The sequence below is a fragment of the Papaver somniferum genome, chromosome 9 (genome assembly GCF_003573695.1).
Source record: "Papaver somniferum cultivar HN1 chromosome 9, ASM357369v1, whole genome shotgun sequence".
NCBI lineage: Eukaryota > Viridiplantae > Streptophyta > Magnoliopsida > Ranunculales > Papaveraceae > Papaver > Papaver somniferum.
This window is the reverse complement of record NC_039366.1, coordinates 142,629,891-142,701,979: the sequence shown is the minus strand read 5'-3', so window position 1 is coordinate 142,701,979 and position 72,089 is coordinate 142,629,891. Positions and strand designations below refer to the sequence as shown.

General features: G+C 40.1%; 2 protein-coding genes across 3 annotated transcripts; one reads left to right on the top strand and one right to left on the bottom strand.

The window, feature by feature from the left end:
- Positions 1 to 61,274: 61,274 nt before the first annotated feature.
- LOC113309871 lies at positions 61,275 to 65,844 on the top strand. 2 transcript variants are annotated; one of them, XM_026558393.1, is made up of 5 exons: positions 61,275 to 62,447; positions 62,543 to 63,838; positions 64,264 to 64,378; positions 64,723 to 64,764; positions 65,338 to 65,444. In XM_026558393.1, the coding sequence occupies exons 1-4, from the start codon at positions 61,647 to 61,649 to the stop codon at positions 64,746 to 64,748; spliced, it is 2,238 nt and encodes a 745-aa protein (XP_026414178.1). In that variant the 5' UTR covers positions 61,275 to 61,646; the 3' UTR covers positions 64,749 to 64,764; positions 65,338 to 65,444. The 2 variants fall into 2 exon arrangements, with proteins under 2 accessions (XP_026414178.1, XP_026414177.1); XM_026558392.1 differs by lacking the exon at positions 64,723 to 64,764 and having other exon boundaries at positions 65,338 to 65,844.
- A 648-nt stretch (positions 65,845 to 66,492) lies between these two features.
- On the bottom strand, positions 66,493 to 67,514 carry LOC113312654 (dehydration-responsive element-binding protein 1F-like). The gene has a single exon (XM_026561390.1). It carries the CDS (start codon positions 67,512 to 67,514, stop codon positions 66,840 to 66,842), a length of 675 nt encoding a protein of 224 aa, XP_026417175.1. The 3' UTR covers positions 66,493 to 66,839.
- Between the last annotated feature and the right edge of the window lie 4,575 nt (positions 67,515 to 72,089).

Genomic DNA, 72,089 nt, shown 5'->3' with positions numbered 1-72,089 from the left:
GTAACTGTTACAATTCGTTAGTAGGAAACAGGTCACGAACTGTTTGTAATGGTTCACGGATTTGAGCCCAAATACGTGACTGAAGGCCTTTTTTAGTCATGTTTTTGATGTTTCCTTATGTAGGAAAGATAACTATTACTTCAAACATATTTGATTACCATATTAAAGTGTTTGTGATATCTTTTAATTCCTTCCTAAGATAAATTGTGATTTTCACATAAATACAATATTTGCTAAATTAATTATTTATTTAATTATTTTGGCAAGAGTTGTAACTTAGGAAATACTCTCAAAATTAGGAGAGTCTTGAAAAAGGGAAATAGCTTTGCTAGCTTTGAAGCTACCTTGTTCACTATAAATAAAGGGTTCGTGAATACCACATTTTTCATCCCTTTGGTGTAAGGTTCATAAGGTTGTTTTCCATGTCTTCTGTTCTTCGTGAACAAGAGTGAGATAAAAGTCTTTGCCTTGGGGATCGCAAATCCGAGTTGATAATAACCTTCGTTATTGTTGCATAACTTGTAATCTAGGTTTTTCACCTCTTGTCTATTCTAAGGGCTTCTCTTCTAATATAAGACCATTCAAGAGTTGTTGATCATAAACCCTAGGTTTTGATATATTTCAGTTCTTGATCGTATACCAACACTTGTTAGTCGAAATCGGAACTATAAAGAAGCTTCGATTAAGGTATCTCGTAAAAATCCTTAAGAATTTTTAAACAAGATATCTCTAGATTTATTCTAGTTGTTCTTGTTGTAGAATAATTAGGTTTCTCTTCCATTTTTGAAGAGTATAATAAACCCTAATCTACAAGTTTGTTTTGATATTACTTTTACCTAGTAATCGTTTTTCTCAAAATAAACACAAGATTTCCAAAACCTTGATTTATATCTAAAGGGAAATCAAACCGGTATTCTGTGAAAACAAAAGATCGAAAAGCATCAATGTGTTGTTGCATCTTTTAAAGAGAACTAACATTCTGCTAGAAGATTTTTAAGAGTGCTTCTGAAGAGAACTCTGTTCTGCCAGAAGATTTCGAGAATAACTTCTAAAGAGAATTTGTGTTCTGCTAGAAGATTTACGTGAAGATTTCATATAGAGAAACAGTGTTCTGTTAGGAGTTCTACAAGTGATTGAATACAGCCGAAGCAGGTATTACATCTAGTCTGAATAGGTAGTAGGAAATTGGTGTAACAACTTATAATCAGTGTGGTGTTCAAATCTGGACTAGGTCCCGAGGGTTTTCTGCATTTGCAGTTTCCTCGTTAACAAAACTTCTGGTGTCTGTGTTATTTCTTTTTCGCATTATATTTTCTATATGTGACTACTAATTTTCCCATAGTCTACGTAATATGAGCAGTTCAGAAGATCATATATTAAGTAGTATGGATACCTCAGTTGAACCGATATTGTTGAGTAAGTAAAAGGTATGTTCGAAATGAGATCTACTCAGAAGATCATATACTAAGTAAGTAAAGATACTTCGCAAGAGCATATGCTAAGAAAAAAAAGGTATCTCTGTAATACAGAGGCGAGTAAGCAAATAAGCTAAATAAAGAGATATTTCAGATGAACAGATAACTCAGAAAACAGAGATAGCTCAGAATACAGAGATAACTCAGAAAACAGAGATAACTCAGTAAGTAAATCTCTAAGAGAGAAGATAATGTAATTGCATCTAAGTTATCAACACAAAAGAGATTACGTGGTTCGGTTAATCTTAACGTACGTCCACGGTTAAAGATGATATGTTTATTGATCTTGTTACATTTGGGTGGAATAACTCCATTATAGAAAGTATGAAGCTCTAGAAAATAAGAGAGAGAGAATATAGAGAGAAAGTGGGTATTTTCTCTAATCCTAGCTCACCCACCAGATCCCCCTTCAAGAGAAGATAATGATGACTATTTATAGATCCCTTTGTGTCCAGGATATCTTTGGTGTCTTATGTTCTACCGAGATCTGATGGTCCTTGGTCATTATAGTACCTTCACTGGACGCTTCCGGTCTCCAATCATACAATGACGCCTTAGCTTCCTCCACATGCCATCATGAACTGTGAAACCTCCGTACAAGTTGTACCTTCGTTGTCCGCGTACCTTCGCCAGTCATAGGATGCCACGTACTCTGAGCCCACGTGGTTGACGACTGCGCCTTCGTACTAAAAGCTGTGCAGACTGCTCAGCTACCTCTGACATACAGACACACCCATGTGCCTATACCACAACCTATTGCTTAATAACTAAGCAATCTTGGTAGTGATTTGGTGTACTCCGTTGTAGCTTACATTGATACTCCAAACTTTAACATTGCGCCACACGTTGATAGAGATAAGTTCATAACTTAACATCTTAAGGAGAGATGTAGTGTGCGTTGCTGTAACATAATAAGTTACTCCACCTTTAATGTTGTGCCACGTGGCACAACAGATTTTTGGTACTCACAGTTTGCCCCTTTTCTTGAGGGTTGTTCGAAGAATGACCCTTAAGAAAAAATCTTGATCCTCCTTCGTTTATTTCGCTGAAGATTTTCATCGGAGTATCAAATAAGTTTGCTGAGATACATTCGAAGCATCTTGCCTGGGTATCCTTGAAGTAAATTCTCCGAGGTACCATTGAAGTAAATTCGCTGAGGTACGATTGAAGTATTGAAGTAAATTGTTGAGGTACCCTCGAAGTATAGAAGTATCGAAGTAATTTGCTGAGGTACCCTCGAAGTATAGAAGTATCGAAGTAATTTGCTGAGGTACTCTCGAAGTATCGAAATATATTTCTGATGAAGTACCATATAAGTATCAAAGTATATTACTGAGGTAGTATAGAATATATTACTGAGGCACCTTCGAAGTATTGAAGTAGTTTGTCGATGTAGAGAAGTATCGAAGTATTTTACCGAGGTACCCTCGAAGTATTTAAGTTGTGAAGTAATTTTATGAGGCACCCTCGAAGTATATAAGTATCGAAGTAATTTACTGAGGTACCTTCGAAATAATTTGTTGAGGTACCCTCGAAGTATTGAACAAGATGTTAGACCATAGCTCGGTCGACCTCGCATGCGTTGCTATATCAAGCATGTTTGTCAATGTTAGTGATCAAAACTATGAGTATTTATTTCTAGTCTACAGAGCTAAGTCTCGGACTAGGATAGAAAAGTGTAGTTGAGCTCAAGGACTTCATGGCGATTCATCATACAACGACGAAGATCTACTCAAGGAACCGTGGAACTTCATCAAAAAAAAGGTATGTGGAGACTTGAACTTATCTATCACTCAAAAGTTTATCTCTTCTATCTCCTACTTCTTATGAGACAAAAGTCGTATGCTATATAGACTGGATCATACACATTTGATATTTCGAGCCGAGTATATCTCGCCTATCTATATCTCGAAATCATGTGTTGGTAAATCGTTTCGCTTTGATCAGGTTTATCTTCACCTAATGACGAAAGTCATATTGGTTTCAATCACATTGAAAATCGCTTTGACGAGAAATAGTGTAACAACTATATAACGTCCTCTAAGAATGTTTCAATGGTTGGAATGAGAGTTTAGGTCAATATAACCAATGATGGATATAAGCATTGTGTGTTAACACATATGTGCATGAGTCATATTCCTTAATCCGAAATTTTCGAACTTTGTTGATTGAGAGAAACTGTAGGAATTGGCTTTGCCAAGTCCGCGAACTGACAGAAGTTCTAATACCGAGAATTTCTGCTGGGATTTCCAAAAACTAGTTTGCGTGAACCTAGTGCGCGAACTGGCTGAAGTCTCCTAGCCGAGATTTTCTGCTGAGTTTGGAAAACTCTGTCGGTTGTCTTAAGTCCGCGAACTTGTTTCCGTACTTGAGTAGGTTATGATCTAAATATGTGCTCTGAACATGAAACTTAAATTACTAAGGAATACAGTATGCAAACCGTGGCTACAAAGTTCATGAGAAGATTCAATCGAATCGATTCATCTTTGTTTCAATTGTGTCTTGTGTAGTTAATAAGATCTCATAGCAATTGAACAACTCTCTAACTAGTTCATTTGAGTTAATTGAACTAGTTATGGTGAAGAAGAACAAGGTTAATATGAAATGCTCATATGGTTAACCTTTTGGGTTACTATGTTGAACCAACATACACATACACGTTTGGGCACGATTTTCACAAACCCACTAAACGTATATCTCAAGTGTGTGTGACAAGCTAAGTTTTCGATCTAACGGTTGAGAAATATTAGCTTGGATCAAAATCAGGTTTTCATCTAACGGTGAATATTGATTGCTTTGTACCTAAGGAAAAACCCTGATTTGAAGACTATATAAAGGAGACATCTAGCATTGGGCAAAACTAATCCCCACACGTCTGTGTGATACTAGTGCGATCGCTAGAGTCGATTCTCCTCTAACCTTTGGTTTTCTTCTCTAAAACCAGGTTAACGACTTAAAGACTTCATTGAGATTGTGAAGCCAGACCGATACTACTTTTATTGTAGTTGTGTGATCTGATCTTGCATCTTCTATCGTACGAGTACAATCTTATTGATTGACTTGAGATCGTGAGAGTTCTCCGATAGGCAAGATAAAGAAGTCACAAACATCTTTGTCTCACTGTTTGTGATTCCTCGACGTCCTCTTGTTTATACAAGTAAGACTGTTGTGAGGTGATTGATTAATCTAGGCTGTTCTTCGGGAATATAAGACCGGATTATCAATTGGTTCCTTTTCACCTTGATTTCATATAATAAGACAGAACAAAAACCTAGGGTTCTTCTGTGGGAGACAAATTTATCCTTTGATAGACTTTTATGTGTGAGACAGATTTGTTTATTATCAAGTCAGCGATTTTGGGTTGCAGCAACTCTTAGTTGTGGGTGAGATCAGCTAAGGGAATCAAGTGCGCAGTATCCTGCTGGGATCAGAGGCATAGGAGTAAAATTGTACCTTGAATTAGTGGGAGACTGATTGGGGTTCAACTATAGTCCAATCTGAAGTTAGCTTGGAGTAGGCTAGTGTCTGTAGCGGCTTAATACAATGTGAATTCAATCTGGACTAGGTCCCGAGGTTTTTCTGCATTTGCGGTTTCCTCGTTAACAAAGCTTCTGGTGTCTGTGTTATTTCTTTTCCGCATTATATTTTTTATATAATTGAAATAATACAGGTTGTGCGTTAAAGATCATCAATTGGAAATCCAACCTTTGGTTGTTGATTGATATTGATTGATCCTTGGATATTGGATTTTGGTACCGTCCAAGTATTCCTTGTGTTTGATTAGGACTTGCTGATTTCTATTAGCTTGAGTAATATCAAAAACAAGAAAGAGATATTAACTCCTTGAGATACTTTTATCTAGATTGAGTCTGACTGTCTAGCTGATTCTCTAGCAAAGTATTTTGGAGTTAGTCCATACAGATTGCTAAGCGAAATATTGGGTGTTGTTGTTAGACCCCCGCTTTTTTAATTGGTATCAGAGCTGGAAAACACGGTTAAAGACCTCAAAAATCTGTGTTTGTAGCGATCTGACTATATGGACCATAAAGTCTTAATTGACGCTTCACCAGGTTTAAAAAACAACTACAAGAAAAGGTCTGACAAACTGATGTCTCTTCAAAAAGGGTTGGATGAACAAATCCGGATCAACTATGATCTTGTTGCAGAAATTGCAGTTCTTAAGGATTTGATATTTGGAAATACTCCCTTTGAGAATTTGAAATCTCAGTTGTTCCTCCCTCAAGAAAAGTCATAAGTCAGATAGTAATCAACGACAGGATGTTGAGAAAACTGATATGACAAGGAACCAGTCAGACAATCTTCAAAGCATAGGCTCATGTTGTGATCCATCCGATCATATACAACAAGCATGTATGTCTTTTCAAAAGAGTCTTAACGTTGCAACTAATCTTTGTAAGAAAGCTAAACAACTGTATGATTCTCTAAAAGTTCATACAACACTACCAGGAAACTCTAAGTCGAGAAGTACTAGTAGTATGGGTGCCTTTTCTTTAGGATCTACGTCTCTCTTTCAATGGTTTCTTGATAGTGGATGTAGTAGACATATGACAGGAGACCTCACATGGTTTGTTTTGTCTGTTGACTATGAAGGAGGTCCTATAAAGTTCGTATATGGAAGTTGTTTCTACATTAGCAAAAAGGGAACGATCAAGCTACCCGGTGTTCCAGAAATCCATGATGTGGTATACTTTAAAGGTATGACTGCTAATCTTATTTCTATTAGTCAAATTTGCGACAAGGGCCATCGAGTTATCTTCACTGCGAATGGATGTGACATTGTTGACAAATCTGGGAAAGTGATCTTCCAAGGAACTCGTGGTAAAAACAACTGTTATCTTCTTGGTACTAAGTTTAGCAACCGCTGCAATTTGACTAAGGTGGAATCTACACATCTTTAGCATGAGCGTTTTGGTCACATCAATTATCGTCTTCTAACTAAGATCATTAACAAAGAACTTGTTAGAGGCATTCCCAAAATCAATGCAAAGATTGTGTGGTGCCTGTCAAAAGGGTAAGCAAACAAAAGTTCACCACAAATCATCTCGAGATATTCTCACTAAATCTCCACTTGATTTAATTCACATGGATCTCTTCGGACCAATTCAACAATCCACTGTTGTCGGTAAGAAGTATGCTTTAGTTATGGTAGATGATTACACCAGATTTACTTGGGTTGTATTCCTATCCCACAAGAATAAAACCCTTGGTGAATTCAAGATTATTGTTAAAAGGATCCAGAACGAACAAGGTCGCAAACTAAAGAAAATTGGAAGCGATCGTGGAACTGAATTCAAAGACACCAAGGTATTTGAGTTCTGTGATGAACTGGGGATCATTCAACATAACTCACCACCGATTACTCCTCAAGCTAATGGAGTTGCTGAAAGAAAGAATAGGAACATCCAGGAAATGGCCAGGGTAATGCTCCACAACAAAAACTTACCTTTAATATTTTGGGAAGCTGTCTTTACAGTATGTTACTTGATCAACCGTGTGTACTTGCGGTCTAAAACCCTTAACACTCCTTATGAGTTATGGTATGGAAGGAAAACCAACCTACACTATCTCAAGGTGTTTGGAAGTAAGTTCTATATTCTGAAAGATCGAGAACAGAGAGGGAAATTCGATACCAAAAGTGACGAAGGTATCTTTCTTGGATATGCGTCTGATAGTCGTGGTTTTCGAGTTTTTAATCTCAGAACACAAGTCATGATGGAATCTTCTAATGTTATCATCGACGACATTAATAATTTTCGTCAAGATAGTTCTCCTGCTGAGTTGCCTCCAACAGAGACAATTGAGAAAGCCAAAGAAATTCCAGAATCAGTTGAAGTTATCCCAACTGTTACTGATCCTGACATTTCTAGTGACGAGGAGAAGAGCACTGATCAAGCCATTCCTGACGAACAAGAATGTGTCCATCCACGATATCTATGGGTTCAAAGGAATCATGACCCCAACAGTATCATTGGGGGAAGGGATTCTACAGCCAAAACAAGGGGTCAACTTCAAAATATATGCAATTTTGGTTGTTATCTTTCGTAGGTGGAACCAAGGAATATTGATGAAGCTCTGAAAGATCCCTTTTGGGTAAATGCGATGCATGAAGAGTTAAATCAATTTGAAAGACAAGATGTCTAGGAACGCGTACCTTGTCCTCCAAATGTCAATATTGTCGGTACCAAATGGATATTCAAGAACAAGTCTGATGAATTTGGCACAATTGTCAGAAATAAATCTAGACTTGTCGCTCAAGGATATTCACAGATTGAAGGAATCGATTTTGACGAAACCTTTGCACCTGTGGCACATCTTGAGTCCATTCGACTTTTATTGTCCCATGCCTGCTTTCTCAAGGTTAAGTTGTTTCAAATGGACATAAAATCAGCGTTCCTGAATGGAATTTTAAAAGAGGAAGTCTATGTCGCTCAACCTAAGGGATCCAAAAATTCTGATTTCCCAGATCATGTGTTGAAGCTCAAAAAGGCATTATATGGATTGAAGCAAGCACCAAGAGCCTGGTTTGAGAAACTTACTACCTATCTTATTAGAAAAGGATTTTCAAGAGGAGGAACTGATAAAACATTGTTTACCAAATGGAGTGGGAAAGATGTTGTCATTGCTCAAATCTATGTAGATGATATCATCTATGGATCAACTTCTAAAAAATTCGCAAAAGACTTTCAAGTCTCTCTTGCTAAAGAATTTGAAATGAGCAATGTTGGTGAATTAAGATTCTTCTTAGGATTACAGATTTAACAACATAAGGATGGGATTTACTTATCCCAAGAGAAGTACGCACGTAATCTTGTGTCAAGATTCGGTCTGGATAAGTCGTCTCCTAAGTTGACTCCCATGCCTACTACTGGTAAATTGCACAGGGATGAGAAAGGAGCAAAAGTGGATCAAAAACTATATCGATCCATTATAGGTAGCCTTTTGTATCTTACAGCTACAAGACCTGTTATTTCTTTCAGTGTTGGTTGTTGTGCCAGGTTTCAGGCGGATCCAAAAGAATCTCATCTTGCAGCTGCAAAAAGAATCATACGATATATAAATCACACTGTTGGGTATAGTCTCTCGTACACTTTTGATACTAATACTGACCTTTCTGCTGATTCTGATGCTGATTGGGCAGGATGTGCAGAAGACAGAAAAAGTACATCAGGGGGATTCTACTATGTGGGTCTCAATCTTGTAGCGTGGCATAGCAAGAAGAAAAATTCTCAATCCCTGTCTACATGTGAAGCAGAATATATTGCTGCTGGATCATGTTGTACTCAACTCCTATGGATGAAACAAATGCTTGCTGATTATGGAGTTGATACTGGAATAAGGAAGATCTTTTGTGATAACTCCAGTGCGATTCGAATTACTGAGAATCTTGTTGAGCACTCAAGAACAAAGAACATTGACATAAGGTACCATTTCATTCGTGATCTTTATGAAAATGGTATCATCAGTATGGAATTTGTGCCTTCCGAACAACAATTGGCTGATATTCTCACCAAACCCTTAGACACTGCAACTTTTCAACACTTGCGGCAGTCTATTGATGTTGTTTTGGTTCATTAAACTGTTTCAATGACTCTTGCCCCTATGCTTATCCTTATCTTTTGGGAAATTGAGTATGAAACTCCAGTAGGTACTTTCCAGTTCAGTTTTTGTAGGATTGTTGTTGTTATTTTTTTCGTATCTCTTTAGTGCTTCAAAATCCTTCTTTTCTTTCGAAATTAAGGTCGCTCTTGTTGTTCTTTCGGGAATGACATCAAATGGGGGAGAGTTCTTTTGAACTTGTGCTTAATGGTAATATCTTGCGGGGTTATGTTGTATCTTAAAACTCCTTGATGAATGCATTTAGCTTCGGCTTTATGATTGCATCTAAATTAAGTTGGTATGTATTTTTTTCATTTAGTCTATGAAATGTCTCTTCTCGGAAATTTCATTAGGATCCCGTTCTTGTACCTTTGCCAATTTTGTTGACAAAAAGGGGGACAATTAATGTGTAGTTCTACTACATATACATATGGTTTTCGGATCATTGTGTAAGGGGGAGTGGTTTCCATGTGAGATGGAGTATTGAGTAAGGGGGAGTGATACATATCACCGTAGTATTATTGTTAAAGTCGTGATGCAATTGGACTTTGATGTTGCATAATAATACTATGTCACTGTATAATGATGATCGAGAATCTCGATTTCTCTCATTGTTATAGCTACGGATCTTCAACAACGGTGATGCTAAACTTACAACCTTTGGGATCATTGGAGTACTTGGAAGGACGAAGATTTCAGGGAACGTTGAAGATTAGACTATGAAATATGAGCCACTAAAGTTTATCTTTTTTGTATTCCATATGTATTAATAGTTTTGCCACTAAAATTGACAAAGGGGGAGATTGTTAGATCATAGCTCGGTCGACCTCGCATGCGTTGCTATATCAAGCATGTTTGTCAATGTTAGTGATCAAAACTATGAGTCTTGATTTCTAGTCTACATAGCTAAGTCTCGGACTAGGATAGAAAAGTGTAGTTGAGCTCAAGGACTTCATGGCGATTCATCATACAACAACGAAGATCTACTCAAGGAACCGTGGAACTTCATCAACAAAAAGGTATGTGGAGACTTGAACGTATCTATCACTCAAAAGTCTATCTCTTATATCTCCTACTTCTTATGAGACAAAACTCGTATGCTATATAGACTGGATCACACACATTTGATATTTCGAGCCGAGTATATCTCGTCTATCTATATCTCGAAATCATGTGTTGGTGAAGCATTTCGCTTTGATCAGGTTTATCTTCACCTAATGACGAAAGTCATATTGTTTCAATCACTTTGAAAATCGCTTTGACGAGAAATAGTGTAACAACTATATAACGTCCTCTAAGAATGTTTCAATGGTTGGAATGAGATTTTAGGTCAATATAACCAATGATGGATATAAGCATTGTGTGGTAACACATATGTGCATAAGTCCTATTCCTTAATCTGAAGTTTGCGAACTTTGTTGATTGAGAGAAACCGGAGGAATTGGCTTTGCGAAGTCCGCGAACTCAGTTTGCGAACTCAGTCCGCGAACTGACGGAAGTTCTCTTACCGAGAATTTCAGCTGGGATTTCCAAAAACTCGTTTGCGTGTTTAGTCCGCGAACTCAGTCCGAACTGGCGGAAGTTTCCTTGCCGATATTTTCTGCTGAGTTTGGAAAACTCTGCCGGTTATCTTAAGTCCGCGAACTTGTTTGCGTACTTGAGTGGGTTATGATCTAAAGATGTGCTCTGGACATGAAACTTAAATTACTAAGGAATGCAGTATGCAAACCGTGGCTATAAAGTTCATGAGCCGATTCAATCGAATCGAATCATCTTTGTTTCAATTGTGTCTTGTGTAGTTACATAAGATCTCATAGCAATTGAACAACTCTATAACTAGTTCATTTGAGTCAATTGAACTAGTTATGGTGAAGAAGAACAAGGTTAATATGAAATTCTCATATGGTTAACCTTTTGGGTTACTATGTTGAACCAACATACACGTTTGGGAACGGTTTTCACAAACCCTCTTTACAATATGGACTGATTCTTGTTAAAACAGTGTTGTGCAGTTACCCTCTTTACAATATGGCAGTTTACAAATGGCCATCTTCTGTTATTAAGATCTGTGAAAAACTAATAAAAAACTTTCTATGGTCAGGTGATGGTGAGATTAGAAAGTACAAAACTTTATCTTGGAAGAAGATCTGTGTGCCATACAGTGAAGGTGGCTTGGGTATTAGAAGGCTAGAAGTATTTAACAAAATTTTGCTAATGAAAATGATGTGGAAATTGATATACTCATCAGATGAATGGGCTATGTTTTTTACAGCTAAGTTCAAAGATAAATATGGTATATGGTTTTCAAAATGGAAATTATCATCTGTAAGAGCAGGTCTGCAATGGGCTTGGCTTACTTTACAAGAAGACATCTCTTGGAAGGTTGGAAATGGAGCTAACATCTCTGTCTGGTTTGATAACTGGTATGGATCATCCCCACTAATCAATGAAATTGGTTACAAAGAATTTATCCATAACAATATGCAATTAAAAGTTCAGAACTTAATCAGGAATAACCAATGGAATATACATCCTCAGTTGCAACATTTGTTACAGTATGATAATGTGCCTCAGATCCACAGTGGAAGTGATTCCATAATATGGAACCTACATACAAGTGGTTTGTTCAATAATGCAAAGGCAGTGGAGAAAATAAGACACAAGGAAGACAAGGTAGAATGGTCTTCTTATATATGGAGAAAATCCTTGCATCCAACTATTGCCAGCAACATTTGGAAACTTCTGCAGGGAGTTTATGTGAATGATGACATGAAAAGAAAGCAGGGATATGAAATTCCTTCTAGGTGCTGTATCTGCAAATCAGAACAGGATTTTATGGAGCATACACTGTGGATTTGTGAATTCAGTGTTCAGGTTTGGAATTGGATTAGCAATATGTTTCAATTTCCCAGGCCATACTCCTTTTCAGATGTTTTCTCTGCAGCAAAACAACACAGTCCTTTCATTGATGAAGTATGGACTGTTTCTTCTTGTACTGTCATTAAGGAACTATGGTTTCAAAGAAACAGGATTTTCTTTGAAGGTGGTGATGTTAACTTTCATGGCTTCAAGCACAGGATAATGAAGACAGTCAAAGAACATGGAGTGAGAATAAGAGGAGTTAGATGGAATAACAACTATGAAAATCAAATTCTTAGTTACCTTAAAATTGATTCTTAAATTTCATTTTCTTTGTAATTTTTTTTGCTATGTTATTTGGGTTATAGTACCTTTTGTAACCTTTTAGTTTGTCAATAATAAATAGAAAGGGTGATTCAGCAAAAAAAAACACGTTTGGGAACGGTTTTCACAAACCCAGTAAACATTTATCTCAAGTGTGTGTGACAAGCTAAGTTTTCAATCTAACGGTTGAGAAATATTAGCTTGAATCTAAATCAGGTTTTAATCTAATGGTGAATATTGATTGTTTTGTACCTAAGACAAAACCCTGATTTGGAGACTATATAAAGGAGACATCTAGCATTGGAAAAAACTAATCCCCACACGTCTGTGTGATACTAGTGCGCTCGCTACAGTCGATTCTCCTCTAACCTTTGGTTTTCTTCTCTTAAACCAGGTTAACGACTTAAAGACTTCATTGGTATTGTGAAGCCAGACCGATACTACTTTTATCGTAGTTGTGTGATCTGATCTTGCATCTTCTATCGTACGAGTACAATCTTATTGATTGGATTGAGATCGTGAGAGTTCTCCGATAGGCAAGATAAAGAAGTCACAAACATCTTCGTCTCACTGTTTGTGATTCCTCGACGTCCTCTTGTTTATACAAGTAAGACTTTTGTGAGGTGATTGATTAATCTAGGCTGTTCTTCGGGAATATAAGACCGACTTATCAATTTGTTCATGTTCACCTTGATTTCATATCATAAGACGGAACAAAAACCTAGGGTTCTTCTGTGGGAGACAGATTTATCCTTTGATAGACTTTTCTGTGTGAGATAGATTTTTTTATTATCAAGTCTGTGATTTTGGGTTGCAGCAACTCTTTGTTGTGGGTGAGATCAGCTAAGGGAATCAAGTGCGCAGTATCCTGCTGGGATCAGAGGCGTAGGAGTATAACTGTACCTTGAATTAGTGGGAGACTGATTGGGGTTCAACTATAGTCCAGTCCGAAGTTAGCTTGGAGTAGGCTAGTGTATGTAGCGGCTTAATACAGTGTGTATTCAATCTGGACTAGGTCCCGGGGTTTTTCTGCATTTGCGGTTTCCTCGTTAACAAAACTTCTGGTGTCTGTGTTATTTCTTTTCCGCATTATATTTTTTATATAATTGAAATAATACAGGTTGTGCGTTAAAGATCATCAATTGGAAATCCAACCTTTGGTTGTTGATTGATATTGATTGATCCTTAAACATTGGTTTTTGGTACCGTCCAAGTATTCCTTGTGTTTGATTAGGACTCGCTGATTTCTATTAGCTTGAGTAATATCAAAAACAAGAGAGAGATATTAACTCATTGAGATACTTTTATCTAGATTGAGTCTGACTGTCTAGTTGATTCTCTAGCAAAGTATTTTGGAGTTGGTCTATACAGATTGCTAAGCGAAATATTGGGTGGTGTTGTTAGACCCCCGCTTTTGCACAAGGTTCTGATGCTAATATTATCACACAAATATATGAATGTTTTTATGTATGCAAGCATGTACGTATGTATATATGTATGTATATGTATGCATATATGTATGTATGTATGTATGCATGAATGTACGTATGTATGTATTTGTTTACGAAGTCCACGCCTTCGTTAATGAAAGCTGAGACTGGGATAATGGTTTTCACCCTTTTAAAAGCGGAGCCTTCGATCGCTGCCTAGGTATTTTTGCTATCATTTTGAACCATCCGTCGCCTGAGCAAGATATAATGAGGATAGAAGGTACCCCCTCATAGCATGCAGCTAAGTTTTAACTGAGTTTGAGCTTATTGCTTAGGCATATACCTTTTATTTTTTCTTTTGGCTAAGGTGTATTTCAAATGTCTCTTTATTTACCTAGTATGAAGTTGTTTCATGGTGTACCTTCGTTGTTGTAAATTCACTCCTTTGCAATGAAAGATTGGAACCTTTGTCGTTGGTTAAGCTTTCGCGTATTATTGTACCTGCCTAATAAAATACGTACATACGCCATTTGGTATTTTTCACCTTTTGGTAATGTGTGTTATAGCATTTTGCTTGCTTTGTTGCATGATATTTATGACATAGTGTTTCCAGCTTGTTGCACAATCAATCCATCGCTCGGTGCTAAGGTATGATTGACCTTGGTCGAACGTTCAACGTCCTACCAGGATATCCTTTGGCCATAAGGTACCATGGTGGCGAGGGTCCCTACGTAGGCAATAATTTTTCTGTAACCCAGCGTGAAGGATGCTTTACTTCGACAAGGTATCTCTATTTGTGGGATATATTTCTTATTATTTTCCTCTTAGTGGGATTCATTTTCCCTGAGGATATGAGATTGACATGTGCGCAGTTATGTCGTGCCTTGCCTCATCGTCAATTCTGACGGTGGGTGTCATTTCTAGCCCTTCGTTTTTGTCGTCAATTCTGACGGTGGGTGTCAGTTCTAACCCTTTGTTTTTGCATGTTTGTTTCATTTCACACGCATTAAAAGCTATATTCCAAATCCAAGCTTTATATTGATTGCCACGTATATAAGCATACCTTATAATTATATTACCTTCACCATGTATTTCTTGTTTTTAATTGATGTTGTAGAGGAGCCATGATTGATGTATGTTTTCCCCATTTTGATTTTGAAAGCTGGTTCTTGCAACTTTTGAAAGGAAAAGTATCTGCATTTATGGAGCTTTCGTCTATGTAATTTGAGGTTTCCTCCTCGTCTTTATCAGCTACATGTTCGTCTTGGGTGCCACAAGGTACTTTGCTTGTAGTGATATGCCCCTCGTAGGCTTCTTTATGGTTGCAGTGAGTTGCTCTTATAGGCTTCGCTCCTTCATAGAAATACAAATTCCTTTGGCACCCTGTGTATTCAAAGGGTACCCTGTAGGATTAAATTGTTGCTTCTTCTTAGTATTGAAGAATTTCTTATTGTAAAGAACTGCCCCTTGCATTAGTCTTTGGCACTTCGCATGTTCCTCAGGTTGGAGAGTTGGGGTATACATATGTATACAAACTTCATTCTTCGTTGCATTTGAGTTGTGTACTTGTGGGTGTACAAATGTATACATGTTTCATGCATATCTATACTTGGAGCATCGCACTCGTTGGTTGACAGGTTGCGTCTGCTTATGCGTCGTCGTGTGACTCCTCTAGCTGAGTATGGTTTGTAGCTTCGTTGAGTATGCATATACCTACGCACACGGGCTTTGTTGACTTGTACATTCACATCTTTGGATTGAATAACCCATTCTTCGCAATGGTGAGTCTGCCTTTAACAGGCTTCACTCACATGCACGCTTGACAGTGGTGAATCTTCCTTTAACGGACTTCGCTCCCATGTGTGGTTGCAAGTGGTGAGTATGCTTTTAACGGGCTTCGCTACCCTGCATACCTTCGGATTCAGATTTAAGTTGTAAAATACAACTATTGCTGATGTCTTTGGCTCCAATTATTATGACCTCCACCTTCGTCTGTAGATCCGGCTTGGGGGTATCGACCTTCGTTGATGATGTTGATGTTACACACCTATAGTAGCTCACAGAGATGTTGATTGATGAACTCTGTCTGACTGAGAATACAAAGCTATAAACTTTGAGCAGGTAATGTCTTCCGATGACATTCCTTTGCCCCCAGAAATTCGCAAAGCGATAAGCTTAAGAATTTTAGAGGAACAAAGCTTTGTCCTTCCATGCGAGGTGTATTTTGAACCTTTGTACTTACGCTTCATCTTCGTCCCTAATTGCTCATACTTAGATACGTACGAGCCAAGCAGAGTTTTCATAATTGTCTTTGGCTGTTGAGAATGTGTATAAATACATTCGAGCCAAAGATAAGCTTCGTATTTGCCCTTGGCTTCTCGTACTTAGATATGTACGAGTCAAGGAAACTCTCCGTAATTGTCTTTGGCTGTTAAGAATGTGTATGAATACACACGAGCCAAAGATAAGCTCCATCTTTTCCCTCGTATACTCGTACTTAGATATGTACGAGCCAAGGGAAGCCTTCGTAATTTTCTTTGGCTGTTGAGAATGTATATGAATACATTCGTACCAAAGATAAGCTCCATTTTTTCCCCTGGATGCTCGTACTTAGATACGTACGAGCCAAGGGCAGTCTTAATAATAGTCTTTGGATGTTGAGAATGTATATAAATACATTTGAGCCAAAGATAAGCTCTGTTTTTGCTGCTGGCTTCTCGTACTTAGATACGTACGAGCCAATGGAAGTCTTCGTAATAGTCTTGGCTATTGAGAATGTATATAAATACATTCGAGCCAAAGATAAGCCCCGTTTTTTCCCCTGGCTACTCGTACTTAGATACGTACGAGACAAGGGCAGTCTTCGTGATAGTCTTTGGCTGTTGGGAATGTATATGAATACACTCTAGCCAAAGATAAGCTTCGTTTTTGCCTCTGGGTTCTCGTACTTAGATACGTACAAGCCAAAGGCAGTCTTCGTAATAGTCTTTGGCTGTTGAGAATGTATATAAATACATTAGAACCAAAGATAAGCTTCGTTTTTCCCTTGGATGCTCGTACTTAGATACGTACGAGTCAAGGACACTCTTCGTAATTGTCTTTGGCTGTTGAGAATGTATATAAATATATTCGAGCACAAGATAAGATCCGTTTTTTTCCCCTGGCTTTGTTTACTTAGATAAGTACGAGCAACGGAGCAGTCTTCGTTTTTGTCTTTGGCTGTTGAGAATGTATATGAATACACTCGAGCCAAAGATAAGCTTCGTTTTTCCCCTGGCTTCGTTTACTTAGGTACGTACGAGCCAAGGACAACCTTCGTTTCTGTCTTTGGCTGTTGAGAATGTAGATGAATACACTCGAGCCAAAGGTAAGCTCCATATTTGCCCCTAGATGGTCGTACTTTGATATGTATGATCCAAAGACAACCTTCGTTGTAATTTTTGGCTGTTGAGAAGAGCCAAAGATAAGCTCCCTTTTTGTCCCTGGATACTCGTACTTAGATACCTACGATCCAAGAACAATCTTCGTAATTTTCTTTGGCTATTGAGAATGTATATCAATACATTCGAGCCAAAGATAAGCTCCATTTTTTCCCCTGGCTGCTTGTACTTAGATACGTACGAGTGAAGGGAAGTCTTCGTTTTAATCTTTGCCTGTTGAGAAGAGCCAAAGATAAGCTTCATCTTTTCCCCTGTATACTCGTACTCGTACGAGCCAAGGGCGGCCTTCGTAATTGTCTTTGGCTGTTGAGAACGTGTATGGACACGTTTGAGCCAAAGATTAACCTTCTTTTTCGCCCATGGCTTCTTTTACTTGGATACGCACGAGCCAAGGACAACCTTCGTTTTTGTCCCTAGTAGTTCGTACTTAGATATGTACGATCCAAGGACAATCTTCTTTTTTGTCTTTGACTGTTGAAAGTGTATATGAATACACTCGAGCCAAAGATAAGCTTTATTTTCGCTCCAAGGCTTCGTAATTTTGACCTTTGTATTTCCGTTTCCTGAGAGTAAAGAGGTAAAGGGGAAGGCTACGTTCCTAGTAGCCCCATTACGGAAATGATTTTTTTTAAAAAAGTTTAGTATAGAGCTTAACAGAGATATGTTTGCTGAGTTCGTATTTAATAGTACTGTCCAATGTTTGGGACTTAGTTCCTAAATGAACCTCAGATTCAAAAATGACAGAGTGTACTGCAAGCTGAGTAAAAGAAGGCGTATGCGAAAGAAAACGACCCTCAGCTCATAAATAACCTTAGGGATTTTACTCCAAAACTTTTACTGAGGTTCCTTCGGAAACGGAGGTATCCAGATCCAGAGAAGGTTTGCTCAGATATTAAAAATGACAGAGAATACCGCAAGCTGAGTAAAAGAAGGCCTATGCGAAACAAAACGACCCTCAAGTCATAAATAACCTTAGGGATTTTACTCCAAAACTTTTACTGAGGTTCCTTCGGAGACAAAGGTAGTCAGATCCAGAAAAGGTTTGCTCATGAGCAAGCATATAACAATAAAACAATAGATTTTTAAGCTTTGAAAAGTGTTTTGAAAGGTGTTTCTTAACCACTTTTTGTAGATCCGTAAGATTTCAAGATTTCTTCGAGGTTTAATACTCCAAAACTTGTCAAAAAATGATAAATCTTCACTAGAAAGTGAGATATATGCCTCTTATTCTTAGATCTGATCTTCTAAAGAAGATCTAAAGAAAAAAGATGATGAAATAGCAAATATAACGAAAATCGATAGCTTTTCGGTCCAGCTCGTTTCTAGCGCCAAACTGTGATTACTAATTTTCCCATAGTCTACGTAATATGAGCAGCTCATAGGATCATATACTAAGTAGTATGGATACCTCAGTTGAACCGATATTGTTGAGTAAGTAAAAGGTATGTTCGAAATGAGATCTACTCAGAAGATCATATACTAAGTAAGTAAAGATACTTCCTAAGAGCAGATGCTAAGAAAACAAAGGTATATCTGTAATACATAGGAGAGTAAGCAAATAAGTTAAATAAAGAGATATTTCAGATGAACAGATAACTCAGAAAACAGAGATAACTCAGAATACGTGGTTCGGTTAATCTTAACCTACGTCCATGGGTAAAGATGATATGTTTATTGATCTTGTTACATTTGCGTGGAAGAACCCCATTATAGAAAGTACGAAGCTCTAGAAAATAAGAGAGTGAGTAGAGAGAGAAAGTGACTCTTTTCTCTAATCCTAGCTCACCCACCAGACCCCCCTTCAAGAGAAGATAATGATGACTATTTATAGATCCCTTTGTGTCCAGGATATCGTTGGTGTCGTATGTTCTATCGAGATCTGATGGTCTTTGGTTAATATGGTACCTTCGCTGGCCGCTTACCGTCATCAATCAGACAATGACACCTTAGCTTCCTCCACGTGCCATCGTGAACTGTGAAACCTCCGTACAAGTTGTAACTTCGTTGGCTGCGTACCTTCGCCAGTCAGAGGATGCCACGTACTCCGAGCCCACGTGGTTGACGACTGCGCCTTCGTACTAAAAGTTGTGCAGACTTCTCAGCTACCTCTGACAGACAGACACACCCATGTGCCTATACTATAACCTATTGCTTAATAACTAACAATCTTGGTAGTGATTTGGTGTACTCCGTTATAGCATACTTTGATACTCCAACCTTTAAAATTACGCCACACGTTGATAGAGATAATTTCATAACTTAGCATTCTGAAGAGAGATGTAGTGTGCGTTGTTGTAACATAATAAGTTACTCCACCTTTAATGTTGTGCCACATGGCACAACAGATTTTTGGTACTCACACTATATAATTGAAATATCACAGGTTGTGTGTAGTTTAATCAATTGGTAAATCCAACCTTTGGTTGTTGATTGAAATTGATTGACACTTGAACATTGGTCTTTGCTGATTACATTGAGAAACAGAGATATAACTCTTGGATATTGTTGATGGTGTTTTTTAGTTCGTGGATAAAATTTTAAAACCCTGTGTTTAATGCGTCGTCATTCTGCAAAGAAATTGCGCCATTTAAAAGTGATGAGTGCCCAGGCCTCTTTACTTACATCTGTATTGAGCAATTCAGTATATTTATATGAAATTTATCCAGAATGGTGCGTGTAGCAACAATCCCAAATATTCTGTAAATTTTATCTTCCACCTGCATTACTCACTAATGCATGGCCTGTTGAGTATTTATTCTATGTTATGTTCCCCAGCCGAACTCTTAATGTTGGCATGACATAACAATTAATGTTCGCTCGCAGCTGAGTAGCATGAATTTCCCGAAGTGTCAGGATTAAGATATGCATGGAAGTACTCAATTAGAGGCACACAAAGTTACGCTTCCCTCTGAAATATAATTAGTGACTTTGTATGAACGCACAAAATTCACCAGGAATTGATTGATTTTGTGCCAGCCCACAAAATTCAATCTTTTTAAACCTTATTTCTACTAATTTACAAAATTTAGGTCTTTTTTGCAACCTGCGCAATATCTCGAACCCTATTGGTCGAGACCAAACCTAGGCAAGCTAGGAAATTGATCCTCCATGGACTAGTAGGAGTAGAATCCTACCAAAAGTAGAAAACAAGAAGTAAAAGAGAAACTGCGGCAAATAAAAGCAGCAGTAAAAGGAGACGCGGCCACACCCCATATTACCGCCTGCCGGCCCCTCTTTCTCGTCAACCAATCAAAACGCTTCAAATGCGCAGTACACATTTTAATTAAAAGTGGAAGTTGGCTGGTTGATACGCTTAATTCCTTAAGGAATTGAATATAGGCTTCTCATGCCATCCTTAAAACGATCAGGACCACACATTTTGGTCGGCCAATTCGACGAGTTTGACCTTCTCCCAGCGGGACCAAACAAGCCCCATAGGATACACCGGCGGGCATATTCATGCTTCAGCCAATCAGGATCTTCCTAGCCTACAAGAAGGTTCATAAACCGATCTCTCAAAATGGGTTGTTTGCGCGGCCAAAAAACCCTAATTTATGTTAGCGGCAGCGCATTACTATCGCAAAACGATATAGGTCGTCCAACTTCGCTAGACGAATCGACCGGCATAGATTTGATATTAATCGACTGGCAAGGTACGGATATGCTCACTGGCGGCCCAGGTATAGTCCCGACCAATTGCATTGCTCCAAGATTGCCAGCAACGCCGCGATTCGCTCACCCAAAGAGCGCCGGCCACACAGCTTTAAAAGCTTCAAATTTGACCAACGACATCCTATAACTGCCGCAAACCAATCCTGGCCACCCAACTTCGCTGCCCAAATTGACCGGACCAGATCTAATTCGGGGCGACCAATAAGATGCTGTCATGATCACCGGACGCCCCTCTTCCATGAGGGCCGATCGGCCAATCCTCAGCCTACCCATGTGGCTTTTGACGGCCGCCCAAAGATGGATGGCTGCACTTTTCATAAGAGTCTTAAATAAATTAGCGGCAACCAATAACTATAAAAAATCATCTCAGCCGCTCAATTTGGCCAGCCAATTTAACCGGTCTAGATCTAACTTGGGACGACTAGTAGGATGTCAAAAAGGCTACCAGCCATCACTCTCCTATAAGGACTGACCGGCTCACCTTTGGTGTGCAAGAATAGCTCCTGGCAGCTTCCCGAAGAGGGACGGTCATGCTCCTTTTAAGATATTAGGCTTTGCGACTAATTTAAACAAGCTTTATACAACGATGCTTTATGAGCATCGATTATTTGAGATGCTTGCTTAACACAATGCTTTATACACATCGATTACAAACGATGTTTTATAAATGTCGATTTCACAAATAATTTAATTATTTGACCTAAAAAGCATTACACGCTGTTTCTTGCGGCAAGTCTCATGGATTAACTTGTAACATATGACCGCCCGCCGCCTAGCTTGCACGCGATTGGTCTAAATAACTAGGTATTGACAGCAAGACCCACTCAACAACTTTCTACACATTTTCTACGAAAATACTCGAGACATCAAACATGTCACAAACTGGGGGATGTTCATCAGGGTATTGGTCTGGCGGTTTACAGCATGCGGCATGCAACACGCCCATTATGAGAAAGTGTCAGGAAAGGCAGACAGTTAGTGGCAGCATAGAAGTAGTGTGTGTAAACCGACCTGTCTTCCCCTCATAGTAGGGACGTGGTTTTCAACACTTTACACGATCCCCACTTCTCCATCACTCAACTACTTGCACTTCCTATTAGATCAGGGCGAGTTCAACTGTGACTTGTATAAATAAGTTTTCAACCTATTTTAACAAAACAAGTGTTATCAACACAAGTATCCAGAAAACACCAAGAACTTATAGCTTACATTACGCAAGCAAGTTCCTATTATGATATAAGTCATAAAACAACCACACCTTCAGAGTTAACCATTCTGATCTCAACACCTTCTTCGCTTCCCTCCCTAAGATCAACCTTTCTCCTTCATTTTGTGACCGAAGCAAGACTGGAACGGTCATTTCTTGGTTTAGGTCAGAATTGTACAGATTGATCTCTCGAATATAAAGTACTCCCATGCAGTGCATTTGTTTAGGGTTTAGATTCTTTTCTCGGTGGCACACCCAAATTTACCATTTTTCAGCAGAATCAGTTTTTACCCCAAAACAACTGGCGACCACGGTGGGAGATTATCTCTCCGTTGCAAGATCAATTTTCAATTTCATTTCAATCTTCTCAATTTCAAGATAGTGGATCTTAGGTCTAGGTCAGTTACCAATCCTGATGTTGCTGGCGCTGATAATCCTCCTGGTGCCACTGTCCCTGTTGTTGGCACTAATGTACCGCCTGCCAGCACAGTTAACACATCTCATGGTGTTACATCCTCTAGCACCAACACCAACAACGCCATAAGCTTCCCCTCTGGCGTGACGCCTCCTATTACCAGAGCCATAGCCGCTGCTACTCTTAATATTTCTTCGAGCGTGACACCTCCAATCGTCATCAGGGCTGCTACTACTTCTTCGTCGGGACAGAGACTGGAGGATCCAGAGGAAACCTGCCTCCTATTTCCATTTTTGATTTAATGGAGAGACATAAAGTACTTGCCAAAGCTCAGACGGACATGGCTACAACTTAGAAGGAGGTACTCACTTTTCTCAAAACGCTAAAGAAAGATTACCACCAGAACCGCGCCAACCCCAAATGGAGCAGATAAGGAACACTTTCATGACTCCTGGCGCAAGTACTTCAATAAGGCGTATCTTTATGGATGAAGAAGTTCGTGTAGCTCCTGAACGACCATCCGAAAGGAATCAACAGTCCAACTTTATCACACGAGAGGACCTGGAACGACTTCTCCAGAATCGAGGCAGGGAAAATCCTTCTACCGTTTATCAGCATCAACCCCCTTATCCTCCTGACGTGCAAAGAGTTCCTCTTCCAAGAGGATATTCTTCTCCCCAGTTCTCCCTTTATGACGGTACTGGTAACGCTCGTGAACACATTTATCGTTTTTTGGAATCACTGGGGAGCATGAATATAACCACGTCCTCCGCCTGAAAGAATTCTCAAAATCACTCACTGGAAGGGCGTACACCTGGTACAACAGCATTGCACCAAACAACATAGCCAATTGGTGCGAAATGGTTACCGCTTTCTACAAGAAATATTTCTTTGTGTCTGAGCAAATCACCTTATCAGACTTGGGAAGAATGTTTCAGCGAAACAATGAACATTCAAATGGTCATGTCAAGAGATTCAGGATTCAAGCGCTAGATTTTCATGATCCAAATGTGACTGAACATCAATTGGTGGAGTTGTGCATTAATGGCATGGTACCCGTCTATCGCGCCTTACTGGAGAACTTGCGCTTCCATACATTCTCTGAACTTCATGAAGCTACTAAGAGGTCGTCCACAACAACACCATCCTTGCTGGAAAGAACCAGGCCCGCGGGGAATGAGGATGCACGTGAGACTCAAGGGAACAAATGTCTCATCAACAAACAATACAACCCTCAACCCTCTGTAAGTGTGGTGAGTGAAGGAGGAAAGAGAAAATCTTCATCCGCAAAACAACAACCCAAACATGCGGCACCAACACAACATACAACTCAAACCCGGAAAGCTGTAACTAAGACGTCTGCACAACAATAAGAAACTGGAGAGGCTGCTCTAACCTTTCCGTTTCCGATCGAGGAGGTAATCGAACTCCTAGAAGCATGGATTCAAGATGATGCCATTAAGCTACCTACTCTCAGACGCCCACCAACTGAAGAAGAAATGGCAAATCCCAAATATTGTCGTTACCATAGGTTCGTCAATCACCCAACCAGTGACTGCAACATATTGAAGCGCATTTTCAAAGAGAAGGTGGATGCAGGAGAAATTCAATTAGGCACTGTAGGATTTCACAGAGATCCCCTTCATGTCAGGAGCTGCATGATTTCTGGAGGCTCCGTCCACAAAACCGTACAGTCTATGATGGAGCATTTATGTGATATTCTGTATTTCTCCAAGGCGCAGCGTCAAGACATATTTGCAGCCAACCGTGTTGTATCAGGCAAGCGGACGTTTCCATCCAGGGAAGCCGCTCCCAAACCCTGACCTCTCTTGGAAAGTACGACTGATAGATGCAACTGGGGACTCCTAACCACTGCTCACCTGAAAGATGTCGAGTTTGACAACACAATGATTGACGCGTCCTCTAACTTCAACATTGTCACCGTCAAGACTCTGAGAGCTGCAAGGATTCCAAAGCAGGAAGTTGTTCACTACCCAACCATAATCAAAAACTCAGAAGGAGAATCCAGAGATGCTTACGGGTATATTAATCTCGAAATCAAGGTGGGAGATGCTCTAACACGCGCTAAATTTCATATAGTTAAAGAGTACCCAAATTATGATATGGTCATGGGGCGCTCGTGGATACAAGACAACAAGGCGAATCTAGGAGTATGTCCTTTGTCACTGTCTATACCTGAAAGGGTCTCCAACAAGCCATCCAATCCTGAAGACTATTTGTTGCCGTATCAACAACTCGCGAATGTGATGCAACTTCCTGGAGAGAGCGCATCAGCATTTGTTCGCAGATTCCAGACACAAGTAAGTCTTATTGAACAACCCTTTTTGCAATCAGTCACTCCTCCTTCCGTCAAAGCTTGGGGACTCGATCCGATTATCAACCCAGCTATCACTAGGAGATGTGAGTGGGATGCTGGTCTTTTCAGGTATTTTATCAAGAGTTTAGAAGTTGTCTCAGTCAAAGATAAGAAATCTAAGAATCAAGTGACGGTGCAACGCCCAAACCCATTTCAAATTGGGGATATGGAAGTAAGGATTACTGTTCAATCTACTTCGCCCGATTCCACAGAAGGAAAAGACGAGCCATATCTGGTAGCAGAAATTATCTTGGGAGGCTACTTCAAGATCATAAATACTGACAAGCTAGAAGGCGTAGTAATGCACGCCAGGTGGCTCAAACCTTTCAATACCTAAAATATCATGTCGCCTCTTCCCTAGAGTTTTCTTTAGCATTTCCCTTTTCATGCAATATTTGTAATTCCTACAAAATGATTGCACCAACTCGCATTCATAATTAGGATTTCAGTTTATCAGTTAATTGAAATATTATTTCTTTTCACTGCCCTTGAATCATTTCAAAACAAAACCTCAAATAAACTCAAAACCCTCAAAAAACAGTTACCTACTAGCTCAAAACCAGAAAATCGAACTACAGAGGAAGCATCTCTTATCTTCCAGAACATACCTAAGATGGGAATATGCAAAGGAAAAAGGAAGGACAAAATATTCAAGGGAAAATTTCCAGCAGCAGTACATCCCTCTTAGAGAAGACGTCTTTCATGCCCTGAAGAGCAGCCTGCTTCAAATTCAAACCCTGAGACAGTCTCGACTACCGCCTATGTGGAATCCATAGAAGGAACTTTATTCTCTCCAGTCTATAAATTTATGATTTTTGGAACCCTTTCACAAAACCGGAAAGCAACACGCAACTACTTCTTCAGAAACGGCGTCCACGCTCCTACACGCCTAATCGACGCGCCACAAATCTTCAAGAAGCATGTAATCTACAAAAATAAAATCAAACAAAAGGTTGGTCGAATCCTTAACCATTATTGTTATTTTACCTATTTTGAGTTGTCGTCGCCAGCATTGCATGTTTTGAAATATTATTGTGGAAGCGGTATCCATTCCCATGAGAGGAAAACACGACCTGCCGACCATCACTATTTGTGTGTCAACTTCCCATATGCCATGTTGCCTCAGTAGAATGGGAAGAACTCGGTTTTTGCAATCAAGATACTAATCGCAACATTCGTTGAATGAATTTAAGGCTCTGCCGCAACCCTACCTAAGAGTGTTGTCTCTAAAGTTTCAAGTTATTGCGAGACTCTTTTTTTCTAAAGATTTGGATTTCACAGCCGGGGGATTTAATGTATTCATCCAACTGGAAACATGAAATCATCAAAGCAACATGAATGAAAGATTATTAGTCGATGAAGTCCTGGCTCCAGCCACATAAGCAAAAACCACTACATATCAAAAAGCATCTGCAAGCTACGAAAAGATGCTTATCTACGAAAAGAAATAACAAAGTAGGAAATCTAGTTTTCAACATCAACGCCAGGGTTAATGGCGCCTTCACTGGAGTCCTCTTTAGAAGACGCTTCAACGTCCTCACCAGGAGCCGCTTCAACATCCTCTCCTGAAGCCGCTTCAACATCCTCTTTCAGAAGCCGCCTCAACCTCCCTTTCAGAAGCTGCTTCAACCTCTTCCTTGGAAGCCGCTTCAGCATCTCCTTCAGAGGTCGCTCCTATACACTCTACGGAAGCTGCTCCGACATCCTTTTCAGAAACTGCTCCAACAGCCTTTTGAGGATGCTCCGGTTCGTCCATATCAGAGTCGAGAATTATTACTCCATTATGGATAGGATAATCATGTTTATTTTCACCTGAAACATACTCATGCTGAATCCTTCGTCGCTTTACCCGAGCCGCAAACCTTTCAGCCCTAGCACTCGTTGGATGAGATGTTTCATCGCGTCTCCACTTTTCCTCCATGTTAATCGAAGCCATGAAATCTTGAAAACGCTCTCGAATGATGCTCAGATGTACAATTGGACATACCCTGTATAGCCCGGCCAGCTTCACGAAACAGACGATCTATCTTAGCCAATACTTCTTCGAATGCGGTTATCTTGGGATTGTCAGCTTCAAAATATTTCTTTGGGGAGTTGGAAGAATAATCATCACCAGGAGTTCCCATCATACATTGCAAAAAAGTGTCATGGTTATGTCAACAACTGACACGCGAAAAAATATACAAGGGAATACGAAGCACGTACCTGGAAGAAGGAGAAGTGTAGCTCTGTGATTATAGGTGTGAAAAGAAGGGCTCAAGTGCTTCCTTTTATATTCAGCAAGCCAACAAGACCCGGAAAGGAAAAGACTCCCTATTTGTCGTGAATAAAGGCTTTAGATGCGGAATATCAACCAACTATATGCTCATCCACTTGGAACCGATCGACGTGTGCTAAGGGAATGATCACCACATGCTTTGATGCTTCATTAGACGTATCTTGCTCAAAGACCCAGCTGGCCTATATCCCGGTAACGTCTGTTTAAACTTTCCTCGTGAATTTCTATCTGTCACCATCTAGTGCTTACCCCGCAACAATGTCACTGTTCCGTACTAAGCAGGAGACTTAATGTTGATGGTGGTTTTTAGTTCATGGCTAAAATTGTAAAGCCCTGTGTTTAATGCACCGTCATTCTACAAAGAAACTGGGCCATTTAAAAGTGATGAGTGCCCAGGCCTCTTTACTTACATATGTATGGAGCAATTCAGTATATTTATATGAAATTTATCCAGAATGGTGCGTGTAGCAACAATCCCAAATATTCTGTAAATTTTATCTTCCACCTGCATTACTCACTAATGCATGGCCTGTTGAGTATTTATTCTATGTTATGTTCCCCGGCCGAACTCTTAATGTTGGCATGACATGACAATTAATGTTCGCTCGCAGCTGAGTAGCATGAATATCCCGAAGTGTCAGGATTAACATATGCATGGAAGTAATCAATTAGAGGCACGCAATTACGCTTCCCTCTGAAATATAATTAGTGATTTTGTATGAACGCAAAAAATTCACCAGGAATTGATTGATTTTGTGCCAGCCCACAAAATTCAATCATTCTAAACCTAATTTTACTAATTTACAAAAATTAGGTCTTTTTTGCGGCTTGCGCAACTCGAACCCTATTGGTCGAGACCAAACCTAGGCAAGCTAGGAAATTGATCCGCCATGGATTAGTAGGAGAAAAATCCTACCAAAAGTAGAAAACAAGAAGTAAAAGAGAAACTGCGGCAAATAAAAGCAGCAGCAAAAGGAGACGCGGCCACGCCCCATATTACCGCCTACCGGCCCCTCTTTCTTGTCAACCAATCAAAAAACTTCAAATGCGCAGTACACATTTTAATTAAAAGTGGAAGTTGGCTGGTTGATATGCTTAATTCCTTAAGGAATTGAATATGGTTTTCCATGCCAGCCTTAAAACGATCACGGCCACACACTTTGGCCGTCCAATTCGAAGAGTTTGGCCTTCTCCCGGCGGGACCAAACAAGCCCCATAGTATACACCGGCGGGCCTATTCATGCTTCAGCCAATTAGGATGCTCCTAGCCTATAAGAAGGTTCACAAGCCGATCTCTCAAAAAGGGTTGTTCAAGCGGCCAAAAAACCCTAATTTATGTTAGCGGCAGCGCTTTACTGTCGCAAAATGATCACGGCCATCCAACTTCGCTAGTCGAGTCGATCGGCCTAGATTTGATATTAATCGACTGGCAAGGTACGAATATGCTCACGGGCGGCCCAGCTATTGTCCCGACAATTTGCATTGCTCCAAGCTTACCAGCAACTTCGCGATTCGCTCACCCAAAGAGCGCCGGCCACACAGCTTTAAAAGCTTCAAATTTGACCAACGAAAGCATATAACTGTCGCAAAGCAATCCTGTCCACCCAACTTCGCTGCTCAAATTGACCGTCCCAGATCTAATTCAGGGCGCCCAATAAGATGCCGTCATGATCACCGTCCGCCCCTCTTCCATGAGGGCCGATCGGCTAATCCTCAGCCTACGCATGTGGCTCTCGACGGCCGCCCAAAGATGGTTGGCCGCACTTCTCATAAGAGTCTTAAATAAATTAGCGGTAACCAATAACTGCCGCAAATCATCTCAGTCACTCAAATTGGCTAGCGAATTTAACCGGTCTAGATCTAACTTGGGCCGACCAATAGGATGTCAAAATGGCTACCAGCCATCACACTCCTATAAGGACGGATCACCTTTGGTGTGCACGAATAGCTCTTGGCAGCTTCCCGAAGAGGGCCGGTCATGCTCTTTTTAAGACATTAGGCTTTGCGACTAATTTAAACAAGCTTTATATAACGATGCTTTATGAGCATCGATTATTTGAGCTGCTTGCTTAAAAGTGATGCTTTATACACATCGATTACAAACGATGTTTTATAAATATCGATTTCACAAATAATTTAATTATTTGACCTGAAAAGCATTACATGCTATTTCTTACGGCATGTATCATGGCTTGACTTGTAACATATGACCGACCGTCGCCTAGCTTGCGCACGATTGGTTAAAATAGCTAGGTCTTGCCAGCAAGACCCATTCAGCAACTTGCTACACATTTTCTACGAAAATACTCGAGACATCAAACATGTCACAAACTGGGGGATGTTCATCAGGGTATTGGTCTGGCGGTTTACAGCGTGCGGCGTGCAACACGCCCATTATGAGAAAGTGTCAGGAAAGGCAAACAGTTAGTGGCAGCAGAGAAGTAGTGGGTGTAAACCGACCTGTCTTCCCCTCATAGTAGGGACGGGGTTTTCAACACTTTACACGATCCCCGCTTCTCCATCACTCAACTACTTCCACTTCGTATGAGATCAGGGCACGTTCAACTATGAGTTGTATAAATATGTTTTCAACCTATTTCAACAACAACAAGTGTTATCAACACAAGTATCCAGAAAACACCAAGAACTTATAACTTACATTCCGCAAGCAAGTTCCACATTCTGATACAAGTCATAAAACAACCATACCTTCAGAGTTAACCATTCTGATCTTAACACCTTCTTCGCTTCCCTCCCTAAGATCAACCTTTCTCCTTCATTTTGTGACCGAAGCAAGACTGGAACGGTCATTTCTTGGTTTAGGTCAGAATTGTACATATTGATCTCTCGAATATAATGTACTCCCGTGCAGTGCATTTGTTTAGGGTTTAGATTCGTTTCTCGGTGGCACACCCAAATTTACCATTTTCAGCCCAAATTGACCAGACCAGATCTAATTCGGGGCGACCAATAAGATGCTGTCATGATCACCGGACGCCCCTCTTCCATGAGGGCCGATCGGCCAATCCTCAGCCTACCCATGTGGCTTTTGACGGCCGCCCAAAGATAGCTGGATGCACTTTTCATAAGAGTCTTAAATAAATTAGCGGCAACCAATAACTATAACAAATCATCTCAGCCGCTCAATTTGGCTAGCCAATTTAACCGGTCTAGATCTAACTTGGGCCGACTAATAGGATGTCAAAATGGCTACCAGCCATCACTCTCCTATAAGGACTGACCGGCTCACCTTTGGTGTGCAAGAATAGCTCCTGGCAGCTTCCCGAAGAGGGCCGGTCATGCTCCTTTTAAGATATTAGGCTTTGCGACTAATTTAAACAAGCTTTATACAACGATGCTTTATGAGCATCGATTATTTGAGATGCTTTCTTAACACAATGCTCTATACACATCGATTACAAACGATGTCTTATAAATGTAGATTTCACAAATAATTTAATTATTTGACCTAAAAAGCATTACACGCTATTTCTTGCGGCAAGTCTCATGGCTTAACTTGTAACATATGACCGCCCGCCGCCTAGCTTGCGCGCGATTGGTCTAAATAACTAGGTATTGACAGCAAGACCCACTCAGCAGATTGCTACACATTTTCTACGAAAATACTCGAGACATCAAACATGTCACAAACTGGGGGATGTTCATCAGGGTATTGGTCTGGCGGTTTGCAGCGTGCTGCATGCAACACGCCCATTATGAGAAAGTGTCAGGATAGGCAGACAGTTAGTGGCAGCAGAGAAGTAGTGTGTGTAAACCGACCTGTCTTACCCTCATAGTAGGGACGTGGTTTTCAACACTTTACACGATCCCCACTTCTCCATCACTCAACTACTTGCACTTCCTATTAGATTAGGGCGCGTTCAACTGTGACTTGTATAAATAAGTTTTCAACCTATTTTAACAAAACAAGTGTTATCAAGACAAGTATCCAGAAAACACCAAGAACTTATAGCTTACATTACGCAAGCAAGTTCCTATTATGATATAAGTCATAAAACAACCACACCTTCAGAGTTAACTATTCTGATCTCAACACCTTCTTCGCTTCCCTCCCTAAGATCAACCGTTCTCCTTCATGTTGTGACCGAAGCAAGACTGGACGGTCATTTCTTGGTTTAGGCCAGAATTGTACAGATTGATCTCTCGAATCTAAAGTACTCCCGCGCAGTGCATTTGTTTAGGGTTTAGATTTGTTTCTCGGTGGCACACCCAAATTTACCATTTCCAGCAGAATCAGTTTTTACCCCAAAACAGATATTTTCCTTGATTGAGTCTGACTGTCTAGTTGATTATCTTGTAATTATATTGGAGTTCGTCTATACAGATTTCTAAATGAAATATTGGGTGTGGTTGTTAGACCCCCCGTTTTTTCAATTGATATCAGAGCAGGAAAACACGTTTAAGACCTCGTAAGTCTGTGTTTGTAGCAAACTGACCCTATGGACAGAAACACTATCTCTATAAACGTACCACCAGTCGATGGCTCGAATTACTTATGGTGGAAATTGCTATGCGTGCCTTTCTACAAGCACGTGATTTTCAATCATGGGTTCGTGTAGTTAATGTCTATGATCCTCCGATTGTTACAGAAGGCGATTTAACTGTTCCAAAGGATATTGATGCATATGATCCTGCCGAGATTCTCGCTGCAAAGAAAAACTCTGACGGATTAAATGCTATCATTCATGCCATTACCCCAGATCTTCAGCACCATGTGACTATGTGCACTAAGTCTAAAGATGCTTGGGATATCTTAGAAACTGTATTTGAAGGAAATTCCCCTGAGAAAGAAGCTAGGCTTCAAAACCTAAATTCTGATTGGAAAAACCTTCGTATGGCTGATGAAGATTCTTTTGATGAGTTTAATCACAAAGTGTTTGAAATTGTTAATGCATATTTTGTATTGGGTAATACTATTCCTGAAAATGACATTATGATGAAAATTCTCAGATCGTTGCCAGCTAGATACGATTCTAAGAAACATGCCATCGTTGAATGAAATAACCTTGATACTCTTTCCAGAAATACTCTTGTTGGGAAGTAAAAGATTTTTGATCATGAGCATACATCCAAATCTGGAAAGGATATTGCTTTCAAAGCACAAAAGAACACTAAATTGCTTGACAAAAGTAAAAGTGTTGGAAACTCTGTTGTTGATCCTATTGAGACTGACTCATCAGATGAAGATCTTGACAACTCAGTTTTCACTGGTCACAAGACAGTTTAGAGATCTTCTTTTGAGGAGAAATAAACGGTTCATCAGAGATAAACCCATGTCATCAGTCAAACCTCATGATCGTGCCCCTCCGAAAAACAGGGACACTGTCGATACTGATGATGAGGATATGCCATAGTGCTTCAAGTGTAAAGGTTTTGGTCATTTTGCTAATGAGTGTCCAAATCGTAGAAAATACACCGTGCAATCACTGCGCAAAAGCATGGCAATCATGCCACTTACACATGTCACGCAACATGCCAAATGCACGTACAGTGCAAACATCACGCAGAACATAGCAATTGTACATACTGTGCGATCATTGCGCAAAAACATGGAAAACATGCCAAAATGCACGCACTGTGCACTAATCACACAAAACATAGCAATTGCATGTACCATGCAATCATTGTGCAAAATATGGCAACCATGCCAAACTACAAATAAACACGCAGGATATGGCAACCGTGCCAAACCGCAAAGCAACGCGCAATCATCACGCTAACCATGCAAAGAATCCAAAACGCACCACCATTGCACAAAATGGCAACCATGCCAAAAACGAGCGCCAATGGGACATTTCGTGCAACCCTTGCAACCTGGCATGCCAAGCCGTGCAACCTAGGGCCAAAGCCGCCACACGCGCCATTGGCACATGCCTTGCAACCTGGCATGCCAATCCATGCAACCTAGGGTCAAAGCCGCCACACGCGCCATTGGCACATGCCGTGAAACCCTTAGAACCTAGCATGCCAAGCCGTGCAACCTAGGGCCAAAGACACCAAACGCGCCATTGTCACATGCCATGCAACGCTTGCAACTTGGCATACCAAGCCGTGCAACCTAGGGCCAAAGCCGCCACACGCGCCATTGGCACATGCCATGCAACGCTTGCAACTTGGCATACCAAGCCGTGCAGCGTAGGGCCAAAGCCGCCACACGTGCCATTGGCACACGCCATGCAACCCTTGAAACCCGGCATGCCAAGCCGTGCAACCTAGGGCCAAAGCAGCCACACACGCGATTGACACATGCCATGCAACGCTTGCAACTTGGCATACCAAGCCGTGCAACCTAGGGCCAAAGCCGCCACACGCGCCATTGGCACATGCCATGCAACGCTTGTAACTTGGCATACCAAGCCGTGCAACCTAGGGCCAAAGCCGCCACACGCGCCATCGGCACATGCCATGCAACGCTTGCGACTTGGCATACCAAGCCGTGCAACCTAGGGCCAAAGCCGCCACACGCGCTATTGGCACATGCCATGCAACGCTTGCAACTTGGCATACCAAGCCGTGCAACCTAGGGCCAAAGCCGCCACACGCGCCATTGATACATGCTCTGCAACGCTTGCAACTTGGCATACCAAGCCGTGCAGCCTAGGGCCAAAGCCGCCACACGCGCCATTGGAACATGCCATGCAACCCTTGCAACCTGGCATGTCAAGCCGTGCAACCTAGGGCCAAAGCCGCCACACGCTCCATTTGAAAATGCCATGCAATGCTTGCAACTTGGCATACCAAGACGTGCAACCTAGGGCCAAAGTCGCCACACCCGCCATTGGCACATGCCATGCAACACTTGCAACTTGGCATACCAAGCCGTGCAACCTAGGGCCACACGCGCCATTGGCACATGCCGTGCAAACGCTTGCAACTTGGCATACCATGTCGTGCAACCCTTGCACTTTGGGATGCCGCGGCTATATCAAATGCCATGATTCCTCTTGAGATGCAAAATCTCGACTGTCGAAGGTCGCCACTGAACCGGCAAGTCTCCCAAGCTCAACTTATCAAACACCAGCGACATGCTACATGTTTTCCACGAAAACACTCGAGACATCAAAACGTATGTCACAAACTGGGGGATGCTCATTAGGGTTTTGGTTTGGTGATCTACATCGTGCGGCATACACAAATGCCCGTTTCAAGAAAGTGTCATAAAAATAAAACGGTTGGTAAATGGAATTGATACCAGGCGTTACCACCTCTTCCCATTTAACTCATCTGTTTCTTTTCTTACGATGCCAGAGTACGTTTCACTTGGACTTGTATAAATAGGTCTTACCTATTTCCACCGAAACACAAGTTTTTGGTCAAGGAGAAATACAACACTCAAAAAGGAAACTCTTGCTAGCTTTCTCAAAGCTTTCACCTTCTGATACAAGTCAAGTATTACTCTTCCATAACTGCTCTGGTCTCAACACTCTCTTCGCTTCCCTCCCTAAACCAGCCCTTCTCCTCCTCTTTTTGACCGAAGCAAATCCGGAACGTCCATTTCTTGGTTTAGGCCAGATTTGTATAGATTGATCTCTCGAATCTAAAGTACTCCCATGCAGTACATTTGTTTAGATTTTAAATCTATTTCTCACTCACCCACCGAAATTACCAAAATCAGCAGAAACGATTTTCACTCATAAACAATTGGCGACCAAAGTGGGAGATTGATATTTCGGTTACAATGTCAGTTTTCAATCCTCGATCTCATACTTCGATCCAGGCATCAGGACGGAAGAATCAAGCGATCTGTTCAGGGATCCACAACTCGACTACCAGACAACCTGGTTACCAGTCGCAAACCGCAAGAGACGGCTGGGGACTTCAAAGAAACCGAAAGCAACGATCCAATCATCAAGTGACTCAAAACGACCGGGGACTTTCTACAATCGCGGCGGTGCTTCCCACAAGACTTGATCTTACACACGGAGGATCTCTTTTTCATCAGGAGATCCGAGAAACCGAGTAAGTCTTGCTTAGACAGAATATATGGTTTACAATTTCAAGTTTTCACGGGAATGATAAAACCCATAACCATGTTATGTTTCATCCCATGTCATCTACCAACATGCAATGTTCACGGTTCCATATCTTCTTTGGGATGTTCGTATCATTTACAATCATAACCAATAAACGGTATCATCCTAAAACGGTTCGTCCCGAATAATAACCTAAAACCCTCATAGGTAACACTTGTCTATCAATCCAGAAATCCAGAAAATCAAAATCATAAGCCAGGTGTTTCATTTTCCTTTCAAAAAAAAAATAAATAATTTCAGAAGACTGAAGTGCATCCAAAGGAAGCCATTCAACAGTGGGTTTCTTTTCTCGAAGAAGACATCCTTCGTCATTTGGAGGGCCGCTTGTTTCAGCTCCAATCCTTTGGACAGCCTTCCAACCTCCGCCTCTTGTTATTTGACCACGTCCACAGAAGGACCTTCGGTCACCTTGGCCTGCAACCTTGGATCTCAGAGAAACCCTAATGCCCAGTCTTCGTGGAATCAGTTGCATGCCCATGTGTACCTACTTTGCATCATAATGATTACCAGTCACTATTCATGAGGTAGTTGACGCTACCACGGTAATATTCGAAGAGAAGAACAATATTTCTACAGATTGATGGGAGGAATACCTATGGCTAGGGTTTGCACCAACACAAGAAACACTGGAGTACATACCTGGAATATGCTGGCCCACTTTATTGCTACCGCGCCACGCCAAGACAGTACCCACACCGGAACCAGCGCCCACGCCAAGCCAGCGCCTTGCCAAGCCAGCGTCCATGTCAAGCCAGCGCTCGTTCCAACAAGATGCAGCACTAACAACTTGCATCTTTCCAGGGTCAGGAGCTTGCATCTTTACATCAGCTTGCATTTTACAGCAGCTTGCATATTTACAACAGCTTGCATCTTCCCAGCGCTAGTAGCTTGCATCCTTTAGCGTTGCACTTGAACGCCCCGTAAGGAATCAACAATTCGATTTCATCACACGTAAAGATCAGTAACGACTTCTCCAAAATCGAAGCAAAGAAAATCAGCAAACCCATGAGTTCACGAAGACTCTCTTCCTGTCAAGAGACGCATGATTTCTGGGGACTTCGCCCACAAAACTGTGCAGTCCATGAAGAAACATTTATATGAGATTCTATGTTTCCCCAAGGCACAACGTCAAGACATATTTGCAGCTCTCAACCGCACCGCATCAGGGAAGCAGCCTTTTCCAACCAGAGAAATCGTTCCCAAATCCCAACCTCTCTTGGAGAGCACGATTGATAGATGGAACTGGGAACTCCTAACCACTGTCCGCTTGAAGGGCGTCCAGCCTTACATCACACTGATTGACGCAGCCTCTCCAGCGGCTCCGCTTCAATGTTCGCTTCAGCAGCCGCTCCGCTTTAACATTCGCTCCAACAGCCGCTCCGCTTCAGCGTTCTTTCCATAAGATGCTCTAGGATCCGAAGACGAAACTCCGGCGTTTTTACTCCATGAGTTTCAACGTCCTCTCCGAGAACTGAAGCCACTTCAACGCCTCCTTCCTTCCAAGGATCGTGTCGTAGCCGCTGCTCTTTCTTTCTAAGGATTTTGTCATGGCCTCCGCTCTTCCTTGCCGAGGGTCATGCTGTAATCACCACTCCTTCCTTCCAAATTTTCTCACTTACAGACAATCCGTTTACTTCCATGGACAGTCTCTTCTGATCACATCTGCTGCCAAGAACTGTCGCCGCCCGTTTGTCGATACCAGCCAGAGTTTCACCATGGAAAAAATCACTGTAACGGTAACCCGTACTCCTCCATATTTTAGTTACGCGTGGAAAAAGTAAAAAAATCACAAGTACGAATACACGATGGTGGTATGCTTATCATGGTTAACCCACTGACCACACAAGATGGAAACATGCAAACTACACTTGGGGACTGGGAATATACACGGAAGCCCTTCACTGTCGAAGCTCAGAAGACACGATCATCCATCAAATCATGACCAAAAAAAGCGAAAATATATAGGAAATGCCTTATTCCATTATTCAAGAGCTCTGAAGGGATTGGAAGGTCGAACAACCTAATCTAATGGAAGATTGAGGTCTTTCAAATAAGAAGTTTTTCAAAGATGTAAAACCGCAAGCGGGATGCTAAGTGGAGAAACCCTAACTTCTCCATGAATACGAAGAAGATAACAATAAGTCCGCAAAATCATCAAGATTTCTATGCAACAAAGAGAAACAGCAAAAAGGGAAACTGGTCATAGAAAGAAAATACACGAGTTGCCAACGCCTATGTCAGAGATTCTTCAAGAACTTTCCCCAACAATCTCTCGGGAGACAAAGGTTCCGTCCGAAAGCAGTATCAGCAGTAGTCGACGCCTCAACATCCCACCTGGAAACCGCCTCAACGGCAACAGTATCCGTCTCCTTCCCGACATCCGCTTCAACAGACGACCCATCATAGACCACTATGACTTCCCCAGCGTCACCACCAACATTTTGTTGTTCGCTCCGTAAGCTGTTTCAGTTTCATCGTCAAACGCAGCGCCATCTTCCTCGAAAATCTCCTCAACAACCTCTCAAAGAGGATTCTCCGATTCATCCGGAAAATCAAGAACTATGACACCGTCTTGGACAGGGAAGTTACGATGGCCTTCTCCTACAAGTTGAACAAACTCAGCTTGCTGCCGTTTTCGACCGGTTTCAACCGAGAGGCGGACTATTCCGCCCTAACAACTGGTCGTAAAAGAAGTTTTATTACACTGGAGCCTCTCAATACGTCGGGATACTTTGTCATATTCCCGCTCTTCCTCCATATTCACCGAAGCCAAAAGGGTCTGGACACACACCTGTATCTCGCATAGATAGGTAGAAGACCAATAAGATACGATGAAAGTTTCACATATGTCCATACAAGGTGATTAGGGTTTGGTGAGGAACGTAGGAAGCATAATACTCTCGGAATTTGAATAAGGAAAGGATTTCCCGTTTCAGCTGAGTAAGGAGGAGAGGCGAGCCCGCGAAGAAAATCCAGCGTCGTGTCCAGCAGTCTGTGCTTTCTTCTGCGCCAGCACTTTGCTCAGAAATCCGCGTTTTCCTCTGCATCAGCACTCTTCCAAGCAGTCTGCGTTTTCTTCTACGCCAGCACCCTGCCAACAATCCGCACTTTTCCTTCCCGCGCTTCCCTTACCAGCGCCATGCCTTTCCATGCGCTTTAAAGAGTGGCCCACACCCGTTCCATGCCTGTCAGTGCTAATGGGTCCCTTTCATACCAAGTCTATGCTAGCATATCTGCCTCGCGTTCCAAAGCCTAGCCCTGAAGACACCCAATCATACCGCGATTTGCGCAAAGCTACCAGATGAAAGGATCGCGGATGCTACTTACCTCTTGAAAAAAGATTTTTGAATAAGGAAAGAATTCCCTGTTAAAGACGCGTATGGAGAAAGGCGATCGTGCCCACAAGAGAAATCCTTACTACTCTCAAGACATCCACGCTTTCCTTGTCAGTGCCAGTCTTGCCAACGCTCCATGTCAGCTTTTGCAACACTCCGCGCCTTTCATGCTAATCACATCCAATGCCAACGCTCCGCGCCATCCAGGAAAACCCGCGCTTTCCATGCCAACGCCTTACCAGTGGACCATGTCAGAGCCTTGCCAGCAACCTGCGTTTCCCCTTGCCGCACTTCCCTTGCCATCGCCATTCTTTGCCAAGCGGCCCGCGCCCATTCCAAGCCCATTGGTGCTGACAAATCCCTTTCATGCCAAGTATATGCTAGCAGCTCCGCCTCGCGTTCCAAAGCCTGGCCCCAAAGACACCCGGCCATATCGGGATTTGTGCAAAGCTACGAGATGCGAGGATTGTGGATTCTTACTTACATCTCGAAAAAGGTCAGACAAATCTCCTCGGCCCTCTTTTACAACTTACTGTCTCAGTTCTATCCTCGCCTGTCACCATCTTATGCTTACCTTGCAACAAGGCCCATGTTCCAAGCTAACCAGGGGACTTAATGTTGATGGTGGTTTTTGAACAAGGGGGTAAAACCGTAAAACCTCACGTATAGCATGACGTCACCGGTGACACTAGCACATTTATTAGAGCATTTAACGCGCTTATGTCAAAATTACCAGGGTACCCTATTTCAAATACTAAATTAGGGTTTTGATGCGCGAAACCCTAAGTTCACACATACGGCACAACCATTACACAAAAAGCATGGCAAACATGCCAAATGCACGTACCGTGCAATCATTGTGCTGAACATAGCAATTGCACGCACCGTGCAATCACTGCGCAAAAGCATGGCAATCATACCACTCACACATGTCACGCAACATGCCAAATGCACGTACCGTGCAAACATCGCGTAGAACATAGCAATTGCACGTACCGTGCGATCATTGCGCAAAAGCATGGCAGGCATGCCAAAATGCACGCACCGTGCACTCATCACACAAAACATAGCAATTGCATGTACCATGCAATCATCATGCAAAATATGGCAACCATGCCAAACCACAAATAAACACGCAGGATATGGCAACCGTGCCAAACCGCAAAGCAACGCGCAATCATCACGCTAACCATGCAAAAAATCCAAAACGCACCACCATTGCACAAAATGGCAACCATGCCAAAAACGGGCGCCATTGGCACATGTCGTGCAACCCTTGCAACCTGGCATGCCAAGCTGTGCAACCTAGGGCCAAAGCCGCCACACGCGCCATTGGCACATGTCGTGCAACCCTTGCAACCTGGCATGCCAAGCCTCCACACGCGCCATTGGCACATGTCGTGCAGCCCTTGCAACCTGGCATGCCAAGCCGTGCAACCTAGGGCCAAACCGCCACACGCGCTATTGGCACATGCCATGAAACGCTTGCAACTTGGTATACCAAGCCGTGCAACCTAGGGCCAAAGCCGCCACACGCGCCATTGGCACATGCCATGCAACGCTTGCAACTTGGCATTCCAAGCCGTGCAGCTAGGGCCAAAGCCACCACACACGCCATTGGCACACGCATGCAACCCTTGCAACCCGGTATGCCAAGCCGTGCAACCTAGGGCCAAAGCCGCCACACGCGCCATTGGAACATGCCATGCAACGCTTGCAACTTGGCATACCAAGCCGTGCAACCTAGGGACAAAGCCGCCACACGCGCCATTGGCACATGCCATGCAACGCTTGCAACTTGGCATACCAAGCCGTGCAACCTAGGGCCAAAGCCGCCACACGCGCCATTGGCACATGCCATGCAACGGTTGCAACTTGGCATACCAAGCCGTGCAACCTAGGGCCAAAGCCGCCACACGCGCCATTGGTACATGCCATGCAACACTTGCAACTTGGCATACCAAGCCGTGCAACCTAGGGCCAAAGCCGCCACACACGCCATTGGCACATGCCATGCAACGCTTGCAACTTGGCATACCAAGCCGTGCAACCTAGGGCCAAAGCCGCCACATGTGCCATTGGCACATGCCATGCTACCCTTGCAACCTGGCATGCCAAGCCGTGCAACCTAGGGCCAAAGCCTCCACACGCGCCATTGGCACATGCCATGCAATGCTTGCAACTTGGCATACCAAGCCGTGCAACCTAGGTCCAAAGCCGCAACACGCGTCATTGGCACATGCCATGCAACGCTCGCAACTTGGCATACCAAGCCGTGCAACCTAGGGCCAAAGCAGCCACACGCGCCATTGGCACATGCCGTGCAAACACTTGCAACTTGGCATACCATGCCGTGCAACCCTTGCACTTTGGCATGCCGCGCTTACATCAAAGGCCACGATTCCTCTTGAGATGCAAAATCTCGAAAGTCGAAGGTCGCCACTGAGCCGGCAAGTCTCTCAATCTCAACTTTTCAAACGCCAGTGACATGCTATATGTTTTCCACGAAAACACTCGAGACATCAAAACGTATGTCACAAACTGGGGGATGCTCATTAGGGTTATGGTTTGGCGGTCTACAGCGTGCGGCATACACAAATGCCCGTTTCAAGAAAGTGTCAAAAGAATAAAACGGTTAGTAAATGCAGGAAGTAATGGTGAAACGCCCTTTTATTATGGAACACCAATTCTATCAAATTCCATCAATATCAGGCGTTACCACCTCTTCCCATTTAACTCATCTGTTTCTTTTCTTACGAGGCCAGAGTACGTTTCACTTGGACTTGTATAAATAGGTCTTACCAATCTCCACCGAAACACAAGTTTTTGGTCAGGGAGAAATACAACACTCATAAAGGAAACTCTTGCTAGCTTTCTCAAAGCTTTCACCTTCTGATACAAGTCAAGTACTACTCTTCCAAAACTGCTCTGGTCTCAACACTCTCTTCGCTTCCCTCCCTAAACCAGCCCTTCTCCTCCTCTTTGTGACCGAAACAAATCCGGAACGACCATTTCTTGGTTTAGGACAGATTTGTATAGATTGATCTCTCGAATCTAAAGTACTTCCGTGCAGTACATTTGTTTAGGGTTCAGATCTATTTCTCACTCACCCACCGAAATTAATCAAAATCAACAGAAACGATTTTCACTCATAAACTTCTGGGAACAAAGGTCTTGTTGCAACCAGAGGCGGCTCTACATGATTACTAGGGCTAGCTTAAGCCAGGCCCAACAAGCCAAAACACCATTTATTTTATAGCCTATTTTGAGTTGGATCATTTTATGTGTGTCAATTTTATGCTTAAGCCAACCCATAAAAAGGATCAAGCCCTCCCCATACTCAATTTCCAGTTCCGCCACTGGATGCAACTCTTGATGAAATGTCTGATCACTGTGATTCAAATGATAATGAAAAGTCAAGTGTTGAACTCCTTGGTGAAAAACTTGATTTTGATAATTATAGCAATACGTACATCAATCTTGATATTCTTCCTTGGGAAACTTCGTCAACCACTATGGAGGATGAAATGGATTTTTCCATGTATACTGAAAATTCTTTTTCACATGTTTCAGGTACCTCAATTTGTTTAGCAGCGTGCTCAGTTGTGGTGTCTGAACCGTCCTCCACCTTGACATGTTCTTATTGTACTTTTAAGGTTCATAAACTCTCTAAGTGTTACAAGTACAAGCATAAAATAAGATATGTCAACAAACTTCAACGGAGAGCGAATCGATTAGCAAACAAGATCAAACTTGTTCAGAAGTCTAATCCATCTGAGGTATGTAAACTCAATACTTCTCCGAAAAAGTTAATTTCTAAAGGAAAAATTAGACCCCTACGGAAAAGAACAAGGTCTAAACATTCTGTGAAAAAGGGTATTAAGAATTCGTTACAAGAAATGTATGGTGGACAAATTATTATTCACCCCAGCACAACTTAATTGTGTTGAAGGTGCATCTTGTCTCATGTGCCTGATTTCAGAAGAGACAAGACATGAGCACAGATCAGGCTTTAGGAAAAGAATTTTTTTGTTTTTATTTTCTTTCTTTTTTGTCTTCCGGAATTCTGTTGATCTTTTCATATCATAAATTGGTATTGAAAAGATTTCCCCTTTTTGGTCATTAAAAGAGGGTTAAAATCGATAATCCTACCTTCTTTAGGGCTATGGATTGGTCGTACGTGAATCCTATTTCTGTATATAGGTTTCGTGACCCTACATTCCTTTTTCTTTCCCTGGAAAACTCTTTTTATCTCAAGATTGCTTGTTGAGCTTTAATTGTGCATTTCTCTCACAATTCCACATTTGTATGGAGACTCCAACGATTATGTCTTCTGATGGAAAAGATGTTAATATGATTGTTAATCCACCAATCATGAAGGAAAAAGATAAATCTCATTCCTCTACAACTTTAATGAGAAAAAGGAAGAATATGAAGAAACTAAGGGTTATTCCCTCTAATCTTTAGAAGTTTTCTGGTGTTCTTGAAGAGTTGAAGGAAACAAGAAAGGAGATTCAGAAAATAAAGGCTATTGTTTTAAGAACTCTTGAAATTCAGAAGGCCCTTGTTCAGCATCAGTCAAGAAGGTTTGTTGGAATTGACTCCTTTCTTCATGAACCTTATGTTCCAATGGCTGTTGACGACAAGGAGTTCGGGGACGATAAAGAATTTTTCAGAGGTCTTAATATCTAGGAATCTTCTTATGAGAATTTATTCTTGTATATTTTAAGAAGGATAACTAGGGTTTGGAATAACATATATTGTGATTACACACAGCTATTGCCAACGGTTTTCATCTTGCAATGTTATTAAATTTATTTATTTAAATTTTAAGTTATTTGGGAGATGATTTTGCAGTATTAATATTTATTGGTTTTATATATTGCAAATAATGTCACGGATATGTGTGTTTACGTCCGTGAACTATGATTATCCCATATATGTCAAAAGTTAAGTTTATTATGTCACTATGCAAATATTGATGGAAAATAGAATGAACTTTTGAACCATATGTCAAAGATTAAGTCTATGGTATCATTATGAAAATATTGATGAAAAATAGAATGAATTTTTGAATATTCCGCAGTATTGATCTTTCCCTGATCCACTTCTATATGAAAGTACTGTATAGCTCCGTAAGTTTTCTTATGTTGAGCATTTCCGATTAAATTAATCATTAAGGTTCCTTTGTGGTTAATTTAATTGAGTTCCCTGGATACAAATTCATGTTTCATAAGATTTATTAATGTCCAAAGAAATCCTTCTTTTCTTGTAAAAGTTAGGTCGCTCTTGTTGTTCTTTCGGTAATGACATTTTATGGGGGAGAGTTCTTAATTGAACTTGTGCTTAATTGTCAAATCTTTGTGCGGAGGGCGGCTGTGGAATATTGTAGGAGTTATCTTGTATATTTATAAACTCCTTGATGAATACACTAAGTTCCGACTATGTGAAATAATCGAAACAAAGATGATATGTTCTCTTTTAGTCATGAAATATCTCTTTGAGAATTTCATTATGATCCCGCTAGTTTTCGTACCTTTGCCAATTTATATTGACAAAAAGGGGGAGAATCATTTTGTAGTTCACACTACATGTACATATGGTTTACGGATCATTATGTAAGGGGGAGTAGTTTTCATTGTGAGATGAAGTATTGACTAAGGGGGAGTGATACATATCACAACAGTATTATTGTCAAAGTTGTGATACAATTGAATTTTGATGTTGTGTAATAATATTATGACACTGTATAACAATAATTGAGAACAACTGTTTTCTTATTGTTATGGCCATGGATCTTCAACAACTATGATACTGAGTTGAACACGTTCAGAATCACTAGAGTACTTGGAGTGACGAAGAATTCAAGGAATGTTGAATAACCAAGGAAATCAAGCATTTGGATGAGAAGCTACAAAGTTTATTTATTTTGTAATCCATATGCATTGACAGTTTTGTCAACAAAATTGAGAAAGGGGGAGATTGTTAGAGCACTTCTTGGTCGAACTCACGAGCGTTGCTATCTCAAGCTTATTTGTCAAGTTTAGTTGTCAAAACTATAAGTCTTGATTTCTAGTCTACTTATAGATATGTCTCGGACTAGGATAGAATGTGTAGTTGAGCGCTTTAGACTTCACGGCGTTCATCGATTGAAGACGAATAACTTCATCAACAAAAGGTATGTGGAGACTTGATCTCATATATCACTCAGAAGTCTATTCTATTATGTCTCATATTGAGACAAAAGTCGTATAACTATATAGACTTTACATTATACACATTTGATATTTCGAGCTGAGTTTAACTCGCTTATATCTGTCTCGAAATATGTGTTGGTAAGCTTTTTGCTTTAACCACGTTCATCATTATTCTTGACGAAAGTCAAAAGATGATCATGTGAAAATCACCTGGTAACATCTTACGTGATTTGTGTGAGACAATCATTTGATGTAGGCTCGGAATGTTTCGTATTGATCATCCGATCACTTGAAAATTGCTTATAAGTTAATAGTTTGTGGGAGACAACTATCGTTGTCTTCTAAGAATATTTCAATGATAGAAATGGGAGTTAAGAGCTAAAAACCCATATCTGGATACATTAAGGTTTGTGTACTTAGTGTACGAACTGTTTTGACGGAATTCATGACCGGAAGTTTGCATACCCGTTCGCAAACTTATTCAACTGTTTAAGTCAGGGTACTTAAATTTCCATACCCGTTCGCAAACGGATTTAACTGTTCAAGTCCGAGAACCAAGTTTGCGTACTCGTTCGCAAACGATTACAACTGAGTTCGATTCGGAGCTAAAGTTTGCGTACCCGTTTGCAAACTGTCGGCTTGTGACCAATGTCTGAAACTTAAGTTTGCATACCCGTTTGAAAACCTAAGTGGTTCGAGTTCTTAAATCGGTTAAGTATGAATTCATACTCATGAATAAATACATTTATAAATTAAGGAATGCCATCTTTGCAAACCGTGGATAAAATGTTCATGAACTGATTCTTTTGAATCAATACGATTTTGCTTTCATTGTGTCTTGTATACTTCTATGAGAATATAAACAATTGAACAACTCTATGAGTAACACAATTAGATTCATTTGATTATCAATTGATCTAGAAATGTTAAGATGAACAAGGTTAAGAGAAAAGTGTTCATATGGCTAACTTCGGTTAACTGTTATTGAGCCAACTCAATATACACGTTTAGGTACGGTTATCCATATCTAAATGAAGGTATATTTCATTTGTGTGTAACAAGCTAAAGACCATCTAACGGTGGAAAGATATTAGATTGAATCATAAATCAGGTTTCATCTAACGGTGAATATTGAATGCTTTGTTAGCAAGGTAACATTGATTGCAAACCCTGATTTGAAGACTATATAAGGGAGAACTCTAACAACTGGGAAACCTAATACCCACACCTCCTGCGTGATAGTAGTTGCAACTAGAGTCGATTCTCCTTTAACCTAGGTTTTTCCTAAAACCATTATAGGTTAACGACTTAAAGACTTCATTGGGATTCTGAATCCAAACCCAACTATTTTCTATGTAGTTGCGTGTTCTATCGTATTGAGTACTATCTTATCTAAGATTTTCTCGATATTTATCTCTGATAGGTAAGATATATAAAGTAATCACAAAGCTTTTCGTCTCATTCTTTGTGATTCCATAATAACTTGTTTTACTACCATATAGTTAAGTTATTGTGAGGTGATTGATATTTCTAGGCTGTTCTTCGGGAATATAAGTCTGATATATCAATTGGTTCATGTTCACCTTGATTTATCAAAAGACTGAACAAAAACTTCGTAGGTATTTCTGTGGGAGACGGATTTATCTATTCTAATAGACTTTTTTGTGTGAGACATATTTGTTTATCAAGTCTTCGACTTTGGGTCGTATAAACTCTTAGTTATGGGTGAGATCAACTAAGGGAATCAAGTGTGTGGAGTCCTGCTTGGATTCAGGGGCGTAAGGAACGCGACTGTACCTTAATCAGTGTGAGATTGGTTAGGGCTCAACTACATTCCAGTCCGAAGTTAACTTGTGGTAGGCTAGAGTCTGTAGCGGCTTAATACAGTATGGTGTTCAAATCTGGACTAGCTCCCGGGGTTTTTCTGCATTTGCGGTGTCCTCGTTAACAAAACTTCTGGTGTATGTGTTATTTCCTTTCCGCATTATATTTTCTATATAATTGAAATATCACAGGTTGTGCGTAGTTCAATCAACTGGTAAATCCAACCTTTAGTTGTTGATTAAAATTGATTGACACTTGAACATTGGTCTTTGGTACCGTTCAAGTTGTTCTCATAATAATCAGGCTCACAGATTTCTATCTGTTTGATTTGCTGATTACATTGAGAAACAAAGATATAACTCTTGGATATATTTTCTTTGATTGAGTCTAACTGTCTAGTTGATTCTCTTGGAATTATATTGGAGTTAGTCCATACAGATTGCCTAAACGAAATATTGGGTGTGGTTGTTAGACCCCCGCTTTTTCAGTAACAAATAATTATTCTGTCTCATTACTCCGTTCCATGGCTGATCCTCAGCTGGATTCCATGCATTAATAATAGATAATCATTTTATTTTATTTCTCCATTTCATGGCTGATTCTCAGCTGAATTTCATGAATTAGTAATAAATATTCACTGACCGGGCATCTGGGACACCACCGAGTAAGCCCCGAGAAAAATAGTGCGAGTGTACTTAGCAAATAACGCACAAACGAGCACCCGAACGCCCGAACGAGCATTCAAAAATATGGACGAACGAGGAAACCTATGCAAAATAGGGAAGAAAAATAAAATTAATAAATAATAAAAGAGGCGCCTAAGGGACCGAGCCCACCGGCCGGCCGGTCATCCCGCCGTGGCCGGCCCCACGCCTCTCTGTAATTTTACCTTATTTTATTATTTTTCCTAATCTCATGAAAACTCCTTCATTTGAGCAAAACTCTTAGTTTCACCATATTTTCCTTCAGACGATGAAAAAGAATAATAAAAAATAAGGAAATGTGTCACGGACCGCGCCGCCTAGCCGCCAGCCATGCCCTAGCCGTGACCGGTCTGACACCCTATAATCCCTTATATTTTATTATTATTATTATTATTTCCTTCATCTTATGAAACTCCTTCGTTTGAGAAAAAACCCTAGTTTTGCATATTTCTCAAATATTTCTCAAACCATCAAAAGGCCAAAAAGTCAAATGGTCACATGACCGACTAGGCTACTCACGACAAATATTAAAATATTATTATATTCTCAAAATATTGGTCGCACGAGCAAAGTTCTACTTGCTCATTCGAGAAAAATTGAGAGTTTCAGTCAAGATCAAACTCTTCTGAAAACCAAAAATATTTCTCAAACGCACACCAGAAAATACCAAAATTCTCAGGATCAAGACACGGACATTGTGGTGACACGAGCATGCCACCTTGACCGACCAAGGTCGACCCTTAGGCTTGCAAGGAGCCGGTCCCACACTTCTTCATAATTTTGACCTAATTAGCTTTCAACAGATCATGTTGGGTTCAAAGTTCAAACCCTTTCCAACTTGGAATTTGCTCAATCGACCACCAGCTGGTCCCACGACCACCAGCTGGTCCCACGACCACCAGCTGGTCCCACGACCACCAAGGGTCGGTTTCACACCCCTTGGACGGTCTCTGATCTCTCCATAATTAGGTTTCATTACCTAATGCTCAGATGAGCACTCTTTTAAAAAATGATTAAACCAGCATTTAATCATCCTTTCACCAACTGGTCAACAAAGAATTTTGGTGCATGCTTACTCGAGTACCTGGGCGCTACATGGTTGGTCATCATCCCATGTAGTCGGTCCCTCCTTCACTTAGTGGTCGATTTTCGGTAAATCGTCAATTGATCAACAATCGATTGAAATTAGGGAAATTAGGGTTTTGAACTGAATACTCTGCAAATCATAATTCTGAGCAAGTTCAAGCACTAATAATTTTCTATTGATCCAGCAATCAACATATTGATTAATGATATAATATTGGGTCCAACTGCCAATATTTTTAATTAATATTTTATTTGGTCATGTGAGCAATATTTGGTCAGACTATCAATATTGGTTCAACTATCAATATTCAGTGATCCATCGAACGAGCAATATTTGCTCAAACGAGACTAGTAATATTGATTCAACTATTAATATTTAATAATTCATTAATTGAGCAATATTTGCTCAGAAGAGCAATATTTGCTCAGACTATTAATATTCATCATGTTGATCCAATTATCAACATCCATTCGAGAACTATGCATATGTCCCAACAGACATGTTCAATCCATCATAGAGCACATGGAAATCATGCTCGACTGAACAATACTTAGACTCATCGTCTAATGATGAGACATCAATCACGTCACATGAGGGGATATTAGTTAGGGTTTTGGTTTGGCGTCCCACGATACGTGTGTTCATCCACGATGAGAAATGTGAGTAAGTCGTGCAAGCAGTTGAGGAAATTATCAAAGTAGTGGGTGGACAATCAACCAAGTCTCCGCACAACCTGGAACTGGTTTAACCACGATTTTCCACTTTCCCACTCTTTCACTCGAGCAACCGTCACATGTACTGGAGGTCAATGTGTCTACATTCTGGCAATATAAATAAGTCTCTGAATTCATGATTGAGGAGAAGGCAGGCAACGTTCATCTAAACCAAGAATTTTCAGTAACTCTCAATAGAGCAGAATTCACTCAATCATTTAGAACTTATTTTCATCTGAACCCATCAGTTCATGAAACTTGCAGAAACCTACAACACATTCACAATCCTTGATCACCATTGATCTCACACACTTCTCAGTTCAGTCCGGAGCTAAAGTTTGTGTACCCGTTTGCAAACTGTTGGCTTGTGACCAATGTCCGGAACTTAAGTTTACGTACCCATTTGCAAACTTAAGTGGTTCAAGTTCTTAAATCGTTTAAGTATGATTTCATACTCATGAATAAATACATTTATAAATTAAAGAATGCAATCTTTGCAAACCGTGGCTAAAATGTTCATGAATTGATTCTTTTGAATCAATCCGATTTTGCTTTCATTGTGTCTTGTATACTTCTAGGAGAATATAAACAATTGAAAACAACTCTATGAGTAGCATAATTAGATTCATTGGATTATCAATTTATCTAGAAGTGTTAAGATGAACAAGGTTAAGAGAAAAGTGTTCATATGGCTAACTTCGGTTAACTGTTATAGAGCCAACTCAATATACACATTTAGGTACGGTTACCCATATCTAAATGAAGGTATATTTCATTTGTGTGTAACAAGCTAAGATCATCTAACAGTGGAGAGATATTTCTTTGGTTTTAAGCAGACTTAACTTCAATCTTAAATCAGGTTTTCATCTAACGGTGAATATTGAATGCTTTGTTACTAAGTTATCTTAGCTTTGATTGAAACCAAACCCTGATTTGAAAGACTATATAAGGGAGAACTCTAGCAACTGGAAAACCCAATCCCAGCACTTTCATGTGTCCTGGTTGCAACTAGAGTCGATTCTCCTTTAACCCAGGTTTTTCCAAAACCATTATAGGTTAACGACTTGAAGACTTCATTTGGATTCGTGAAGCCAGATCCAACTATTTTCTCTGTAGTTGCGTATTTTGATCTTACTTGTTCTATCATATTGAGTACTATATTCTCTAAGATTTTCTCAAGATTTATCTCCAATAGGTAAGATATAAAAAGTAATCACAAAGCTCTTCGTCTCATTCTTTGTGATTTCACAATAACTTCTTCTATTACCATATAGTTAAGTTATTGTGAGGTGATTGATATTTCTAGCTGCTCTTTGATAGTATAAGACCGGATTATCAATTGGTTCTTGTTCACCTTGATTTATCAAAAACCAGAACAAAAACTTCATAGGTACTTTTGTGGGAGACAAATTTATCTATCAGAATAGGCTTATATGTGGGAGACATATTTGTTTATAAGTCTTCGACTTTGGGTCGTATCAACTCTTAGTTGTGGGTGAGATCAGCTAAGGGAATCAAGTGCGCAGAATCCGGCGTGGTTCTATAGGCGTAAGGAACGCGACTGTACCTTAATCGGTGTGAGACTTGGTTAGGTATCAACTATATTCCAGTACGAAGTTAACTTGTAGTAGGCTAGTGTCTGTAGCGGCTTAATACAGTGTGATGTTCAAATATGGACGAGGTCCCGAGGTTTTTCTGCATTTGCGGTTTCCTCATTAACAAAATTTATGGTGTCTGTGTTATTTCTTTTTCGCATTATATTTGTTTATATAATTGAAATATCATAGGTTGTGCATAGTCCAATCAGTAAATCCGACCTTAATTGTTGGATAAGACTTGATTGGCGCTTAGGGATTGGTCTTTGGTACCGTCCAAGTTATTTCTCATATCAATCAGGCTCATAGGTTTCTATCTGTTTGATTGCATATTGTATTGAGAAATTGAGATATAACTCTTTGATATATTTCTTGGTTGAGCTCGCTTTATAAGATGGTGCTCTCAGAAATATATTAGAGTTAGTCCATACAGATAGTCGAACGAATTATTGGGTGTGGTTGTTATACCCCCGCTTTTTCACTTATGATGGGTATGTAAGGGAACAATCATGAAGATGTGATGATAGTTATACTTCTGATCAGTTATTTTCTAGTAAAGTGTAGATGTCAGAGAGTTTGGAACTCAAAACTTACAATCCTTATCTTCAACGACCTGAGATTAGAGAATTCAACTATAAATAGGTCCTCTATTTCTCCAAGCTGTCACGAACTTTCTCATAACCCCTTAGAGCAACAACTTGTTCTCTGATCTCTCTCTTCATATGCTTCCATCCCTAAGACCAGTCCTAAGCCTTCTTCCCTATGACTAAATCATCCTTTGAACGGCCACTGTGCGTGGTTTAAGCGAAGACTGTTCGTGCTCAACCTCCCGTAACTCACTTTCAAAAACCCTAGAATCCCACTTCTAATCTCTCTCAGATTTTAGGTAACTACATTTCAGCGGCCACAGTGGGAGGTTGTCCACTCAGTTACAGATCTAAATCACGGTGTTCATTAGGAAGGAAGTTGATTTCACTAATCCAAACACAAAAAAACGTTCCATTGATCATTCAGTCTCTGTAAATCTATTACATGCTTAGCCGAGAGAGTTATTCCTACCAACACTTTCTCTCTCTTTCGTGTTTGACCTTAGTAAATAAGTTAATGACGCCCGGATCACCCGAAACTTTCCCTCTATGTAAAAAACGTCCCAGTAACCTATTTCCGCAATAATCTACTACTAATCCTTGAAAACGTTGGGTAAGGACCAAGGCAAGCTCCTGGGGACTCAACAGAATCTTGCAAAACCTCAGATCGACATCCAGACTTATCTGAAAACGCCTTTAGAGTTGCCAATAGGGATAGATCCAACAAAATAAGATCGAGTACACGTTTCCTAAAGAAGGAGTACTAAAACTGATGAGAATAGCACGAACAAGATCCAGTTTGTCTGCAATTGACCTCACCGGAGAAGATGAAGCTCGTTATGAACGTGACAGATCAAAGGAGAAACCATCCAATCGAAATTATCACTCTCAAGTACTTCAAAGACAAACGATGCTCTAAAATTAGATATTTTGACGAATATTTGCTCAAAAATTCATTTAGGTCAAGAACCCTCAATCTGATCACATGGGACTCAGGAAGTTTACCCCACTTTACTATTTTACTTATAACTCTTTCATTCTGTATCAAATTGACCTAGTTCTTTTTTTCGTCGGGTTTTCCTTTTCGTCGTCTACATGATGAACTTAACGAAAACTTGGAAAGGATCCAAACAATTCTTGACCTAGTAAAAAGCGTTGCAGAGCCATATAGGGTCATATATCGCCAGCCAAGATAAATCTTGTTGTACTTCCTGCTTCAGATGATCATGACCAGAACGCGACAAAGTATAAGACGAGACTAGATTCCAAGACGACGCTCGGCCAAAGATCATACTTCTCCGAAGATGTAAAGTCGCCGGTCGATATGCTATCTCAACACCCATCCGTCATAAAGAAGGGGAGTCCTAGCAATTGTACGACCAAGTCTCGATGAACCTCCATCTCAGCTACATCAACGATTATCCAGTATCATTTTTTGATGGGACCTCAGTTCACTCAAGATGGAGAAGCAAAGTATCTTTGTAGTCGAATCTATCAAGGAAAAAGAGACGTGTAGTGATACTCTTGAGGTTAACTATTCAGGATATTCATCCAGACGCTTGCTAACAGTTCCCACAGTCAAAGCCTCTTCTATTCGAAAGACCATCTCGATAAGATAAACCATGTGTCAGAGTCGGATGTGACGACCGAATAGCAAGATGCGACGACCACTTATGGGTTCCAAAATCAGAAAACCACTTCCTCAAGTTGGGATGTACCGTGGGGACTTTCGAAGAACTCAATCATCATCAACCTTAGCGCAAACCATATTTATATTATCCTTAAAACACGTCTCTTGGATTACTAGCTCTATAATGGGTTCACTGTTGTACTGGTCCTATGACGTGTCTACTTCTCTTAATTTTGGTTTACCATCTCCCAGAAGAAAGATGGATCTCGATAGATGATTTGGCTAAACAAGTTCACATGAATCCCTGTCAAGACACCTAGTAGAGGCGGAACAACAACTTCATCTTGTCCGGGAAGACACATGCGGCCATACACTCTGCATGACTCTCCATAGACGTCTCTAACCCGCAAATTATCGCTTTCTCGCCTTTAAGACTAAATCTCTTACGGTACAAGGGTTTTACTTCATTTTTCCAAGCGTCTCGAGTCGATAAGAATCCCTAGTCATATATCAAACTGGGGAATAACGAGAAACCGTGCTACACACCTTTGCATGACCAACAAGAGGTGACCCTGACATCCAGTTTCCAGATAAAGATTTAGAAACAATCAATGCAAGAGTCTCTAAAGCTTGGTACACATCGAGACCATTCAACTCCTCAAACCCACATCACAACATGTTATTACTTGGGGACTATGAGATTAGAGTTTGGCCTTCAAAATCGTGAAAGGGAATCATCCGTGACTCGATAAATATCGCATCTCTCTTCAGTATCGTCGAATTCTCCTCCGTCAGCATCTTCTCTGTATTCGGCAATTGGAACTATGTCCCGGATCCTGACTAAAGATGTGATGGTTCAAATCTGGATATTTTCGTCCCTATAAGATGTTTTAGGGTTTTATATGCGTGCAACATGACTATATCAAGTAAAAGACGCATTCAAATTATTCTTCAACAATGAACGCATGCAAGAGACAAACTAGGGTTCGCAATCAGTTTGAATAGGAGTATACAGTTTCCAGTCTACTCGGACGCGTATCATACTTTAGTCACATAACTCAACGAACCGGGACAAATGGGTAGAGAATTCGATAACACACCATTGATAAAAATATTCGTCCATGTCTCTCCTACCACGTGTTAAAAGGGAATGATATTTCAAAATACAGTCCAAGAGATGTCATCAAAACACTTGAAGGAATTGTTGCTAATTATTTGAATTCCCGGGTTTAACTTCACGTGGGTTTATCATCAGAAAAACAATCTCCAAATCATAATTTTACTTTAATAAATGAAAGTCAGGTCTTTTATGTTCGATAGTTGGGGTCAACCACTGATATCATATGTCAAACGAAGTTTCCACAGCTTCTGGAGTGAAGGACGCGCAAAGGAGGAACACCTATTATGAATTTAACTTAGGGTTTTCACCTACTCGCATACCCGCCGAAGCAATCTAGGATTTGCATCAAGTTCGAACTCCTGAAGGTCCCCTTCCTTTAACAGATGCATACGGGAAAGGTTCAAAGAGAGAATATCAACCCTTAAGAAAATCATCCAGCAAACGTCCCTAGAGAAAATCTCTTTCTTCATGTTCAGTTGCTTCACTTCGGCCTCTGCATCTCGAGCCGTCTGCTTAGCATATTCCAGCTCTTCATCTACCATACACAACTCATATTAAGAACCTCTATGAACTCAATTCACCCAAACGGACCCTGACAGAATCGAGCCACTCTCACAACCACCTCATACTAAAAGCAAAGATTCTCCCCGGTTGTCACCGAGTTTCCCAGGTTTACAAGATCATCAGAAGCAAGACCATTCAGATTTATCATTCTCACGATATAATCCATCGCCCGCCTCATCCGCATTCTACCAAGGTCGAACTCATTCTCACCATGAAGAGTACTCTACAAACAAATACAAGATCAAATAAGGCTGCAAAGTTCAAACTACATAAGTTAAAATCAAGGGAGCAACAACACAGGACTATGGTTTGATTTACATGAACACCAGTCTTTTCCCCTAAAGCATTGTCCTCTCCTAATATCTTCAAGCCTTATCTTCTCCTAATCCCTTCAAGCATACCCTCATGCCTAGAGTCCTATACTTATCAAGAAATCCATCTCACATCTCAATAGATACTCGTGGATTTTTTTGGGCCCACACTTTAACAAAGGATCAAGGGAAATACGTTTTCTTCACGACAAAGAGTATAAATATAAAATCAAATGATGGGGATGTCTCTGACCTAAGGATACAAGATTCACGATATAAACCAAGCTAAGTAAGGGTAGTGAAGTCATAATACTCCAAGGGGTTGTGGTTGAAGCAAGAGAACACTTTAAGAGTCCAACTGAAACAAGGATTCCTTCGGTAATTCAGATTGATGTACATTGCAGCGCGGAGACTTAAAAACTGATGCCAAACCATAAGGAATTTCGGGGTGCTTCCTGAATAAAATATGTTACTCTATGTCTTACCAGAAATATACCAAAAGGGAGCCTCAAACGGACTTACGAGCTAGGATATGTGGTCCCAACACCGAAGTAAGTACAATCTGAAAACTCCTGAAATTTTTATATAGGATTTCTGAAGTCAAAAGTATACACAAATATGATTGACCAAACAAACTCGGAATCAAGTGATTCTTTTTGAATTAGAAAGATTATCCTCTTACCTTTAAATTTTGGGGACGGGGACTCAAATCGGAGTCCGAATGAAGAGTTTACAACCATTCTATGCAAACCTCTCAAAACTGAAGTTTTCTGACGAACACCTAAACGAAGAGTCCTAATACAAACAGAACGTGTGAAAGAAGGATGGAACGACCTCCATAACTAGGTCACGCCTAAAATAGGTGGAAAATATTTTTATTTTCAAGCCTAGCTCAAAAGGGAAGCCATCAAGAAAAAGGAAAAAGGATTTGGAGCTAAAAGAGGAAATTAGAGAAATTTGGATCAAATAAGGAAACTGAGGGTTTTTTTCTTCTAAAATCCCTCCAAGCCGAGGACAAGCTCTTCCAATGCATGATAATTCTATCCTAATCCAGTGGGACATCACTTATTCTCTCGGGATTTTCTCAGAGGGATCAAAGTCGAAGGGAATTAGGGTTTTGACGAAAAATATCCATAATTTCAAGAATTTTACGGAAAAGAGATTTATTCCAAAAGAGAAAGGATGGAGCCTCTCCCCATTCTCTTGGACGGTTCTATACATCTCTATCAATCTCTTTAAGTTCATTACTCTTCAATAAAAACGAGTTCATAAGGAATTTTGACCAAAATACCCTTATTTTTGCAATTCTGAGTATTTTCAAAGAACAAAGCCCTAATACAGCCAGAGACCGACCAATATCTCATCTACTCATTCCATAGACCTCATACACGTGAATATTGAGTTCTCTAAGTGTTCTAAGAATAACAGGATTGATATGGAATCCAGAAAAGCAGAATTTCAGAGAAAATAAAGGGAATTTAGCTCAAACAGGGAAGTTTGAGTTCATAATTTTCAAAACGAAGACCATACATGCGCCTATCTCCCTATATCAATCCGTGACCATGATAAAGAATCTCACAAAGTCTTTCATGTCAGAAAAATAAGGCTCATATTGGTTTTTGACGAAAAAACCCTTGGTTTCAAAGATAGGCATTTTTTCTCGAAAAAGGGGTGTCTGATTAGTATAAGGGATTGAAAGAGCTCTCGTCATACAAGGTGCTAACCCTTAAATACATGCACGCCTACCAAGCCTCTTCAAGCATCTCCAGAGTGTCTGAAGGAGTCAGATGAAGACAAAAAAAGAAATTAGGATTTAAGCGCAGTACAAGCCTGAATTCAGAATTTACATGGGATAGGGACTCTGTAACTTCAAAAGTAAGTGCCAATTTATTCTCATAGGATTTTTCCAACCTCACGTACATCCAGGAAGCCGCTCAAATCCTCTCTTCCCCAAATACTCACTTGCACAAACTCAGAAGCTCAATGATGCACAAAGAGAGGAAATTAGGGTTTTGTCCAAGTAAACCCTAATTTGCAAATCCCATTCGACCGAGATGGAAATTTTATCTATACAAGACTCGTTTCCCATTTCCGATGATGCTTCCCAATGTGAGAGCCTAAAGGGATTCCATGTCCAGGTTCAATTCCAAGATCAGAGTTGCACGGAAGGAAGGAGTTAAGGCTTTGATAAAAAAAAAACCTAATTCGCAATTCTAGTATCTCAGGTCTTAAGGATCAATTGTCATACTAGTAACGTCACCTAACACAAAGTCCTAGAAAGCTCCTAGGTCCAAAGTTGATTTGAATTCCAGAATCAGAGCAAGCAAAGACCAAGCAGCAATTCAGGGTCTCCGCAAGTGGATTGTAATTTCGTGGTTGAACGATTCGTAACCATCTATATACTCAATATAGAACAATCAAGGTTCTACTCTGAGTAGGGGACTTAATGTAAATGGTGAAATTTGGATAAGGGTCAAAAGTGTCATTTCAAGACCATGGACAAAATTCAACTCTCATGGGAGAGATTAATACCTTGGCCCTCAAGGCACCCTTAGCTAAGATTTCTAGTATACGTTCCCGCGAGACACTGCTGGTCGTGATGCCGTGGATCCTAGCGCACATCCTCGACGAGATACTGCTGGTCACGTAGGTTCACAACGGACTTATGACCTAGAGTGGATATGTGCATGTATCCTGTAAGCACGACTCACCTTATCATCGCGAGATACATTGGTCATGTCTGCTCTAGGATCTGACTCGACTTACTGAGGTTTTCGAATAATTCCATGGACATCCCCGCGAGATACGCTAGTTATCTGCCTCTGGGCCCTTTCGAAAGACTCATAGAAAATCCTTTCGAGATATACTGGTCTTGTTGGCCCCATCATATGGCCACATAGTTGATTCCTAGCACATCTCTGCAAGATACGCTGGTCAAAGACAAGTGAGCCAAAGTCTTGCAGAGACATTAATCAGGCGCACAAAGCCATTTCTCTCTTTTCAGGACGAGTCTCAGCTGACCACAGAGAGATTCAGATCCGTTAAGAAAATCCACGTTGAGATTTTGATCCGTCCTTAAAATTTCGGAGAGATTCACATCTCTCTGCAAAATCTTGGAGAGATTCAAGTCTTTCTTCAAAATCTCGGAGAGATTCACATCTCTCTGCAAAATCTCGGAGAGAATCAAATCGTTCTTCAAAATCTCGAAGAGATTCACATCTCTTCTCGAAATCCCAAAGAGATTCACATCTCTCCACAAACTCTCAAAGAGATTCAAATCTCTTGGGAAATCTCAGACAAGATTGAATATTCCTCATGGTAGGCACGAGCCTCATGAAGGAATGGAGTCTCCTTTTCAGACTCTCCACGCGAATTCTGAGGCATCCCATGCCTTTTCACGTGACTTATCCTAGTCATTCTTACAAATCGGAGAATATCTCTCTATCTTGGCCAACTCGGCTAAAGAGAATATTTCTCTCTCTCAATACATCATCACAAAGGCTGACTCAGCTTCACATAAATGGAGGGATAACAATTAGGGTTTTGATATGGCGTTCTACGACACGTGTGAGAAATACCCGGCTTATTTCTCACCGCAGAATAGAGTAAAGGCGGTGGAATAATGAGATAAACTCAACCTAGTTTATCTCTATCTATTCCTGAAGAGACATGAGAATTGCTCTGCACGGCACGAAAAGCAATCCTTATCTTCATCGACATGAGATTAGAGAATTCAACTATAAATAGGTCTTCTATTTCTCCAAGCTATCATGAACTTTCTCATAACCTCTTAGAGCAATAACTTGTTCTCTGATCTCTCTTTATATGCTTCCCTCCCTAAGACCATCCCTAAGCTTTCTTCCATGTGACTGAATCAGCCTTTGAACGACCAGAAACCCTAGAATCCTACTTCTAACCTCTCTCAGATTTTAGGTAACTACAGTGTGTTGGGACCTTAGTCCCACATTGGTTAGATGTGAACGAATTGGGTAGTTTGTAAGTCAATGAGATCCCCCATCTAGTCAACCGGTTTTCGAGTTGAGTTCTACCCATGAGCTTATGACGAGTTGGGGTCGGTACCCTAACATTTTGGTATCAGAGCTAACCACCACGACCCATGCCCGCTCCACGGAAGGGGTGACCTATAGGCTAGATTAAAGTGTAGGGGCAACTATGTATGGGCGTAGTTGCCACCAGCATTGAATACTGGTAGGCGAGTGGAGCCGCCATAAGAGAAAGGGCTACCGTCCGTCCAGTGTCAACAGAGTGGGCCAACGAAGACGTTGGGTCTGGAAGCGTGGTGGGATGTTGGGACCTTAGTCCCACATTGGTTAGATGGGGCTGAATTGGATAGTTTATAAGTCAATGGGATCCCTCATCTAGTCAACCGGTTTTCGAGTTGAGTTCTACCCATGAGCTTATGACGAGTTGGGATCGGTACCCTAACACAGTGTGTATCTCATCATAATATGTGGTTATGTAATTTGCAACTTTGGTCTCATATATGTTAGTATTCTGAGTCATAAATAGAGTAAATTTCTTCAGAATATCATTTTTAAAAGTTTGATCCTAAGGTTTATTGGTGACCACCAAATTGTGTCCAATAACGTTTATGTTATGCGCGCACAAAATTGCATACTACCGGATCCGGAATTTGTAAAACTATGGATGCCTCTAATGTTGAGAAAGGAAAAGCAAGCACTGCTCTAATCATTCTTGATTGTGTAGGTGGATGCCATCAGGCAAAAGGAAAATACATATATTGAGGAGTGAATCCCGAATACGCAATGGAACACACTGGTTATATAGCAGTAGTGGATGCAGTAAGCCGGGTGAAAGTTTTGAGGCTTAAAAAAGTGGTTTTGGAATCTGACGGTAAAGTGGTTGTTAAGTCCTAAATGAATTCCGACCCAGTTATGTTTTAGAAATTAAGAATAAGAATAAAATGTATGGTAGTCATGGTTGTTTTTGTTGAGAGGTTTGCTAGCTCACTCATTAACTAAAAATCAAGGGAAGAATGTGTTGATTTTGAACATTATGATATTATGCCACCGGATATCTTACATAAGGTTAGACTATCACTTTGCCACGATTTATAAAGGGATACCAGTATTATTTGGGGGGTGATACCATTTCATATAGGACAAATAAATATTAACAGATCCTGATCGTCGGATCACTCAATTGGTATCACTCCCGTTAATTGGACCGATCGACCTGAGGGCCAGAAGGTCCCGTAGGGAGGGAGTCCCTTTTATGACCATTTTTTTGTCAAATGGACCCTAACACAAATTTAAAAAAGATTTAGAAAAATGTATGTGTCAAGTTTAGATATGGTCCGTTGGATCACATAGCTCAAAAACAAGGAATTAATGTGAGCCGTTCATCTGATAAGGGATTTCTGTGTGAAAATTCGATATCGTTCGTTGGATTGAAGCACGGATTTGATGAGAGTCGTTCATCTATAAAGGATTAGAAACCGTAACTAATATCAGCACCACCAAATTTAAAAATATCTATTCCTTCAATAAAACCGCCGGTACAACCGTCGCCACGCCACTACCTTCACCACAACCACCAGACAACTACCGTCATCGCCACCTTTTACCATCAAAATTTAAAATCAAACAAAATAATCTTCAAAAAATCTATTTCTTCAATAAAAGGTTTAAAATATCAAAATGGTTGAGCCCGGCTATTATTCGGGGTGATACCCAGTATATATATATACATATATCAGTAAGACTCTTTTTGGTTCTTTTGTTGTAACCGTCCGCATTCAACTTGTGTGTTTCTCAATATTATTATCTTCGCCGAATTTTTTTTCCGTCCTTGCATGTTGCATGAGTATTTCTGATCCATCAACATCATAACGAATCACTAAACATACAAATCCTTAATAAATAAAAAAAACTCGTCTAAGTTGAGTAAATAATGTTCAGATTTCCATAATAGCAGTAGTGATGTGATTAGATCAAAAAATGCTCGATCAACACAGAACCAAATGTTTTCTTAGTGCTGCGGATATACTGGGTTCCTTCCTTCCGGCATTGTTCACCCACACCGTGCACACGGTGCACCTACAGCGATAGAAGCCCAGTGATTAATATGGCAGCAGATATATGCACTTCCTTCCTTTCATGAGATTCATCATCATAAAATCAAACGTATGTCCCATGGGTTTGATAGCACCCTGGTTGGAAGCATGACACATGTCAGTTGTCTCCTTATTCCCAAGCTGTTAGAATAAGGGTGATATTGTCTTTATCCATCCAAAGCGACACACCTCATCGAGGAAAACCCAGTCACAAGGAGGCAAAACCCCCCATCTCAGGTTTTCAAGCATCACTCAATATTCGGAATAAGTCAACCGTGACCATTGATATTTAATCTTACGGCTAATAATCCTTGATACCGACGGTTCGTTTCATTTCTTCCATAAAACCCTAGATAGATAAAGTTTCCTCTAGACGCCTCCCTCACTCTCTTCTGCAACAAGAAATACATGAAAAAAACAAACTCTCATCTACTGTGAGACTCAAAAACTGATCATCTTATTTTAACACACAGTCAACAAAATTGAAAACCCCAAAATTTCTCTAAGTTATTCCTTTTCTCGATGAGGGGCGGCAGCGAAATACAAGGATCTGTATGTTTCCGGTTAGATCTTTCTTAATTTCCATGTTCCTGTACTAGATTTAGTTTAACATGTAATCTAGGATTCATCAAAAATTTCTAATGATTGAAGTCTAATTACTTGGGATTTTACTAAAGGGGAAGATCTAGTGTGGGTGGGTGTTGTTTTTTTTCTTGTTTTTTTCCCCCTTTCCCATGCCGTCAGTAGGTATGAGAAGGTCTACTAGGATTTTTGTACCAAAATCTGTAAAAGATTTTGAAGGAGCAACAGTGTTAAGATCAGGTAAGCGATTGTCATCGCCGTTGTTTGTTGATTCTAAGGCAGCCAGGGGAAATGAAAATGAATGGTTTCCTCCGTCTATGGTTGAGAAATCATGTGGTGTGGTTGTTCCTTCTTTTCATCATAAAAGTCTTGTCAAAAGAAATGAATTTGTGGCTAAGCAAATAAAAAAGGAAAGTTCTTCTCTGTCCAAGAAATTGAATGCAACTGTAACCGTAACTAATGAGCCGAAGAAGAATAAAATGTATGGGAATGGGTATGGTAGAAAAAGGCTGAGATCAGTGGCTGAAGATGTGGTGGGTACCCTGACAGAAAGCAACAGAAAATTGGATTTTGATTCTGAGAAAAGGGGCTTGGATGAGGAGCGGAGGTATGGGATTTATTTTATTCGAAAACATCAAAGAAAGGCGATATCTTCAGAATCATCTGCATATCTAGCAATTGAACATTCTGATGGAAATAATGAGTTTTCAAAAATTAATAGTAAATCTGAAGAATTGGCGGGAAATTCTGGTTCACTTAGTTCTGAATCAAGAGACAGTCTTGATGTGATTGTTGAACCTTCTCCTTGTTGTTCTAGTCAGTTCAGTATTTTCTTAGTTTCACTTTTAAACTTCATGACAAGGGCAAGGGTTAGTATGTCAAAGCTTGTTGCGTTTATGTGTTCTGGTCCCATTGGTGAAACTTTTTCTCGGAATGGGATACATTTCTTCCCTGTAAGTTAGTATTTTCTACTGATTTTATTCTAGTTCTTGCGCTCTCTTCTCTTCTCGCTCACTGACTCACTCCTCCATTTGGTTCTGTTTTACAGGATCTATCATGCAGGAGAAGCGGTACTACTTTCGTGTCTAGAATCTGCAGAATTTGGGGTGCACAAGATTTTGTACCTATGTTTTCCTTGAACTTCAATTCAGCTCCATTTACATTTATAAGTCTGCATTTTAGAATGTTACTTCGATCTCAAAGTTCGATGGATGTACTTGAGAGGTATCTTGTGGGTGTGGTTATGAAGCCTCATGGAGCTAATGGCAGCAGAAAACGCCTTTCCTCTGAGATGGTGGTGGGGGTCTCTTTAAGCAAAATAGTGGCTTCTGTGAGTTCTTCTGCGAAGAGAAGAAAGGAAGTCAATTCTGTTTCTCAAAGAAGAATTTCAAGTCGGCGTAGGACCAATTCTAGGGGTGTTAAGACTTTTAGGTCCCTGAGGTTTAAAAGACCTCCTACCCTGATTTCGCAAAAGTGTGTTGATGAAGTTTCTGATATGTTTGGTACCGGAGTTGATGGTACTGATACCAGTTCTATAAACAAGGTGAAGAAGCCATTATCTAGTGGCACTTGCAGTGCTGATATTATCGAGGAGACGAATCAGAAGGGAGATACGATCTGCTGCAGCGCAAATGTCTTGGTTACAGAATCTGATAAGTGTTATAGAGCAGAGGGGGCGAAGATAGTGTTGGAGTATTCGGAATCAGACGACTGGTTACTTGTAGTGAAAGTGCAGGGCGTGACCAGGTTTATTCATAAAGCAGTAGATTTGATGAGGCCCCTTTGCACAACGAATCGTTTTACTCATGACCTGATATGGATAGGAAGAACTGATTGGAGGCTAGAGTTTTCTGATAGACAGGATTGGTCCATCTTCAAAGAACTGCACAGCGAATGTGCAGACAGAAATATGAAGGCAATGGCTGCTAGGGAAGTAGTCCCTGTTCCTGGGGTACATGAAGTGGAAAGCCATGGGGACTATAAAAATGTTTCTTTCGCACGACCCAATGCTTACATTAAGATGCATGGCAACGAGGTGGAAAGGCTTTTCGTAAGGAGGACTTCAAATTATGATATGGATTCAGATGACGAAGAGTGGCTTGGAAAACTAAACAATGACCTCTGTGGCGATGGTGGTCCTCTTAGGCTTGTGTCAGCTGAGAATTTTGAGAAGATGGTAGATATATTTGAGAAGGCTGCTTATTGTAAACCAGATGATGTCTCTGATGAGAGTAAAGCCGTTAAGCTTTGTCCTGATATGACGATGAATATATTTACAGCTGTCTATCATTACTGGGTGGAGAAACGGAAGAAGAAAAATTGTGCTTTACTGCGAGTGTTGCAGGTAGTCAGATGCTTTTGAACCCCTGCTTTAAGTCTTTAACCTTTTATTTATGCGTCGACTGTTTATTTTCTGTGTTACATTATATATTGTCTCTCAGCATATCCACCTTTTGGAGTTTGCATCCTTCCTTGCTTATAGAAATGGCTCTATATCCTGCTATTAGCCTATTACTGTAGTTCTTTTTCTTCTGGCTTCGTAGTTCTTTGTGTGTTCCATACTATTAGAAGTTCTGAAATTATGTGTACCATGAAGAACTTAAAGAAGGAAAACCATGAGATGTTGACTCGATGTCTTTCTATGTTCAGCAATTTAAAAAATGCAATATTTTGAATGCATCTGGATATCCTGTTTAGTGGTAGTTTTTCTACTTGTTTAGAAAGATTCTTTATGATTACATCTGAGCTTGTGCAATTCTTGCTTATCAGTGTGCTCCACCAAGGAAGCACGAGATGCTTCAAAAGCCCTTTCTTCGTAAGAAAAGATCATTTAAGAGACAAGCTAGCAAATGTGGAAATGGCAAACCAAGAACTTTCTTTCAAGGTGTGAATCCTTACTTTCCTTTTCTTTTCATATTATCCGTAGATTCTGATTAGTGATGTTCATTTTATCTTTTTGACCTGAACTTAGGATTGCAAACTACATATCGTTTGTTGACTGTTGACATAACTGCGATGACTCTGTGGACTGGATAAACCTCTGAGGGTTTCGTATCTCTGTGATATACATATAAAATTACTTAAAATGCTGGATACAACCCTTTCTTTCTCTCCATTGACATTCGTTGTAACAGATAAGTTAAATTTATGGACGGGAGCATAGGGGTTTAGTGTGGACCACCAAAAGATAAATTTAATAATCATAAATATTTTATGTTACCTCTGCAGATTACTTGGGAACATGGAAGCTTTGAAGATGTTTCACAATAGGTGTTTGAATAATTGAATATCATTGTTGAAAAGTATTTAAATTTCTCATCATCCTAAAAAGGACGCACACACAATTTTAGTGAAACCGTTAAGGATTGTGTGAAAGTAATGCTCTACTGTGTTGTCCACACTACGATTTATGACTAAAATTCTTTGTGTTCCGAAGATCTTTTTACAAAAAGAAACTCTTTGTAGCCATATCAATTTTGCTCTATCGTTGCGAAAAGGGTATACCTTGCTTGTTCATGCGTCGAATTTGGGATTTTTGAACAATGGTATGTTCATGCATGTTGTTTTTATTGACCTTTTGAGAGACTGTTTTGGAGTTGTAATTAGGGTTACTGTCACTTTTTTATTTATTTTATCAAGTATCTGGACTGTTGAGATCCGCAATACAATGTTTGTTACTTCAGGTTTCTATAGAATCTATCTTAATTATAGTGGGTAGAATACCGGGATCCTTAAAAGGCCAATCAGTGTCAACATTGAAATCCAGTAGAGTTTGAATTTAACACATATAGTGCTAGAGGAAGTATTGATAATCTTACATCTAATCTTTTGTTGATTATGCAGTTTTTGCGGAGGAACAAGAGCAGGATGCAAATCGCAGAGTTGAAGTTGCCAAGCACTCTGCAAAAATATCTGTAGAGTTAGCAGTTGTCAAGCGCAGAAGAGCCCAGGAACTCATGGAAATTGCTGACCTTGCAACCTACAAGGCTACCTTAGCTTTGAAAATTGCTGAAGCAGTTCAACACGAAATTCCTTCAGACGATTTTGTTACTTTCATCCTTAGTTAGATATCACTAAAGAGATGGGGTTAGTTTTTTGTTATGCCAAATAAATCTCTTTTTCTTCTCGTCTCCAAAGCAGGAGGCGGTTGGTGTTTCTTCTCTTCCTATCTCATGCCTCTTGTGGAGCTTTTGTGGGTCAAATTAGGAAGGACCTAAAGCCCTGTAATTTTTTGAGAGTGATGCTTCTGTACATATGATATCATCATTACGCGACATATTTGTAAAAACAACTTAGTACCAAGTATACAGGAAATTAGAATGCACGTAGAGGGTTTTTGTTGATTGTATCTGTGTTCGGCTTCAATTAGAGCATTTGCTGCTTCATTTTTGTTTATTGTATCGGTGTTTGGCTTCAGTTTAGACTTCAGAGTATAAAATAGTAATAAAACAGTAGTCTGGTCCCAGGAGATTGGGATTTTTTTTAATTGTCCAATTCGGCCCCCCAAGACTGGCTAGGATGGTCGTCTTGGAAGATAACTACACAGGAGTTCCATGCGTCATGTTCATCATTCCTGCACATGTATCGTAGGAACATAAAATATGATAAAAAAAAGACTCGCGGAGAAACAAGAAAGATTATGATAAAAAAAAGACTCGCGGAGAAACAAGAAAGATTACTGAAACAAATTATAGGTAGAGCCTCATTCCCTCAGAAAATAAACCTCAAAAAACCGTTGTAGTAATTTAATCGGAAAATGAGTTATTAATTTAATCGGAAAATGAGTTATTTGTCTAAATATTTTTAAAACATGGTTCAAATGGACAAGTAAAAATTATTATGGGTGAAATGAACACCAAAAAAATAGCAAGGATGAAACTGGACTCATCCTGACTTAAACTTAAAAAATAGCAAGGATAAAACTGGATGCATCCTGATGTTAATTAAAAATAAGAAAATGTATTTGAAAGTGGGTAAGATGAAATTGTTTACATCCCGACTATTTTTACATTTTTGTCCATTTAAACAGTATCAAAATCTAAATGTCCTTTTCACCCAAAAACTGTTGATTTTGATCTTTTTAACCAATTTTGTATAATTTAATCGAACAAGAACCTGAAAGTTCAAACGGACAATCTCCTCTATAACCAACCTATAGACATCCATAAAAAGCCGGAGGCCGGATGTACAAACTATGGACAATCTTAAAAAGCCGGAAGACGGATGTACTAATGAAAGGTACTTTCCGAGTCGAACCTAAACCTGATTCAATGATGGACAAAACGAAATCCTAAAAAGTTTGTGTGCTTGTAACACTAGTGGTGAAAACAGTACGGAGTACATATCTAGTCTCTCCATAGAGGAACATCCATGTCACTGCCATCATCCAACCATCTAAACCCTTTTTTCATGGCTAGTGGTGTAAGTAACATCCCTTCCGCCATGCTGTCAAGTAAACCTGGCATATTAAACAACGCCTCCTCATCTAAGAATGTTGTTCCAGTTGACGAACTAGGCAATGAGTACTCATCATATGAAATATCCAGGTTACTGATACTTGGCAAAAGAGCTACAGATGATGAAGCAGATAATGCATCATGGATAGGATGAGGTCGAAATGCTTCAGCAGCTTCAATTGCAGCCAATCGAATATCTTCAGAATTAGTAGAAGTAGGTCTAGGTAGTATCATCGACGAGTCGTTGAAATTCAGAGGTGTAGATTTTCCTCTTAAAGCTAAAGCTGCAACATCATAAGCTCTTGCGGCCATTTCAGGTGTAGGAAATGTACCCAACCAAATTTTCGATTTTGCGTATGGTTGTCTTATTTCACATACCCATCTTCCTCCATTCCTTTCTCTTACTCCTCTATAAATTGGGTGTCGCGTTTCTTTAAATTTCTTTCTTCCTGCCTTCCTCTTGTGCGTGTTTGCCGTTGCTGTTGACGGCACATGCGAGGATCGTTGTTGGTTCGACGAAGCAAAAGCAGCAGAACAGTTTCCTTCATCATCTAAGTCGCCCATTGGAAACAGAGAGATGTACCGGTCGGGAAATTTTAGAGTGGGGGAGAATGTTAGTTAGAGAGGAAGCATATAAAAAGGGAGGGAAAAAATAAGAGGAATAGAGTAATACACGCGGAAATCACGTGTTGTAAAATTTTGAAAGAATTTCAACATGTGTTTGAATAAATTAAAACAACGTGCGGAATAAGAGTGGCTTGTGTGTAGTGGTCGCGGTCCGGGGACCAGGGTTATTGTGTTGGGAAAGAAGGGCCATACGAAGGGATGGAACTACGGTATGTCCTACTGCTCATAAATTTCAGTCCCACCCAGGACATCCGATGAACTTGGAACAATAATAATACTTATGTTCTTATGATTATCTTATACGATCAAGTACTCAAGCTCATGGCCGCTACCGGTTTGTTTAAAAATGTATCATTCTAAAAATATACCGGTGCTTTGTCTTATATGAAATTTGATAAGTAACAATCATGATCAAGTTAAGTGTATTTTCTTTTTTGTTTCTAAAGTTCATTGCATACCGATTTAAGCTTGTGGATACCATTGTTTTACTATTAATTGATCAAATAGCGAATTTACAGAGTTTATAAAATTTACCTGTTCCCTCCCCTGTTTTATGTAAAGACCCATGCCCATATGAAAGTGCAGACGCCCGTGATGATGGTGGTTGGTTTGATCTTGTGTTTGCAGATGACGGAGAGACATGTGAATGAGTGACAAAATTTCAAACTATTGAAAATGAAATTTTTTCAAAGTCCGAATCAGTGGCGGATCCAGATGCTTTGATTGGGTGGGGACTACTGTTGAAATATTAAAATTAGTTATCGTTTCACGAACTGAACTCGACATTTTGCAAACTAGCGAAAGAAGAAAGATTACCTCGACATTTTGGCTTGAAAGGTTACCTTAAACTAAGTATTATGGGCTAGATTGAGCCGCTAAATTAGCAAAAAAAAATGTTGAAATTCAAAAAAAAAATGGTCTATTTGTTAGAACGATTTTCTGAGGACCATGGTTTTTTTGGGGATCATGATTTTATTTTGGGTAAAGACATTAGAAGTAAATCTAGGTCACCCCTTATCTGGATATTTATATTAATACCTAAATTACCCTCCTGATTAATTTTGGGTGATGATTAGTTAGTGTTAATAATAGTTAGTGTAATGATTAGTGAGATGATTAAGTTAAAGATAATTAGTGAGATTAAAAAATCAGATGGTTTTTTTTAAAGAAGTAGAATTATTGAGAGAGTAAAGTTAGAGAAGATGAAGAAGGAAAACATGAAAAACGATGGATTTTACCAACCACAACCAGAGGAAGGGTATTTGGGTACCCAGGTGTGCTTCAAACTTAGATAATGTTGGTTGAATTGCTCCAAACTTTCAAAAAAAAATGAAAAATTTTATGTAGATTTGGGTCAGTTCGGTTACCATATGTCAAGAACATGTAACCGAACACACCTGAAAGTGTAGTTCGGTTACGTTTTCCAAACACGCAGGTTACCGAACTCGCTCGTTAATGGAGGTTTTGGTCGTACAGTGTAATGTTCGGTTACCTAGGATAAAATGGTAGGTAACCGAACTTTGAACTTAACAATTTATTTGGGTACATCTTGTGTGTTCGGTTAGTTCGCACACTTCAACGCAACCAAGTTTCCAACCGAACTGCAGGTTAAAAGTAACCTAGTGTTAGAAGTTCGGTTGGTTCGCAAACTTCAACATATTTTGCGAATCAACCAAACTGGGATTATATATGCATATATGCAATTAGGCAAACGTTCGGTTACTACGAAAGTTCGGTGATATCCTTATTTTGCGAAGGAACCGAACTTATGGACTTATGTTGTTCTAATACAAGGAGTTCGGTTAAAAGTATTTTTTACGAATCAACCGAACTCTATTGGCTAAGTTCGGTTACTTTGTAGTTTTAAATTTTTTTGCGAAAAAACCGAACTCTATTGGCTAAGTTCGTTATTTTGGAACTCAAGATAGTGGCCACAACAACACAGTTCGGTTAGACTCGATTTGTTTTTTTTTTCTGTTCTAAGGGTGGAGTTCGGTTACTTTGTAGTTTTAAAATTTTTTGCGAACCAATCGAACAGAGAGTTCGGTGACTTAGTTTTAAATCCAATAGCACCGAACTGTTCTTCTTGTTCTTCATTTTCAAGAAGTTCGGTTAGTAAAACCCTATTTTTGGAAAATCGGCCTAACCGAACATGGCTCTGTAACTCCTACTAAAACTCTATTTTGATGATTTCTATTTGATTGAAGCAATCAAAATCAAATTAAAGTGAAGGGTTTGTTGGAAAATACCTCCGGAGTGGTCCCATGGCAGAATCAGGCTGCGGCTGGCGTCTTTTATACTCGATAAAATTATCATGTAACAGAACTTAATTGTGATTGCATTGATGTTGTTACATTTCTTAAATAGGCGGTGGTGGTGGTGGTGGGAGGAGGAGGTGGTGGTAATCGGTGGTTGGTGGTGGTGATAATCAGAGGTGGTGGTGGTGGTAATCGGCGGTGGTGGTGGTAATCGGTGGTTGGTGGTGGTGATAATCGGAGGAGGTGGTGGTGGTAATCGGCGGTGGTGGGCGGTGATGGTGGGAGGAGGTGGTGGTTATATATGTAGGTGGTTATTAGGTTGGTTTTAAATTAAATTAGGTTAAAGGTAGGTTAGTCATTTCAACGTTTTAGGACACCCCTTATCACTATAGGGAAGGTGGCCTAATAAAACCATGGTCCCCAAAAAAACCATGGTCCCCAAAAAATCGTTCATTTGTTAACACTAGTTCTCTCTCCTAGCATGTACTCACAGTCGAACTAACTAAAAAAAATTACCTTTTCGCTAAATGATTCGGCGCTGGGTGATTTATTTTTTGATCTGACGGCTGAGATTTAAAGCGTTGGGCTGACGTGGACTGCTAAACTAGCTACTAAATTAGCATTCCCATAAGACTTAAGAAGTAGTCCTATCTGACGTGAACTGCTAATCTACCTGCTAGATTAGCAACCATAGGACTAAGCCTAATATATTCCTCAACTGGTTTCGAAATGGATGGGTTTTTATCGTTGGGTACAATAGTAAAATATGAGAGAAAAAAAAATCAAATAAACAAAAGTAGTTGATATTCAGGTCCTTTGTAATGGAAGCCATCTCAAACTAACGAGCGGACTAAGCTAATATGTTTCTCAACTGGTTTCGAAATGGATGGGTTTTTGTCGTTGGGTACAATAGTAAAATATGAGGGAGAGAAAAAAAAATACAAATAAACAAAAGTAGTTGATATTTAGGTCCTTTGTAATGGAAGCCATCTCAAACTAACGAGCTCCCACAATTCCCTGTAATAGCAACATGGTAGACAGGGACCACAGGGTCATTTCTGACATTCAGATGACCCTGTGCAAAAATAGCTTCAATGCCTTTCGATACAATTTTTTTTTATACACATATAAATTATACTTCCTTCGTACCTAATTAGATGATTTATACCATAAATAAGTAGAGTGATAGATTAGTATTATTATAAGAAATATGAAATTTGATAGTCATATTTACATTCATTAGATAGGTGTTTTAAAATGCTTTCCGATGATACAAAGTTTACGAAAATCCGTTGTATAGTTTGAAAAATAAATCATTTTCTAAATTTACTAGTAAATTTTAACTAGGTCATCTAATTAGGGACGGTAGTATTTTCTCTTAACGGACACTTTGTTACTATTGCATAATTTACTTTCCTTATTGCGTCTAGAGTATCCAACCTTAGATGATATGATCGTTTTAGTACATAAATAAATCACTTGCATTATATTAAGAGACGGGCTCTTCATTTTGGGCTTAAGAAAGTTATTTAATGTATGCTTATTTACAGTTAGAACCAAATAAGATAATATTTTATTTTGGCAAAAAAAATTCACGCCCTGTCTCGGAGCACACCTTTTTTTTAAATAGGAAAGGAAACTTTATTTAAATATTAAGAGTAATTGTACCCATCCAGTTGCGGCGGCCAATTATCACACTATTCTTCAACTACAAATAGAGATATAGACTTAGCATAACCTGCTATTTCATGAGCAGCATTGTTTCCAGATCTTGGAATATAAGAGCATTTCCAGCTATCTAATGAATTAAGAAAATAGACGATGTCAACTATTAAGTTTCTAGTTGTCCACTTGAAAGACCGCAGACTGCCATTCATTGTGTTAACTACATTCCTACTCTCCCCTTCAAGATGCAGGTGTTTGATTCCTTTCCTCACTGCCCATCTTACTGCTTCCATCGCTGCCTTCCCTTCTGCTTGTTCTGCATCTTGAGATTTTCATGGACATCATCTTAATCCTTCGCATAAACATGCAACGTTTCGAATGATTAGACTAATGCTGGATATATTTGTGTTTTGGTCCTAAGCTGCATCAAAATTAATTTTAACATACGGCGCTTCTGGAGCTTTCCACTAACTGTTCTGCTCCCTATTTTCCCTGTTATGTCTATCTCTATTTGGATTTTGAATACTTCCATACCAATCACCTAGGTGGTGTCTAGCCTGGTTGGCTATGCTCTCGACTTGTACCTGCA

Coding starts and splice junctions, on each gene's coding strand:
- LOC113309871 (XM_026558392.1), top strand. CDS start 61,647: ATGCCGTCAGTAGGTATGAGAAGGTCTACTAGGATTTTTGTACCAAAA. Junction 62,448..62,542: donor ATGGGATACATTTCTTCCCT/GTAAGTTAGTAT, acceptor TCTGTTTTACAG/GATCTATCATGCAGGAGAAG. Junction 64,379..65,337: donor ACCAAGAACTTTCTTTCAAG/GTGTGAATCCTT, acceptor TTGATTATGCAG/TTTTTGCGGAGGAACAAGAG.
- LOC113312654 (XM_026561390.1), bottom strand. CDS start 67,514: ATGGGCGACTTAGATGATGAAGGAAACTGTTCTGCTGCTTTTGCTTCG.